Here is a 72,089-nt window from a genome sequence, read left to right as displayed (position 1 = left end):
GTGCTCTGTGCTGTATACTACTGTGGGCTGTATATAGTTCTCTGTGGGCTGTGCTCTGTGCTGTATACTGCTGTGGGCTGTATATAGTTCTCTGTGGGCTGTGCTCTGTGCTGTATACTGCTGTGGGCTGTATATAGTTCTCTGTGGGCTGTGCTCTGTGCTGTATACTACTGTGGGCTGTATATAGTTCTCTGTGGGCTGTGCTCTGTGCTGTATACTGCTGTGGGCTGTATATAGTTCTCTGTGGGCTGTGCTCTGTGCTGTATACTACTGTGGGCTGTATATAGTTATCTGTGGGCTGTGCTCTGTGCTGTATGCTACTGTGGGCTGTATATAGTTCTCTGTGGGCTGTGCTCTGTGCTGTATATAGTTCTCTGTGGGCTGTGCTCTGTGCTGTATACTACTGTGGGCTGTATATAGTTCTCTGTGGGCTGTGCTCTGTGCTGTATACTACTGTGTGCTGTATATAGTTCTCTGTGGGCTGTGCTGTATATAGTACTCTGTGGGCTGTGCTGTATATAGTACTCTGTGGGCTGTGCTGTATATAGTACTCTGTGGGCTGTGCTGTGTATAGTACTCTGTGGGCTGTGCTGTATATAGTACTCTCTGGGCTGTGCTGTATATAGTACTCTCTGGGCTGTGCTTTATATAGTACTCTGGGCTGTGCTGTATATAGTACTCTGGGCTGTGCTTTATATAGTTCTCTGTGGGCTGTGCTGTATATAGTTCTCTGTGGGCTGTGCTGTATATAGTTCTCTGTGGGCTGTGCTGTATATATTACTTTGTGGGCTGTGCTGTATATATTACTTTGTGGGCTGTGCTGTATATATTACTCTGTGGTCTGTGCTGTATACTACTGTGTGGTCTGTGCTGTATACTACTGTGTGGTCTGTGCTGAATACTGCTGTGTGGGCTGTGTTATCTACTACGCGAGCTGTGCTATAGTATGCAGGCTGTGCTGTATACTATGCGGTTTGTGCTATATAATATGCGGGCTTTGCTATATACTATGGGGAGTATATTATATTCTATGGGGGAGGCCATGTTATGTACTATGTGGCTGTGTTATATACTATTGTGGGGGTATATTATATTCTATGGGGGAGGCTGCGTTATATACTATGGGGGGCTGCATTATATTCTATGGGGGGCTACATTATATATTATGGGGAGGTGGGCTGTATTATATTCTATGGGGGTTACATACTCTGGGGTGGCTGCATTATACTCTGTGGGGTGGCTGCATTATACTCTGGGGTGGCTGCATTATACTCTGGGGTGGCTGCATTATACTCTGGGGTGGCTGCATTATACTATATGTGGGCTGCATTATACTGTATCGAGGACTATGGGGAATACGTTATACTATATGAAGAACTATGGGGTGCATTATACTATGGGAAGTGAATTGTACTACATGGATGACTGTGGCGGTGCATTATACTATATGGAGCACTATGAGGATTGTATTATGCTATATGGAGGACTATGAGGAGTGTATTATACTATGTGGAGGACTGAGCAGTGTATTTTAATATATGGAGGACTATAGGGAGTGTATTATACTATATGGAGGACTATGGAGCACATTATAATATATGGAGGACTATGGGGTGTATTTTACTAAACAAGTAAAATGCTGCATATTCGGATTGTTTTTGCTGGAACAAAAAGCCTTGTTGTCAGCAGCACATTGCCAGTGTAAACTGTAGATGTGCTGCTGAAAACATGATACTGTATGGTGATCTATTAGTGATCGTTCTGTCTCATCATTATTCCTCAGCTGGTGGAAAGAGGCCGGGAAACAAGCGTTGAACAACTTCAGTATTGTCGATCAAACTCGTTTAGCGGCCTGAACTCAGCGCACGTAAATACAACAGAAAGGCTTCTGTGTGATGTGCAATATGTTAGCATTTGGGGACCCATTTTAAACTTTGCCTAGGGCCCCACTTTGCCTAAAACCGGCCCTGCCTACAAGTGTACAAAGATATTATACAGTCACCATGTGACAAGTGGGCCTGTGTAACTTCAAATGCCAGGGCTGAATTTTAGTCCCAGTCCGGCCCTGGGCTCATATATTGCTGCAAATGCACCCCACGTGTGATATCTGATAGAAACCAAATATAGCAGAGCTTACCGCAGTGTGCACAGCAGACCCGTGTGGGACGGTGGATGACGGTCATATTGTCATATTGTCATATATTGCTGCAAATGCACCCCACGTGTGATATCTGATAGAAACCAAATATAGCAGAGCTTACCGCAGTGTGCACAGCAGACCCGTGTGGGACGGTGGATGACGGATTGGCATACGTCGTGTACGTTTTACGACGTATGCGTCGAAATTTGGCGACACGTCGTCGGCAAAAAACGTTGATTGTAACGTTTTTTGTCTCCGCCTAAAAAACGTGTCGCGACGTATCCTGCGGCATACGTCGTTGGCTGCAATGGAAGCCTATGAGCGACGGATGCGTCGGGACACGTCGTACGACGCAATACAGCGCTGCAATACGTTTTTTTTACACTGAGCATGCTCAGAAGCAGAATTTTGTTGCCAATTGGCCAGACACCCCCAAATCTATATAAACCTGGCCTGGGCCTTCAACCCCACATATGCCTGCAAGACCCAGAGAGGAGAAGACTGCCAGCAAGACCCCAGCCAGCCACAAGACCCCAGCCAGCCACAGGACCCCAGCCATAAGACCCCAGCCACAAGACCCCAGCCTGCCACAGGAGCCAGCCACAGGACTCCAGCCACAAGAATCCAGCCACAAGACTCCAGCCACCATAGAGCCAGTGTGAGTATTGCAATTTTTGTGTGCATCTGTGTGCCTGTGCATTTGTGTGTGTATATGAGGTACTGACTACAGCAAGAGCTTAAAACCTGAAGAGAACCAGAGGCCTGCCATCGTCCTGCAACAGCCAGTGCCATGCTAGAGTCCAGATCCACCCTGATGCCAGCCACTGTGAAGACATGCAGCTCCAGCCAAAGGATTGTCAGCCTTTTGTATGTGTGTGTGTAATGTGTGTGTGTGTGTGTGTATGCGTCTTCTGATTGGGTTCACCTTTCTGCCTTTGTTGTACACATGTGTATTTGCATAAAGCTATGTGCGTGCATGTGTATGTGTGTATTTTTGTACGGCTGTGTGCTTTTGTAAGTATGTCTTCATGTGCCTGCACCTTATTATGCCTTTTCCAATCTTATGCCTGTTCATGTGGGAGGGTATGTGTCCACGTTCAGAATTGCATCAGGATTTGGTCAGGATATTCCATCAGTATTTGTAAGCCAAAACCAGGAGTGGGTGATAAAAGCAAAAGTGTGCCTGTTTTCCTATTATACTTCCCCTCTAATAATTGTTACACTCCTGGTTTTGGCTTACAAATACTGATGGAAAATCCTGACCAAATCCTGATGCGATCCGGAATGTGGACACATACCATGCATGTTTGTGTGCGTCTTGTTGATTGCATGTGCATTTGTCCATGCTTTAATTGGTTAATTGCCTTTTTCTGATGTATTTACTGTATAGTGGTCTGTGCAGCATGTGGTTTAAATGTGTTTTTTTTTGTTTTGTTTTGTTTTTTTAAATCTGATGTATTTTTTAAAAGTCTAGTGGTCTGCAGCTTGTGGTTTGAATGTGTGAGTGTGTTTTTTTTTCTATTTAAAAGTGTTGATTTTATTTTACTGTTGAAACCATTTGCAGTAGATGTACTTGTATTTAAAATAAAGAGCTTTTCTGCTCCTAATTGTGATTTAAAAAAAAAAAAAAAAAGTAAAAAAAACCCCCTAAAAATAAAATGTTTATTAAAAAAATGTCCGTAGTATCACTTCATAAAGGTAAATTTAAAACTGGTGTATGTACCAATGGTTACACATGCAATACAGAGTTGGTTGAGGGCTTATTTTTTAATAAAGGTTATACTGTAAAGGTTTTTTTTGGGGGGAGGTGATTTTTTAAAATAAAATGTGGCAAACATATTTTTGCATGGTGGGTTCACATTTCAAAATTTTATTTTTTGGGCCATGGAAATGAATGCTATAACGTGCAACTTTTTTGGGGGGGTTTTGGTGTTCACCTGTAATGAACATTTCTGACATCATTTTAGCAGGGTGTTTATCGTTAAACATTACCTAGTTCAGGGGGTGGTCTAACTATAAATCCATTATACATATTACAGATACACCAGGACCGCAGCCACTGACCAGCCCACCAGGACCACACCCACACATCTTTCAAAGTAAGTTTTGAAGACCCCCAATCTGCTACTTCAATGCGTAGAGCAGATTGCAAGTGTCTTTTTAACTTACAGAAACACCAGGACCACAGCCGCTGCCAGCCTTGCCCACCAGGACCACAGCCGCTGACTGCCTTGCCCACCAGGTCCACAGCCGCTGACTGCCTTGCCCACCAGGACCACAGCCGCTGACTGCCTTGCCCACCAGGACCAGGACCAGGACCAACAATTGTTTTAAAGTAAGTTTTGAAGACCCCCAATCTGCTACTTCAATGTGTAGAGCAGATTGCAAGTGTCTTTTTAACTTACAGAAACACCAGGACCACAGCCGCTGCCAGCCTTGCCCACCAGGACCACAGCCGCTGACTGCCTTGCCCACCAGGACCACAGCCGCTGACTGCCTTGCCCACCAGGACCAGGACCAACAATTGTTTTAAAGTAAGTTTTGAAGACCCCCAATCTGCTACTTCAATGTGTAGAGCAGATTGCAAGTCTCTTTTTAACTTACAGAAACACCAGGACCACAGCCGCTGCCAGCCTTGCCCACCAGGACCACAGCCGCTGCCAGTGCAGCGCCCCAGAGTCCTGGTCGTTGCAGTACTGTGGCTCCGCCGCTAAGAGGGGCTATGGTACGTCTGATGGCACTGAAGGAGTTCATCTGACCAGGTATCACATACACCAATACATTTCACAGTCGGGCCTCCAGGGGGAGCTAAGGGTGCTATTTATTAGGCCACTCCTCACCGTGTGGGTAAACTGGGGGTCAGGCAGGAAGTTAGTGAGAAAGCTGACTGGGTTGGAACCAGACAACACCTGGTGGCAGAGGGTGTTGTAGGGGAAGATTCGGTAGGGCCCTTGTCAGGTTTGGGACCCTGACAGAGGCCTGGCAACAAGAAAGAACGTCACGGGACCGTGCCTGCTCAGCATAGCGGCGGTGCCCTAAGAAAGGAACAGAAGCGAGATATATTGTGCTGAGTGAGAAACGAGATCAAAGCAAGAAGGAGAATACCAGTAGGAGTCGTGCTGTAAGACTGAGGCAACATCCTACTGAGGTGCACAACCGGCGGCCGGAACGCCGAGGAAGTATTACTATATTCAGCTTCAGGCAATACTTCAAACCAACGGCAGGACAGTCAGTCATAGGCGGGCTGTCTCACCTAAATCACCTATGCAGACTTGGGGGGCAACCTGTGGAGAGGGGCGACTCTAGGGTCCCGGAAGAGCTCCGAGCCTACCCGTCATACGGGTGCGTCCCAACCATAACACCGGGAGGGACGGAGGATTAGCAGAACATCATCTAATCGAGTTGTTGTGAGGGAACACGAGAAACAGACACAACAGTTGTGGGGACTATCCCATAAGCACAGCAGGGGAGGACCACGACACATAGCGCTAGCAGGAAGGCACAGATTTCCACCTGCAAAGAGAACTCTGGAGGTGCTATCGGACCGGTCGGACTTGCGCAGCCTGGTGAACCGTATTCTGGACTGAGGACCCAGAGACCTTCAGTAAAGAGGTAAAGAGACTGCAACCTGGTGTCCTCGTTATTTACTGCACCGCACCACCATCCACATCTATCATTTACTGTACGCCCCTCAGCAGGGTCACGGACCGGGCCTAGCCACCATGACAACCCCAGAGCAGAGACTCAGAGGCCCGGTACCGGGTACCCCTCGGCCCTGCGGCAGTGGGAGCGCTACAACTTGGCGTCACGAACAGGATCTACTTAAGCTTGAAGAATCAGGTCACGTGTGCCTTGGAACTGTGATTTACTGTGCTTGGACTGTACTTTATTGCAAAGACTGTGTGTTGCCATTTGCCGCCAAAAGTTCCCGCCAAAAGCCGCCGCCATTGCAGCGTCACAGGGAGCGCGGAGGAAGAAGAAGGGCATGCCATGGGAGGAGACTACCTAAGTGGCGCGAGAAGTAGCGACCGCCCCCTCCGACTCCTGCTGCGAGAGGACGACCTACCCAGCAACAGAGGAGAACCGCCCCCTGACTTGCAACGGCGGGAACGAGGTGAAGAAGGAACCCGACCTCGGAGAAATGGCGGAGCCAGGTGCATGCGTTGCCGCCGAATGCCCGACAGCGACGATGAGCAGCAAGTGCCCGAGCAACGGCGAGGTGATCCCGGCCTGCCCTTACCCATCAGAGACGGACTCGCGTCCACCGCCGGTGAAGGACCTGAACTCCTTGGAGCCGCCAGTGGAGGAGCCGAGCCTACCTATCCCAGCCACGGAACCATGGAGGGCGGAGCCACATCAAGAGGTGACTCCGGAAGAGCCGCGGTCCGGGCTGCAGCCGATTCCAGTGTCCTCGTCAACGGAACAGATCGACATCAGTGGAATCACATCAGGCGCAGGTATGGACTGCACCCCTACTCCCCCGGCCGATTCTGCTCTCCCGACCGATCCGGCTCCCCTGACCGATCCCGCTCCTGTGACCGCTCCTCACCCCAGCAACAATAACCGTTTCCTCTCAGTGGAGCGGGTAGTCCTCACCCCCGACGCGATGGGGAAGCTGTTACCTCCACTACCGACCAAGATGGGGGAACCCATAGATGTAGGCCCGGACGGGGTGATCCTCCGGTGGGACACCCCCTGGAACGAGCCGTATGGAGCTCCGGGGGAGAGCCTCACCCTTGCGGTACTTACCTGGGAACAGTATAAGCAATGCCTAATCCAACACTGGAAAGATCGAGACGAGACCGAACAACATGATACACAACGTAGAAAGTCTGCGCACGGCGGGAAAGACGTGGTAAAGCGGGGAACTGTGCTGGCCTACCACCCGAAGAGAGGATGGGGCTCCATACAGGAACTGGGGCTACCAACTGATGTCTTTGTTACTAGTTACAATGTAAGAACCCCCTGCTGCAGTCGAGATGGTGACCCATTGCAAAGGGGGGATCAGGTGACCTACACTCGCCACCGGAATGCACAAGGATGGTGCGCTCGGAACGTTCGACGGTGTGAGCCTGAGAGAGCGCCACCTGTGGCCCCGATCATGACTGATCCAGATTTGCCAGATCTCGTTACTGTCACCACCGTACGCCTTGTAGCGGCTACTGAACTTGCAAGCAGGATTAGCCTTCAAATCCAGACACCGGCTGATTTGATGGCACCTAGGAAACCACCTTCTGCACCACAAGAGTAAGATCTTAAAACTCTGCATAATATGTAAATAAGTTAACTGTTTTCATCGTTTTGCTGCTAAACCCGTCCAGGGTTAACTTTTAAAGGGATCCCTTTGTTGACCCGGGATCCCTATTGCTTTTTGGTTGTTTTTCTACCTTTTGTTCCGTTACTAAGAAACTGCTGAATCATGAACAATGCATGATACAAATTTCTTGTACATAGTTTGCACCTTCTTAAAGGTGCTCCCTACTGGTTTTATATAAAAGACGGACTCTTTGCGAAGATACGATTCTTGGAACTTGTGCTGGAGTCCTTGCTGCATACGGACTTGCAGCTTGAGAAGTTGCACTACCTCATAGAGACTTGGTCCCCTCTTAAAGGGGATGTTCATCAATAGCACTTAAGGAATGATGATGCTTTGAAAGAAGAAGTAATGATGTTGATATGTGAAAGTTATATGTAACCAATTAGTTAATTGTAAGAAATGTTCAATAATGTTAATAGAAGGATGAGGACAGGAAGTGAACCCGTAGGGATTAGTGGTGAGTCCTCTTAGGGTATGGCTCCACGGTCCGGAGGGGCGGCGGTATCGCCGCAGCGGCGAAGCCGCTCGGCGCTAAGCCCCGCCCCCTTTCTGGGACGCGATGGTGCCGGATGTGTACAGTACACATCCGGGATCATCGCACCCCTCGCCATAGGGCCCTGTGATATGCCTTGCGGGGACGCTGCGTCCCCGCAAGGTGTACGGACATGCTGCGATCTGAAAAGACGCGCAGCATGTCCGGAGTCGCAGGGCCGCCGCGTGCGGGTTTCCACGCATAGTGGAGACGGGATTTCATAAAATCCCCTCCACTATGCTGGAACATCTGGACGCTGCTTGTTTGACGCTGCAGCGTCAAACAAGCAGCGTTTACTTACCGTAGAAACATACCCTTAGGAGCCATATAGAGATGGCTCAGTGATCTCAAACTGAAGAAAAACATGTTCTATACTGTGTATAGTAGTGGAAGGACAGTAGGCTCGGGCGGAAAGGAGCGGTCCTGTAATAGAAAGGAGAGGCAGTAGGTCTGGAGCCGTTAGGACAGGCGGTCCTGCAGACGTAAAGTAGGAGAATGTAGCACAGTTGCTCAAGCCTTATAATGTGTTATAAGAAGGTCTTTAGTGGATTTAGTGGATGTCTTGTAAGGCGGCGCTCCCTCGCCGACATCAGCAAGGCACGGGAGCGCCGCCTTACAAGACATCCACCCCAGGTTCAGCACACAGGGCAGCATACCACGATTGGCCACATACCACCTTATCTGCTAATAGCACCACCTATACCCGTAAGCAAGGAATTCGCTATGTGTATCTATCATTGCTATACCAAGCGATATTATGATTAAGGCTCAGGAGAGCCGAAACGTCAATTGAATTGTTACTACAAGTGGTCGCTTATCCTTGAAATGTACATTGCTCCCATGTGTCACTAATGTGTAGTGTGATATTTAATAAATTTTGCACAATTTGCATAAATATCTATTAAGAGTGTGCGGTGTCTTCTAGATATTACTCAGATGAGGAGCTGTCAGAAGGGGGCGAGACGGGTGGAGAGATGCAAGTGGAGGAGGAACCAAGTGTAAGTAGTGGTGAAACAGTTGCTTCGCACATCACACTGCACCATACACAAAACAGATTTTCATACATAACTAAACACAGAAAATATATGCCTACATTACTGAGAATTTGTTTCCTTTATTTCAGTCTCCTGCTGCTGCTGCTCCTGCTGCTGCCGCTGAAGGTTCTCCCAGACACTCCCAGAGTCGGCGGACTCATCGCCGCGGTCGGCCATCAGTGAGTTTTTTTTTTGTTGGGAGGGGGATTCTATTGGTACTTTAGTGTTTAAGTGTAATAATTTGTTTGTTTTTCTTCTTTTTTTTTGGCACAGGCTTCACAGCGTGCTCCCGCCGTAGAGTACGATGACGATGATGACGACATCGACATAGATAGTCTTATCGAGGAGGTTCGCGAGCGGGAGCCGCTGTGGAACATGGCTGACCGCAAGCATTCCGATACCGGTGTCACCTGTCGGCTCTGGGACGAAGTGTGTCACAACCTCTTTCCAAGGTGGGAGAGCCTTCATCCTCAGCAGCTGAGCAAACTAGGTAAGTATTCACTTTCCAGTGATGTTTTGAGCTGACTGTAATGTATTGCATTTACCATTTTTTTTTTCTTATTATTCTTGTCTTCACAGGTGGAAAGGTTAGGAAGCGGTGGCGGTCACTGAGGGATCGCTTTAAGAGGGAATTCAACGTGGAGATGCAGGCCCCGAGTGGCTCTGCAGGAAGGAAGAGGAGCAAATATAAACATGGCCCGGCCCTCTCCTTCCTGAGGCGAACAATGATGAGCAGAGTGTAAGTATTCTACAGCCCACTAATAACCATGTTAACCTGTCTACTTAGTGTGCTTTCAGTCAGGGCTTTTTCATATCAATGTATTAATTTATTTTGTTTTTTCTTTCACAGCACCTTCTCCAGCCACCGGGCGCCTGCATCTTCCTCTGCGCCCTCTGGAGCGATCCCTCCTGAGTCTGCCACTGAGGGCCACGTCGGTAGGCCCCACACCACTGACCCCTCCTCTGACCCCTCTGTCCCCTCCTCTGACCCCTCTGTCCCCTCCACTTCATCCGCCCCAAGCAGTGGAGCATTATTGCAGCCTTCATTGCTCGCATCTGATGCTGAACAGTTAGCGTTCCCTTTACCCCACCCCTCTGATTCTGCCACCTCTAGACCACCATTAGGTTCTTGGCGGCAGCGACAGAGGGGTCAGGAAAGGAGCTATGCTCCTGAGTTCTTACACCTGAATGCATCCTTCCAAGGCTCTTTCAAAATTTTGGGAGAGCAAGTGACTGCTGGTTTCAACATGGTGCAGTCACGCATCAGTGAAACAAGCCAGTAAATCAGCAGTCGCTTGGATAGGCTGCATTCAGCTGTAAGTCCAGATCCGGCCAATATTTTTTTCCAATCCATGCTCAGGAGCATGGAGAAGCTTTCTTTTGAGCAACAGATGCGGATAATGAATACCTGCCATAATGCTCTACTGCAGGCCATTAACGAGCCCCAATAGACCCACACACCCCCCCACACATCCACTACAATTCCACCCCAGGCCCCATTTCCACCCCAGGCCCCATTTCCACACCATGCCCAACCCCAGGCCCCATTTCCACACCATACCCCCCATTACCAAACCCAGCCCCAATACCCACACCAGCCCCATTACCAAACCCAGCCCCAATCCCCACACCAGCACCATTACCAAACCGAGCCACAAACCCCACGCCAGCCCCATTACCCAACCCAGTCCCACTACCCAACCCAGTCACAATACCCAACCCAGTCCCCATACCCATCCCGGCCCCAAAACCAAATTCCTTCCCCACTGTTTTCTTCCTTGCCCAGCTTCCCTTCCCCAATAAGTATTCCCCCTACCCCAACACCACCCCCCTCTGGTCAGCCTCCTGGTTTTACCCCCCTTCCACTGCACCCCAAACAAGTAGGGTTTCCCCACCTATCGACGTGGTCCAACCTTCCAGCCCCTCCTCCCCTCGTATCTCCACCCCACACTTTCAAGACCTATAAATGGCTGTTTGTTAAAGTTATTTTCTACCCAAAAATGTAAAAACTATTTTTTATGAAAGTTTGAACAGAAAAAATATATATATATATATGTTTTTTTGAAATAAAATAAAGTTTTGAAAAAAGAGTTCCAATAAAATTAAGTTTGATAAAAATTCTACTCTGTGTGTGTGTGGATTTATTAAGGTCATATGGTAACTAATAACAAAGGTAAAATAAAAATAAACACCAGACGTGTCACAGGTATAAAATATTGGTTTTAATAGCAAGAAAACCACTCTTTTGTATTTTTTTTTTTTTTTTCTGAAGAAACACATTCTTTATATAAACAAACACATGGAAAACAGGTTAAACAATCATGTCTTGCCATGGGATCCGCCCGACAGGTGACACAAAATAATCGGCAAACTGGTCCCTCATCCTTGTAACAGAACCTGTAGAGCGAACCGAGCTGCTGTGGTAGTCCCACAAGGTGGTCTCCAACTCTTCGTCATCCAAGGAAACGGGCTCCTTTGAAAGGACAAAGTTGTGGAGCACCACACAGGCTTTAACTACCTCATCTATAGTTGTGTTTTTCAGTTTGATAGCCGTCAGCAGAACTCGCCACTTCGCCGTCAATATGCCAAGAGAACACTCCACTACTCTTCGTGCTCTAGTAAGCCGGTAATTAAAGACCCGCTTGGTATGGGTTAAGTTCCGGCTACTATACGGTTTCAGTAGGTGCGGCGAGAGTTGAAAGGCTTCATCACCTACACAGACATATTCCATGGCTGGTTCACTTGTTCCTGGCAGTGGTCTGGCTGACGGGAAATCGTAGCTCTCTCCATAAAGGCAACGACCCATTGGTGAGTTTTTAAAAACTTGCGAATCGTTGGACCGTCCATACGCTCCTATGTCCACGGCAAGGAACCTGCAGTTGGCATCTGCAATAGCCATAAGGACGATGGAGAAATACTTCTTGTAATTATAGTACTCCAATCCTGTTCCTGCCGGTTTCGCAATCCGTATGTGTTTCCCGTCAACTGCACCCACACAATTAGGGAAATTGCAAATTTGCTGAAACTCTTCTGCACTTCGCAACCAGATTTCCATGGATGGTTGGGGGATATACAATGGCTGTAAAGTGGTCCAAATAGCCTGACATGTGTCCTTCACTATTCCTGAAATAGTGGAAATGCCCAGCCTGAATTGGTAATGGAGCGAAGTCATCGATTCACCCGTAGCTAGGAAACTTTAAAAAAAAAAAAAAAAAATGTTAGAAAAAATTGCACAGACCAACAAGTTTCAATATGGCACTGTTAATTTTTTTTTAAGGACCGGACACACACTCAAACCAGCATGAAACCGGTGTAAAAAAAAAGTGGAATGTCCGCAAAGAAAACCAAAATTACATGCTGCAGAAAATAGTGCGCAGTATGCCAGCGCAGTATTGTCTGCAGCATATAATATAACATTCAAAATGACCAATGACAGAAAAAAAAGCAGTTGCATGTCATTAAACACCCCCCAAAAAAAAAACTGCAGAAAATGCAACGCAATATTTCAGCGCAGTATTTTCTGCAGTCTATAACATTCAATATCAGCAATGACATTTAAAAAAAGCAGTGGAATGTCCGCAAAGAAAACCAAAATTACATGCTGCAGAAAATAGTGCGCAGTATGCCAGCGCAGTATTGTCTGCAGCATGTAATATAACATTAAAAATGACCAATGACAGGAAAAAAAAGAGGCTTACCGCAGGGTCACCATCAGCCGCTCCGCCGGTGTGATGGCAAGCCTCATCCTTGTGTCCTGTCTTCGGATGACATCCTCCAGTCGAAATGTTCCATCCTCATCCGCACGTAATTGTAGAATTTGTGTGGATTGTGCCGCAACTCCAGGTACAGAGTGGACTGGACACCCCGGCTCATCCGTAGTTCATTAATCGGATGAATCCACAGTCGTCTCCGTCTCCGTTGCTGCAGAAGCATCCTACGTCTTTCCGCTGCCGCCTCCTTCTCCCGCACTATGATATCCAGGCGATTCGTCTCAAAGATAACGTCGGTAACCAAACTAGCAATCCTCCCAAGAACACCTTCCATCGCTGCCACTAAACTAAAACCCTCAAAGATGGGCTGTAAAAACAGTACTATATAGTTTTCCATATTTTCCAGTAGCCAATCAAATTTGGGAGCCTCCCATTTTAAAAACGGATCCGTCGTAAAAACGGATACAACGTATGCAACGCATCCAGTATTTTCGACGGAAATGTTTAGCGGATTTGCGACGTATCCGTCGAAATGCTGTATGCGTGGCATACGTTTGTCACCGTTTTTCACTTTTTTGACGCATCCGTTTTTTCGGCAAAAAAGACGTTTTGAGACTGTTTGCAGTTAACGCTAGTGTGAAAGTAGCCTTACTGAACCATTAACAGCAACGTTTCGGCAGATTTCTCTGCCTTTCTCAAGCTTGGTTTTCCTCATACCAGACAACCAATCAGAGCTCAGCTTTCTTTATACCAGACAACCAAGACACCCAATCAGAGCTCAGCTTTTATTTTACCTCAGCAGAGTGAGGACTGAGTGCTGCTCCATCTCTTTCCTGTCAGTGCAGTGATTTTCTATGGAGGCCGTGGTGCTGTGTGAGTGTCCACCGCGGTGTATTGTGAGCAGCCGCCGGTGTACACACAGGAACACAGCGCTGTTCTGCTGGTTAGTTTCCAGAACTAGCGGCTCACGGTTACTTGAAGGGTGGAGGTCATGAAACGAAGCCCTGGACAATGCACTAACTGAGACAACTCCTATCTGGAATATGGCAGCTGCGATGTGGAAGGTTCCTGAACGTGATAAAACACAACCTGGAGGAAAGTCCATCCAGCATCTCCTGTAACAGGTAAGTGTCCATACACTGTACAAACCGCGGGCGTTAGAGGCAGAAGAAAGGGGCAGCGCTCCAACAAACTGTCCAAGAAAGTGCACTTTTATTAGCCCATGTGGCCACTTTTCGACTCTATCAAGGCATGACAAAGGTCCAGTGATAGAAGTGAAATGTCACCACGTGGGCTAATAACAGTCCACACAGCTTGTTGGAGCACTGCCTCAGTTTCTTTTTCTTGTCCAAGAGGCCTTGCACCCATGACAAAATATTTTGATGCTGTTCCATTGCATTAGATAGATCAGGGCGGCCATACCATTGGTGCAACCTGTATAGCTGCATAGGGGCCTTAGAGATAAGGGGGCCACTACCACCTCCAAAGTAGCACATAAAGAGATGCAGTATGATGAGCCCATAGATACTATACACAGACAGATAAATAGATAGATAATAGATAGAAAATGGATAGAAAAAGATAATAGACAGATACTGTATACAGGTCCTTCTCAAAAAATTAGCATATAGTGTTAAATTTCATTATTTACCATAATGTAATGATTACAATTAAACTTTCATATATTATAGATTCATTATCCACCAACTGAAATTTGTCAGGTCTTTTATTGTTTTAATACTGATGATTTTGGCATACAACTCCTGATAACCCAAAAAACCTGTCTCAATAAATTAGCATATCAAGAAAAGGTTCTCTAAATGACCTATTACCCTAATCTTCTGAATCAACTAATTAACTCTAAACACATGCAAAAGATACCTGAGGCTTTTAAAAACTCCCTGCCTGGTTCATTACTCAAAACCCCCATCATGGGTAAGACTAGCGACCTGACAGATGTCAAGAAGGCCATCATTGACACCCTCAAGCAAGAGGGTAAGACCCAGAAAGAAATTTCTCAACAAATAGGCTGTTCCCAGAGTGCTGTATCAAGGCACCTCAATGGTAAGTCTGTTGGAAGGAAACAATGTGGCAGAAAACGCTGTACAACGAGAAGAGGTGACCGGACCCTGAGGAAGATTGTGGACTGAGTCTGGTGTGGAAACATCCAGAGCCACCGTGCACAGGCGTGTGCAGGAAATGGGCTACAGGTGCCGCATTCCCCAGGTAAAGCCACTTTTGAACCATAAACAGCGGCAGAAGCGCCTGACCTGGGCTACAGAGAAGCAGGACTGGACTGTTGCTAAGTGGTCCCAAGTACTTTTTTCTGATGAAAGCAAATTTTGCATGTCATTCGGAAATCAAGGTGCCAGAGTCTGGAGGAAGACTGGGGAGAAGGAAATGCCAAAATGCCTGAAGTCCAGTGTCAAGTACCCACAGTCAGTGATGGTGTGGGGTGCCATGTCAGCTGCTGGTGTTGGTCCACTGTGTTTCATCAAGGGCAGGGTCAATGCAGCTAGCTATCAGGAGATTTTGGAGCACTTCATGCTTCCATCGGCTGAAATGCTTTATGGAGATGAAGATTTCATTTTTCAGCACGACCTGGCACCTGCTCACAGTGCCAAAACCACTGGTAAATGGTTTACTGACCATGGTATTACTGTGCTCAATTGGCCTGCCAACTCTCCTGACCTGAACCCCATAGAGAATCTGTGGGATATTGTGAAGAGAAAGTTGAGAGACGCAAGACCCAACACTCTGGATGAGCTTAAGGCCGCTATTGAAGCATCCTGGGCCTCCATAACATCTCAGCAGTGTCACAGGCTGATTGCCTCCATGCCACGCCGCATTGAAGCAGTCATTTCTGCCAAAGGATTCCCGACCAAGTATTGAGTGCATAACTGAACATTATTATTTGATGGTTTTTTTGTTTGGTATTAAAAAACACTTTTATTTGATTGGTCGGGTGAAATATGCTAATTTATTGAGACAGGTTTTTTGGGTTATCAGGAGTTGTATGCCAAAATCATCAGTATTAAAACAATAAAAGACCTGACAAATTTCAGTTGGTGGATAATGAATCTATAATATATGAAAGTTTAATTGTAATCATTACATTTTGGTAAATAATGAAATTTAACACTATATGCTAATTTTTTGAGAAGGACCTGTATATGAGATAGAAAGATAGATACTGTATATATGAGAGATAGTGTCACAGGGTTACCGCAACGGAGCGGAGCCAGAATACCACAGCGTCTGGTCCTACTCTGCCGCTGAGAAGAAGCACTTCTCCTGTTTATTAAACGTTTATTTCTTCCAGCAGAACAGGGGTTAATTGGCCATGTTGGAAATCCTTGTGTTCAGCTGTGCTCGGTTAGCCACTCCTATTCCCTATAAAATATGGGCTCAATTACCAAGTCCTTGTCAGAGATAGCTCTTGCTGCGTGACAATAGGAGGGAGAGAAATTGGTATGAGAAGGAATGCTGGAGGAGTTAGAAGTCACTGTTGTTTGGTTTGTATGCTTGGTAATTCCTTATCCTTCCCTGTTTTGCTTTCTTCCCCTTCCTGCACATCCTGGTGGATTCCTCTGTTATATGTGAGTGAATATTTTGTGTGTGTGTAGTTTCCAGTTTCCTCTTGTCCGTGTTGCCTTGCTTCTCGGGTTGGTGTACTGTGGTGCACAGTCCATAGGTGGGGAAAGGGGACAGACGAAGGGCTAACTTAGGAGATAAGGCAAGGGTGGAGGCCCCGGCGTCTTCACCACCTGAAGTATCCGTGGGAGTAGGGCGAGCTAGGGCGCCCCCTAGTGTTAGGGACAGGGAAGGAGCCCCTGGTCCCAGGTCACGCGACAGTTGTGTCATGACAAATAGATAACAGATAGATGACAGATAGATAGATAATAGATGACAAATAGGCAGATAGATACTGTATAGATGAGAGATGGATAATAGATCACAGATGATAGATAATGAATAGACACTTACTGTATGATAGATAGATAGATAGATAGATAGATAGATAGATAGATAGATAGATATCCAATGGCTTAAACTTGACAATAAAATAGTAAAAAAGAGTAGACAGCACTGGAAATTTTAAAGGGAACCTGTCACCATGAAGACGCCATCCGATGTGCGATACCATGTTATAGAGCAGGGGGAGTTTAGTAGATTGATATACTGTATAGTTTTGTGAGAAAAGATTCAGTATAACTTGTGTTTTAGTTATTGCATGCTCCACTCTTTCTGGGATTTTCGGTCCAGTGGGCGGTCCTATCCGTGATTGACATCTACCTGTGTGTGCAAAGTTATACCAAGAAAGCTGTCACTCACTGATAGTGGGCAGTCACGACCTGTCAATACAGCAGCCCAGAATATGAAGAGCTGCTCTGTTGAGGTGGAGCAGCTGAATCACTGGCAGGAGCGGGCAGTGACTGTTCTGTCTGGGTAGAGTATGGTTAATTGTTACTTTTTAGGCCCATAATAAAAAAAAGTAGCCCTGATAACCCCTTTTAGGTGAAGAAAAAAAAACAAAACTATTTATTGCCCATGCGCAGAAGCCGTGTTTCAGCTCACTCACTTACCTCTAATATGTCATAGATAGATAATTCTGGGATAGATAATGATAAAATAAATATTGAATAAGAATCTTTATTTAGATGTTACACTTTGTAAATAACATTGTGGGTAACTTATACAGTTATTGTGGTTGTAACAACAGATACGTAACATTTTAGTGCTAACCATTATATCAGGGTGGGGCACGGACCATTATACCGGATGTTGTCATGTTACTCTGTAGATGCGTGGCTAACTCGAGTAATAATACAGTTATCCCATCATGTCTGGTCCCCAGTAGATCGCCATAGCTTATTACTTACTCTTATGAGTTTTCAACTCTTCGTGCTCTATGTTTCGTGCACTTTATGATACTTTCTTCTTGGAAAGGATATAGTGCAACATGGGGACATACACAATATATACGGTACCAAGAACCAACATATATAGACAAATAATCAAAACAAGGTAAAATATATTTTCTACAACCTTACAAATAATAAAATGTCATTAATAAATATATACAACCGTTGTCAGCTCTCTTTCCAGACGAAGGCCCCTATAGCCTTTTACAGCTATAATAAGCAGCCATCATGACTCCAATAATTATACAAAAGTAACAATACTGGTTAATACATATATCCAACCTTTGGGCTAGAGCTAAGCCGCGACCAGAGCTATGTGATGTCTGACATCCGCTGTGATCATCTGACTGCATCAGTCTCCTTTGGACCTGGCCTTCCCTCTAAGAATGTACTTCCATCGACCAGATTCCAGCTTTAATCTTTGCACTACAGCTTAAATAATCGCTAGAATGTGATCAATTGCTACAGAAGATTCTATGTTTTAATCTCCTCCAAAATGCAGAATGTTTTTTACCCATGACAGCCAATCAGAGCTGGTAAACCTTTTGGGGACAATGTATCTTTGAAATAAAAATCATCTTTGCAATTGGGTTTCATAAAATTTTTTGCACCATTTGCTTTCTATAGCCTCTGTGTTAGGCCGGAGACACACTGGTGCGAGATACGGCCGAGTCTCGCTGGTTAAAAGCAAGCTGTGGCACCTGCACTCCGGAGCGGAGCGTGCAGCCGCATAGCAATACATGGAGCTGTACGCTCTGCTCCGGAGTGCCGGTGCCACAGCTTGCTTTTAACCAGCGAGACTCGGCCGTATCTCGCACCAGTGTGTCTCCGGCCTTAAACTTTCTATTGCTGGATGTAGAATGAGTTAGCGGAGAATCTGACAGCGAGCCGTTTCATCACTCTTTTTCTGAGCTCCTCTCATCTGATTTATGACTACAGACTACATCAAAGTTGAATGTGCAGGAAGTCAAAGAGCTTGCAAAAGCAAAACGATGTAAAACTTTTTATGAAACCCAATTGCAAAAATAATGTAAGTAAAAAAAAATATGTTAACAAAAGATGGATAACCGCTTCAAATAGCTATGAATAAAATAAAAATTGCACTGTGATTAGTCACTAAGGAAAACAAGGTCATGTAACCTGATCCTGACTTCATTTGAAATATACCCCTGCATGGCACACGTCACGGACTAGCTCTAGCCTTATAAAATACTATAAACACACTAATAGCTTTTACATAGTAAAAATAAATAAATTAAACACATTGAGAATTTTTTTTACAGACTGGTATAATTGAGCAGACTTGCACCCAAAGAGGCCCACAATGGAGTGAAGTATGTGTAAATGGGAGGAAAATGTTGACCCCAAATACAATATGGGGGGTGGGAGATGTGCCCTAAATTTGCAGTGATATGGACAGTGCTGATGGAAATCTATGCTCCATAACTTCCTGGTGGGCAGAACTGTCAGAGCTGCAGTGTAAAGCATGAAGGAGGATACACTTAGAGAGTAGGTGGATTATAGAAAGTTAATAGTTAGGCAATACCTATGAGCAGTGACTTGTGTATTTTCTATAGATCTGAGCATCCAGTTCAATAGGCTCATTGTGACATCATGATTTATATTTTTTCAGGAGTCATGACAAATCCATCTTGATTGATCTGTTACACAGATCCATTTTTTTCTTCATTGACTTATAATAAAGTAGAACAAAAACATAGCCTTAGGCAATGTTTTGCTCCATCATGGGATAAAAACAATGAAATTGATGGGGAGCTGGATTCTTAGCGTAGCAGACACAAATGGCAGAAAATGGACCAAAATGACCTATACTATGGTCTGTCTGGTTCCATCATGTTGTCATTTTACCCAGAAATAACGTCGCCCCATTGCGAGTGTCAAAATGGGTGACCTCTAGGTGCTGGTTCATGCCACTAAGAGATGAGCAATTTGATTCGTATTGCCATGGTATGGTGTCCAGAACCGGTCCTCCTTAGCAGCCAATCTTCAGTTCTCTGCTAGTATCCTTGATGATTACTGGGCTAAAAAAGTCATGACATCGCGTGAATAGACACAACGCAACATCCTGACGCCAGGGAATCTAGTTATCATCATCAAAGGCACCCTGGATGCCCGGCCAAGATGCCAGACTCAGAAGACCACTATGAAGTACCAGACCGGGTGTCGGAACAGGGCAGCGTGAATTGAATCGCTCAACTCTATAATGTCACCGCATGCACCTTGCTATCTCTTGAAGGGCCCATGGCCCACATATTGTGTCCTCTCTCCATTTTGAAGATATGATATCATGTCCCTCCTTTAAAGAGGTTGTCTGGTGAAAACAAGTTGTTACCTATCCATTGGATAAGTGATAACTTATTGATCGATGGCAGTCTGATCACTAGGACCCACACTGTTCGGCGGAAAGCAGCAATTTTTCCTTGTTATAGAATGGGTAGGTCGGATGCCCAATCGCCGCTCCGTTCTTTCTCCGAGGGACTGTTGGAAAAAGCTTATGACAGCGCTCAGCAGCCGCATAGAGAATGAATGGAGAAGCTGTCTGGCACTCCATTCTAATGGGGATAAAAGTTCCCTCTTCTGCCTTTCGGTGCAGGTCTCAGCGGTCAGACACCCGCCGATCAATGATTTCCTACCTATGCTGTGGAAAGATGACAACTTGTTTTCAGCCAACAGCCCTGTTAAGGTTTGATGATAGGATAATTGATGAGAAGGTCAGTAATCATTACTACTTTTATGTATTTTGGGAATCTTATTGTATTCATTTACAAATGTTCCTGAGGTATGTGTCATCTGCTACAATATGTATTATAGATAGTTGATAAATGGCTACCAGGCACATTTACATGATGATACGTGACTGATGCAAATGACTGTCAAGCCTTCTGATATGTAAAAACAAATATTGCAGGTTGGATTCAGAGGTTTATACTTAGGTTGGTTATGTAGCTTAATAAAAAAATGTAATAATTGCAACTGTCCATTCTCCACCATCAGGCCAGTCCTGAGGTAAGTGTCCATCTTACTCTTTCTCAGAGAAAATCTTTCTAGAAATCGTCTTCTTTCCAAGATAGTGGATTTTTTGACTGTCAAGTAGAAATTGGCCTAATGTAATGTTAATGGCTGATCTTGCTTCCATGCCTGTATGAAGAAGGTCATTCTTCCATGTTGCTTCCACACAGCTGGACATGGCAGAAGACATCTGTTTTAAGACCCTCACAATAAAGTCAAAGCTTTATAAATTCCATTGTTAATGTCTCAGTATGGCAGTAGTCCATAGGGTACCATGCACCGCAGTTACGCTCGGCTGCTGGTGCTGCAGGGGGTACTTTGTGTGCTGTCAATACTGTGGTTTGTGCTGCTGCTGTCGGAGCCTCCAGGCAATGTTGGGACAGGTTGCATCTTAAAAGACGAGCCTACGAGGAAAAAATTGAACAAGACGTTACTTAAGATTTTTTTGTTAAATGATATGTCTGCTTCAGAAGAGAAGAACTATCTATTATCTAGAAAGGGAAGAGGAGGAAAAAGCGACCAAGACAATCCTTGTATTATAAAGGATAGATAATTGATTTTAATGAGTACTGTGTAATGCTTTATTTATCCCATGGTCGCATTACAGGAGAAAATGCTGCCATGTTTCCCTATAGGTTATTAACCCTTTCACCCCACATGACGCATATATATGGAGCTGACCCCGCTTCACACAGGGCTGGTGCTGGCTGTGTTATACAGCCGGCATCTGCCTCTAACAACAGCGATCGGAGCTGACTTCGGCCACTGCTGCTTAAATGCAAACTCCAGTAGAGTTTTGTACTCACGTGTGCGGGTATAGATGAACCACAAGGCAGCTGTAAGCAATGCTCCAATCAGGAACGCTCCAAATGTGATCCCCAGGACTGACTCCATGCCGAGGCCTCCCTCTGCAAAGACACAACATTAGGGACCTGTGTTTTATCTACATTTTATACCCTTTACAATACACATGTTCTATGTGTTTATGTTCCTGCTGTAAGTATTTGACATGTTCTGCATGTTACATGCTGCCAACCTACTTCCGTTTTCCGCTTGCCCATAGCCTGATCACTCTCCTCTCCCTGTTTAAGCTGAAGAGCATTCAGTGTCTCTTCCTCTTTTCCTTTCTAATAGCGGTGTGTTTGTTTTGGCTTCTGGTTGCTTCCTTCCTGCCCTCAGATCTCCCCATTCCCCATGTACTGGGGTCAGCACACACTGCTTCCTGAGGGCAGCTGTAACCCTTGTGCCGACTTCTCCCTGCTGGTGACATCACTAGTCCCAGAGGAAGAGAAATGTTGGCTTCCACCTGAGAGTAACCTCAGTAATTTTGAATGTAAATAGAGCAGTTTACTACAATCCAAAATTTTGATCATATAGAATGATGAATTAGAAGAAACCCACGTGAAACACGCGTTGGGGATGCTGTTACCGCGGGTCCACGCAGGTTTATGATGGCTAAGTTGTTCCTTTACTTTGGTGCCAATTTTTTTCCCCATTAGTATAATTATATTTACACTTATTAATGTGATTTGAATTGTTTCAAGGCATAGAGTCTGGTTAATGATAAACATGCTTTATGTTCCCAGGTCAGATGCACATGCACTTTATTAGATATATCAGTTCAGACATGGGATTTTTTTCTAATTAATTTGTAAATCCTTACTCATGTCATTACATGGGGGTAGCGATATGTCACTATTCCTACATAGTCTTATATATGTTTAGGACTTAAATCACTCAAGTCCGACACTTCTTGTGGACCACGTTCCATAAATACCTGTGTTCTCGCAATTTTGAAGACTGTTTTTTATAATTATGTAATTGTTGCCTGTTTATGTTGTACCTTTATGTAATAAATGTTGATATATTTTATATACGTATGGACTTGGAATCCATCTCTCTTGTAGGAATTATGTATTAAGGAGTGTCCTAGTGGAGAATTCACTACAGCCTTGATTTGGGCATTAGGCTGTTTAAAGTATTATGATCTATAATATGCATGTGTTTCAGATTATATTGATCCTATAATGATGAATTGGGTCTATCAATTAATTCTATTGACACTGTGCATCGGATTTCCATTTTTGTATTGGGAATAATAAAGATTTAATTCTACCTCCCTGGTCCAGCAATCAATTGAGTTCTCCATGGCAGCCAGACTTCACTTCTGCACCAAGCATCCATAGCCTGGCATCCTTGGCGCTTCTTGCCTTCAGTAAGCCTCTCGACGCAACAATGTGCATCATGCCTTAACGTCATGATGTTGGGGGATCTATTACGCAGAAAAGGCACCTGGGATGACTGGTGCAGAGGAGAAGACCAGCTGCCACAGAGGACTGGACATCAGACCAGGGAAGTGATAATCGTACAGTTCATGTCTGTTTCAAACTCTATAAAATCACCCTATGACATTCAGATAAAACATTTCTATTTCAATAAGACCTTTTAGGTTAAAAATATTTTTTTTGTTTATTCCTCATTCAATTGTGGGGTTCAAAACTGGTTATAAATAATTATTTTCAGGCACTAATCTTTATTAATACCTACACTTTAAAATCTTCAGAAGCTTTTCAAAAGCTTTGATTGGTGGGTGTCTGGGGGCTGAAACCCCAGTACGAATACAAAAACGGAGAGTCAGAAAAGATGTGAGGAGTGCTGCTCTTCTCTGAAACTGACCAACTCATAAACTTTTTATTTAACCCCTCATGACTGGGCACTTGTGCCTCTCCGTTTTAGTTTTCAGGGGAGGTCTAATAACCCAGACCACCACTATTTAAAATGGCTGTCATATCTCTATAATTCGACAATTTTTTTCCAAAATTCAGTTACTCTTTAATGGGGACACTGCAGACAAATCTGAAATATATTATTCCTAATGTAGGGCTTGAGGCATTTGGTGTAGGAAATGAAAGAGAATTTTTGTGTCATGCTCTTCTTCTTTGTCCAACAAGTATTTTTCACACTGGTTCCTCTCTCTTGCCATATACAGTAAGTTAAACTACATCTTTACCATTGCTTAAACTCTTAATAATAAACCTGATAATAATTAAGGCTCACATTAGGCTACGATATAATATCAGTGATAATACCACTTACTATGATGGTTCGACTTGCTGACGATAGTTACATTCAACGACTCGTACACACAGCAGTCCTAGGACAAAATGAGGACATAAGAGCGAATACCTAATACACAGCAGCTACATGACAATGAGTAAGCTATGACCGCAGATATTAAATGTGTTGGATATGTAGGTACAGCCTGGTGCTCTTGGGTTCCTGGTGCTTTCACTCAGTCCCCAATTATGTAATATGTCCTCTACATTTTGATATAGTAGACCAATAGAAATGAGCCAATTGATTCACTGGACCCTGGTCCAGCTACCAGATCAGTAGTCCGTGGCCTCCAGCATGATTTGTAGTGCCACGTCATGGGTGTATGATACTGCAACAATAACATTGCGCAGAGCCTACAAATCAGAAGAGTCATTTGGATTCTGGCAGGTAGGAGGTAGATCTCAGAACTCCAGTTCAGTGGCCGCTAGACTACAATCCTGAAAATCGATTTGTTCCTCTCTATTGGCCAACCTAATTTTTCACAGTATCATTTTATTAATTGAGGCGACCTTTATAGTTTTGCCTCATTAAGTCCTAAGTAAATAATTGGGGATTCCTAATCAGAACCTCTTTAGTAATAGATCCACTCTCACTCTGGAGGACAGGTGCATTTAGACATGTTTCAAATTCATTTCAATAATGTATTATATATTTCTGATAAAAATAAATAAAATATGCAAAATCTCTTTCAATATTTATGGCTATTTTTTTGGCATCTACATCAAATGAGTTTTAAAAGTTTGCCACAGCACAAATCAGATGCCAAGACCCATTAGATTTACGGGCCCTTTTGTGACCTCAGCAACCAAGCTTTTTTCTAGAGAAAGTAAGATTTGGCTAAATAGGAGGCCCACTGTGACTTTTCCACCCAAGAGCCCATATCCACCAGCTATTATCAATAACTGATCATAACTGTGTTTTGTACATTGAGCTCTATGTATTCAGAAATGTAACTTAATGTTTTGAGTCTTAAATACACAATCTGTAACAAGATCTCAGTGTCATTTGTACTACTAGTATCATCTTATATGGCAGAGGAGTCAGTGTTCTCCTCAGGCAGCAGGGCTCAGTTTCAACTGGTACATTCCCCTTGCCCCTGTAGGTCTCCCAAAACTTACCAGTGGGATATCTTTTCCGTAACAAAAGGCACAGCTGAGTTTGGCAGAGGTTGTGGCTGGCAGTGACAATCCTTGAGTGTTAAATATCCAGGAGAAACCTTCACTAGTAAACTGGGGTCGGCTTTTGTTCAGCATCAGTGTCTTGTCGCCCGCCAATAAATCACACTTACTTATCGATCGGTTCATGAATTTAGTATTCACCTTTCAGAAGAACAGAGAGAAAAGAACATGTCAAACCTTGGCCAACAACTCATATACAAAGTGTAGAAGAGGACATACTCTATGCCACCCCTTCCCCACATCCATGTCCTAAGGCCACGTTCACATGCTCAGTATTGGGTTAGTATTTAGCCTCAGTATTTGTAAGTCAAAACCAGGAGTGGAACAATGAGAGGAAAAATATATAAGAAACACATCACCACTTCTGCTTTTTTCACCCACTCCTGGTTTTGGCTTACAAATACTGATGTAAAATACTGATGAAATACTGTATGTGTGAACATGCCCCAAGGGTGACAATCTTGAAGAACAATAATTAAAAATATGAAAATTTGGTCACTGAGATGGGAGGCCTTATGTAATTCAGGCTGGATTAAAGCTGATTGGGTCTTCTGTGAGGGAGAATATAGGAGAAATGTTCAGTTTGGCTGAAGAGATATTTTGATGAAAACTTTCTCTGATGCTTCTGCTATTCTCGAGGCATATACTCAGCTTATGTTCAGTAGTGCAGCTTGAAGTTCCTAAACCCAATGTAATGGCTCCCACTTACCATGTCATTTATAATACTGCCAACTTTTTTTGAATATCCAAAAGGCAGACGGAAAAAAAGGAGACCTCTTGGACACCCATTAGAGTGGTCTATTCTCCTTGGCGCTGGAACTGGGCTCAGTAAATCTTGGAATACAGCTCTCCCAGAAGTTTTCCTTCAATAGGATACTCCATGAGTAGACAGTGCCCCTAGGTATCCAATGACACATTCAGGGGATAGGAAATTGAGGAATGGGGCTTGGAAATGGTGTTGGCCTTTTTCATTTGAAAAGGTTGGCAAGTATGACTTTTAGGCCTTCTCAGGCACCTGGGCATTGTTGTGACTGCTTTGTCCACAGCCCCAATAGCCACATTCCTGCTAATATGTGTGTGGCATTATCACTGTGCCCGTGATTGGCTTTGTCGTCATATTAACATCTTATTAGATTACCAAGCCAAAAGAACCTACCCGCACATAGGTGGTCTGGTCAGTATCGAATATGTTGGTAGGCTGGATGAAATCAGCACTTTGAAATACTTCTACTTTGATCTTGGGAATGTTGCAGAAAACTATTTGCTAAGAAAAAATACATACAGTAAGATTTTTGCAGATTCTATTGATACTTAATCATCTGTTCTATATACAAACTAGCAAGAAGAACGATGCGACCAAACTCAAGCGGCACATGTATCATACGAAACTATATTTTAACACAATAATATATAGTATTACTTACTTTGAAAAAAATGCTGCCATTTCTTTTTACTTGTAACTAGAGAAAGAATAAAAGATGCAAAAAAACATAAAGAAAGTGCTTATCAAATTGCAAGAACATAGTACATGGAAGTACAAAGTGACATTCTTTTCTTCTGCCTTATAGGAATATTTAAGTCCCCCATATATATTAGATAGCAGTCAGCCGAACCATGGCTCAGCTGGCAGTTATCTTTCCCGAGTCCCCCATGCATAGGAGTACTCAGATGGACTGACTGCGCCTGTGTTTTTTTTTATGAGACTCTGGTAGTGTTTTCTTTCCCAGAGAACAAAAGGCTCAGTCTTCAGAAATCTGATGTCCCAGATCTTTCCATACCCAACATCATCTTTTAGCAGGGAAAGACAGTCAGTAAGGTTCCATACACAATTGAGAGTAGGCCAATGCAGAAAAGTTTGGCTGACTTTATCCTAATGTGTATGGGGGTCCTTAAAGCAAGTGAAAGTGGTATACTGATGAAAATTTACTAATCCTGTCTAATTTTTCAGACGGCGTAAAACTTAAGACTACAAAGTGGATTAAAGTTGGTGCAAGCCATTTTAAGGAAGTTGCATGTAGAGGCTTAAAAGTGTAGCTTGCAGTTTCTCTGCCACATTTTGGGGTATGCCCAAAGTGATTGGGAGTACATACATGACTGGGCCAGTTCGAAAGGAGACTGTAGATCAGGTGGATCCGCAGCAAGCAGATCAGGTGAAAAACTATGGTGCAGCAAAGTGTTTTCCGACTTACTCTCTTATGCTACAATCTGCTTAAGAGCACATGACATAAAGAGGAAGTTTAATCTAAGATATCATGCAGGGACAACTCTGACTACTACCTTTGCACCTCCTATATCTTCACCTCTGTAATGACCTCTATGACAGTCAATAAATGGAGGCAATGAGGCTGGTCCTTAATTCTGGCCCAGTGATTGGCATTTTATCGAGTACTGGAGGCTGACACTATTTCGGGGCTCTGTGGTTGGTATTGCAGGAGGCGCTGTGGTCTCAGAAAGGCACAGAAAGGTTTTAATGTCTTAGATCACTCACACTGTTGATGATATCATTCCCAGACACGACAGTCTGACAATCTGTCTTTGATGTTGCCAACACAATATAGTTTTCTAGAATTTTAGCTGAGCACTGAGACTCTTGAAAAGTTATATCTTCAACACTTTCCAGATTGCAGACCTACAATATGGAAAAATGATCAAAAAGAATTTATTACAGTGATGATGATAAAATAATATTCAATGTTAACGAATATGTCTGTCATTGCAACTGCTGTAACAGAAAATTAATTTGGTCTGAATTTGATAAATTTTATTTACTCCTGATGTATAAAAGTATGTGGAAAAGTGTCCATTTTTTTCTGGATGAAAATCGGACATTTTTTTCACACATTTACTTGTACTTAGCCTAAGGACTCATTCAGATGTCAGATTTTCATGAACAAATTCTATCTGTGCTTTCAGTGATAGAACTCTTCTCTATTATTGTCTATGAGGCTGGTTACATGTCCATATATTTTTGCATGATGAGTAGTCTGCACAAAATCAGTCATGTCCGATCTAGATCCAAGTCACGGACCAACCTCGACAATGCATATCTTTGTGTCTGGACAGCACTCTGCTGTCTGTTTTTCAAGAACTGTTTGATAGGAGAAGAATAAGAAACCTCCATCCTTTTTTTCTCACAATAAAAACTGATAAAACTCGACACTTGATCAACATCTGATGAAAGTCGAATCAAAATCCTTGATGAAACTCGGACTGTTTTTTTGCATACAAGAAAAATCACTCATGTGTGAATGAGGCCTAATACATAAGAGTAAGGAAAGCATCAGGGTCACCATAACTAATAGATTATCAGCTAAATAAAAGACATATGACTGTGCAGCAGCAACATGGCAGAAAATATTTAATAATGACTATTTAAATGTTGCTTAACTTTGCATTCAGGAAGGAAATAAATAATAATACCGGTAATCTGTGTGTAGGTGTACATAGCCTTTAAATTATTTTACAATGATTTACCTTCATGATCTCCTTGCTCACTGAAATGATCAGCTGTTCATCATTGCACATGTAGTGCATGGTAGACTCTAACAGTTCTGTGCATCGGTCTTTTGGTTGCTCAGTTGTTAATTCTATGTCCGTTTTAACTATGGCACCGAGAAAAGAAAATGCAAGATCCATTTAGTTAAATGACAAGTAAATGAATGTACATGACCAGTGCATTGTAAATACTCATTACATTAAAATATATTGGTTCATTAAGAAAAACACACCCTTCACTTTTTTCTTCCCACAAAATCCCTTATACCAAAGCCCCATATCTTCTGTCAGCTAAAGCCGACGATGTTAGCAGGACCATCTAGTGTTCATTGTGTCCTTATATCCCACACATATAAGATTGTGGGGTCTCTGGAAACCTGTTACCCTTTAAATAACAACTATTCATGCTTATGATAGACTGACTGTAGTGTTACGACTGCTCTAACATTAATTTATTAAGGTTAAAGCAGTCGGTTGCCATGTTGGCTCTTTGTGGCCACTGAAGGGTAAGTGTCTCATGTTGTCACATGGGTGAAATTGCAAAATGTTTGTAAAAACAAGAAGCTTTTCAATTTGCCTCAAGAATGGGAAACTTTTAATTCCATAGATTAAGGCTTGTTGCCTAGGTTACAGGCTACCTCAGCAGTCTATGAGGGGTGGCCAGATTCCTAGTCAAGGAACACGTGCTTGTAGACTCCTTGTTTTAACGCTTTCAAATGCTGAGCTGAAGCTGTCCAGATCACTGGATCCTGCCAACTTCAGAGCCTCAGGCTTTAGAGGCAAAACTACATAGAGATTACCACTGCACCATTCCTCCCGGCAGGCAAGAGCAGGGAGTCAGAGGAGCGGTGCATTAAATATGAGTACACCCTTTAAGTGGCATCTATTCAAAGGAATGAGTCTTTACCTAAGAGCTGGAGCTTCTCGGGACCAACATCTACTGTATGAACCTCAATGGAGACTCACTTTGTGGATCCAGCTAGCCTACGGATTAGATCACAGCCACGTACTGCTACATGCTGTGGAAACACCTGGCCACAGTTGACTTCCCCGCCAATAATAGAGGAGGCTGCTCAGCTGATTACCATAACTGCTTTATTTAAAAATGGTGAGTCAACACCTTTAATAACAGAATCATAGCTCCCAACTGTCCAGGATTCAGTGTTACTGTCGCAATTTCAGGGCTCAGTCCTGCCATCCCAGTCCGTCAGGGCTTTGTCCCATCTTCCGACTTTGTAGCTCCTCCTCCTCTGGGGGCGGGGCCGCATCTCTGCTATGTGCATAAATTAAATTCAACTATTCCCTTCTTGTCTTGTGATCTGCTCTCCTCAAAACTCAAATGGACTATCTCATATTCACAGGACGCAACTCTAGCGATGAGCCATAGCCGACAATGACGCAAATAGGAGGATTTGGTAATCTTGAGCTGTATTGCAGTTAGTGAACCCAGAAGCAGATTATACATGTACATAGAGATACATTCTATACAGCAGTGCATTTCTATGTATTTGTATTCTACAAGTGAAGAAAAAGTATTTTTTTGTTCCTCTAATACTACTAAAAATAATGAAAATCAATTACAAAAAAATTATTTTCTCTTTTCTGTGAATCTCTTCTGGACTCGAACTGACAAGCTCTATAATTGCAGGCAGGTGCTAAAGCTATTGAGCCACAGGCTTTGGTGGTGTCACTGGGAAAATTTTGCATACTTGATCTGTATTGAAACCACTAACCCCACAGGTAAATTATATTGAGATGAAGAGATACATTGTATATAACAGTGTATTTTTATGTCTCTATATTCTAGACTTTAGAGGGAGAATTAAATACATATCTTTTATTCCTATAAAATTACTAAAAATTAATTAAAAGCAATTACAGAAATTACAGCGCTTTAAAAAAATAAATAAATAAACATCACAAATTAGAAAATAAGATGGACATATTTGGTGTCCCTGTAATCGTAATGACCCACACCACACATCGATCTGATTATTTATGGGGATTGGTAAATGGCGTAAAAAATGGTGTGATTGATATTTTTTTCTCTATTAAACCCTTAAAAAATGTATTAAACTCTGAGGCCGTGTTCACACATAGTGTAAATGCTACTCTGTTTTTACTGCGTTATTTCTGCACGTTTTCTGTAGGTGTCAGGACCACACAACGCAATAACTATCTTCTCTGATTATTGTGTTTTTACTTTTCTTTTATGCATGTGGCCCCATATGTAATGCGTTTTTGGTGCAGATGTGAATCCGCTTTTTTATGCTTTTATAGTAGTACAGAAAAGCTTTAATTCTGTGCCTAAAAATACAACAGCGTTTTTTTTTTTTTACATGCGTTTTTTTCTGTCTCCATATAGAAGCCTATAGAAGAAAAAAAGCACTTAAATTAGACAGTTCAACAGAGTCTTTAGATGCACCAAAGGCAGGAGATTTAATAAAATCACATCCACTGTGCTTGAACTTTTAGACCATGTTCATATGTAGCAAAAATGCTGTAGATTTTCTGCTGCTTTATTTGCACAGAAATTCTGCTGTGTTGAACTGTCCAAGCAAAGTGGATGTGATTTCATGAAAACAGCGCTCCCTGTATGTCTAAAGACGCTGCTGAAATGTGCAGTTTTGGAGCTTTTTTTCTATGGAGGCATCTACGTGGAGCCTACAAAAAGCACGTGTCACAAACTGAAGTTAATTTTTTAAGTGCAGAATCAAAAGCTTTACTAAACTATAAAAAAAAATTAAAAACACAGCTTCACATCTGCACAAAAATCACATAAAAAAGGGGGAAAAGGCATAAAAAATGCAATAATCAGAGGAGATTGTGATTACATAGTTTGGTGTGGACATCTACAGAGAACAAAAAACACAGTATTTATGGAACGTGTGAACACGGCCTTACAGACACCAAAAATCCAGATGTCATATAGTGAAGTTACATCAAGATGAAAAAGTTCTGGTGGCTCCAACTGTGAATACAAAATAAATACACAGGTCCGAACTAGAGATGAGCAAGACCCCTAGATAAAGTAGCAAGGGCCCTGGCTAATCAAAAGCTGCTCGGGTTAAGCCAGAAGGTAAGGGATTTGTGGGTCTCCCTCCAGCTAGGTAGCACTGACTTGGACACTGCATCGGAGTCCAGTTAATCGATCCTCTCATCTCAGTCCCAACAGTCCTGAATACAGTGGACAGTCCAGGATTTGGGTCTATGCCAGAGGTCTCAAACTGCATTCCTCGAGGGCTGCAAACAGGTCATGTTTTCAGGATTTCCTTGTATTGCACAGGTGATAGCACCTTGTGCAATGCTAAGGAAATCTTGAAAACACACATGGTTTGAGGCCCTCGAGGAATGCAGTTTGAGACCCCTGGTCTATGCCCTGGAAAAACAGGCATCTGCTGAATATCTCTCTGCCAGCGCCCCTCTGACATCTCTTCCTGCCATGGAATAAAGAAATGGTAAATGGGCTTGGATTGGGGGTGTGGCCACGGGTGTGGTCAATATTTGCCGCTATGCTTGCCACATAATTTGTCCCTCTTTCAGTTCTTAAAAAGTTGGGAGGTATGCCAGAATGGAGAGAACCATGTTAGCCGAGCTACGTTGCAGGAAATGAGGAGCCGTGTGTCATGGTTTGGACAGGGTTAATGCCCTGCCCTCTCAGGGTCAATTGTTGTAGCCTCCTTTTGGATCTGGGAGGGATATTTATACCCATGCTGGACTAGGTTTCTCTGTCAGTTATACTTTCGTTCTGTCTGTGTGCCTGACCCCCTGGTGTGCATGTGTATACTGTGTTATTTGTTTGCTCTCCGTGCTCGATCGGGTCTGCTTGATTTACTCGGCTTTCTGACCTCCGGCTTCCACCTGACTATCCTTCTGTCTCACCCTCCAGTACCTCGCTTATCTCCCAGTTATTGATCTCAGCACGTTTGACTACTCTCCGGCGCCGTTCGCCTCCTTTACACCCCGCTGCCTGGCCACTCCCCCTCTGTCACGTGGTTCAGGTCCTGCTTGCTTGCTGAGTTCTCCGTTGTTCTGCTCTGGGCTCCCTTACACCAGGGATCCTTGACACCTTGAAGTTTCAGATAAGGATTTTTTTAGTACCAACGCTTTTTGACACCAAACAGCTGCCTTTCTCAAGGTCAAAAAAACAAATGTCGGTCAAACGTGAATCTCTCCATTCTAGTAAATATACATCTGGAAGATATCTCCTACAGCCACTGTACAGCAGCACAGGATATTCATGCATAAGCAGGTGTTGTGCCTTCACATACCACCACCAGGTGAAACGGAACTTCCCTATTGTGGGCGCTTTTGCCCCTCTCTAGAGTTCTTCAACCCCTTTAATATATCATACATGGTACAATCCTTAAAGAGTGTAAAACTTATGAAATAAAATATACCCTTACCACAGGAGACAGGTAGAGTCACAGACATGGCATCAGAGACATGTGCATATGATATGCTTTTCAGATATGTGGCAGAAGATCTAGCCATGGCAAGGAGCTCATCTTTAGTTTCTGGCAGATTCTGGCCGGGTATGTTAAAATAATTCAGTGTATAATTGCCAGAGACCTAAAAAAATGACAAATTTCAGTTTAAAATTGATATTCTAATTTTTCAAGTTTTCTTAGGCAGTGAATAGCATAGTCTAAGCAGTGCCAAGTAGTCTATCTGATGGTCAAGATGGTAGGACAGACCAGGATTAATGTTGGTGAGGTCCTTGGGGGTGATGATTTCCACAGCCTGGACCCAGGACCCACACCCTGCTTTGCACACTGTTGCAGCCCTACAGGTGGCCAAATATGCAATTGTGCAAATGGCCTTTTCAATGGTAAATATTAGGGTGTCAAGTGGACCTGTATTGACATGTGTAGCAGGTGGGAGCTGAAGGGAACCATCTGTAAATTTGAGGATATCTGCAGAGACTGATATTGTATCTTCCTTACAGAGGTCAACAACGTACCAATATTGAAATGTCCTCTGTGTTACGAATGTTCCAACTATAGCCGTCCTCACTCTTCAGATACACCATTGGTGGATTGTCACATGGACCATTGGTGACCGTCAGATTAATATCTATTACCTTGTGACTGCACATGGACAAGAAAGAAATATTCATTACACACTTTGCAAAAAAAGTTGCCATGGTTACACATATGCAAATTAGATCTTTTCCAGAAGGAAGAACTGTCTCTATAATGAACACTTATAGAAGAGCTAATTCAAAAGCTACAACAAAACACTCTCCTTCTACCCAGCTTTGTACTGATGAAGGGGAAAAAACCTGAAACACCTACCCGCGGGTGCATGATTTTTTTTTCTTCAGGAAGAGACTATATTTTTCAAAAAATTTAGTTGTAATTCAAGACTCTGTAATTAACCTACAAGGTAGCTACTTACAGATAGCACATTGACAGTTCGGACTAGTCACTGGTCTGATCTGTGAGCGCTTCCATGCTTCAAGCAAAGGCGGTTTTGCCTCTGCAGCAACGGAGGAGAACAGGGGCTTTTGAAAGCAAAGACTGCAAAATAGTGTTATTCCTTCTGGAGAAGAGTTAATTTGAATACCTTTTTTTTTCCCAAAGGGAGTATTTTCTGGTGAGTAAGAATTCCGATATCATCTATCATTCTCCACGGGGAAATCGGTTCCTCTGAAAGATCTATAGTTACCGACTACAAACAAATCCTGTCAGTAGACTGACTCCCCAGAAAGATTTTACTTCACTCCCTCTGCCACAGACCCATATTTAGATTTATCCATTAGCCAAAGTGGACATTTGACTACAAATACTGCCTTTTACTATGGAGGAGCCAATGTGTCCATGCATCAATTGATTTTAAAGGGCACTACGTAATGCTTTTTCCCCTGTGCTGATGTTACAGCAAAAGTTCTTGCTTGTTTTCCATGTCCAGCTGAGCGCTGTCAGTCAACAACAGGACACTATGTGATCAGCTTTCAAGGGCAGGGTTCTGCCTTGCTTTATTGTACCTATCTTTTGTACCCATGTCTGAGACTTGCAGTACCGACTGATCAGTGTCCACATCCAAGCCTGGTCATAAAGACGTGATAGGTGCAGGGCTTGGCACACAGTACACATGGGAGTCGGTCAGTATATGCTCAGTAGGAATCGGTTGTAAAGTAAAGGCGTTCAATAAAGTGTGTGTTCCCCAAAAATTACTGCTGCGTACCTTGGATAAGGGTGTTGATGAGTGACATGTAAGATATAAGCATTTTTCACAGACTCTGTATTCTGGACATCATATGTCTCTATGTCTGTCATAAGATAGTCCGCTTGAAGAACATTTGTAACATGGAAGTTATCCTGTAGCTCACACGTCTCTGGTCCGGTTTTATCTACAGAGAAATAAACCATAACATTACGGAAAGTTAATAAACGGATTAATCTCTTTAGCCGCAGTGATCTGCAATAAGTTTTATATGTTTGGGATTTTTTTTACTTTACCCAAGTAACTTAAACATTATTGTTAGGGCAACTAGTACTTTTGTGATCTTAGTCTCTTAAATGAGGTTTATCTCTTTTAAAAAATACAGTTTGGCTAGCAATAATAGGTTGATCACTGTGATCAGTTCCTAGGGAATCCTGCAGCAAGTGTTCAATTTTCCAGCGGTGCCACCACAGGAGAAATGTAGCATTGTAGACTTCCTGTTGAAATTAATAAATTGTTACTGTACAGATGTGCTGAACTCTCCAGCTAGCATGAGAAAGAGAAAAACAAAATCTTTAAGTAGCCGATCCTGGCAAATTTCAGTTCTTCTGCAGCACCACTATTTGGAGGAATGAAACTTTACATAGTTCCCACTCAAATCAATGAGGTGCTCTAGTAATGTATAGGGGTGCTGAGCCCTCCAAAGACAGAAAACACATGTAGTCGCTCTCGTTTCACTTCTGTTCTCATGCAGCACCGTAACAGGAAGATTGAAGCCTGCCTGGCATCACTTTTTATTAACTAAGAAATCTGTATTTAAAAATTGGCCTTGCTATCATGTCAAGTTATAATATGGCACTCATAAAAGTCTTTGAAGCTATACTGCACCTTTCTATGTCTACAAATCACATATCGAAAATTTTCAACCCCATCCCCCATTGGTTTTTTTGCAATAAACCAATGAAAGAGGAACAATTTAAATAGCTTAACACGACTACGGTAATATAGCAAGTGATTTCTCCAAATATAACACAAAATAATCATGATTTTGTTAACTTTGAAGTTTGATTTCATGTTAGAAACATGGCAAAGTCAAGAGAGTGGTCCAAAAAGGAGAACAGGTCATTGTCGTTCACAAACAAAGGAAAACAACAAGATACAAAGGAGTTGAATGTTTCTAGAGATACAGTTGGAGGCAGAGATCAAAAGTTCAAAGTTACAAGAACATTGTACATGACATCAGAAGGAAGCTGTCACCAGCTGCCACCAGATTTCTGAGGAGACAGGTGGTCAAAAGTACTTGAGTGCCTGCAAAGGACAACAAGAAGATTTGGTGGCAGCAGGCACTTAGGTTTCAATTTGCACAGTAAGGAGCATACTAAATGGTAAAGGTCTCTATTCCTGAACTTAAGACTCCTACTGATCCAAAAGCACAAGAAACGTTGCTTCAATGTAGTCAAAACTATATAAATAAGCCACAGAAGATTTGGGATTCAGTTGTGTGGAACAATGAAACAGAACTGTACATTTTCGGACTTGTCTGGAGAAGGAAGACTGAAATGTACCCCTGGAAAGAGCACCCTATGCTGAGGCATGTCAGTGGCTCAATGATGCTTACATTAAAGAATTTTGGTGGTTCGGTGATGCCTACAAAGAAAAATGATGGTGGCTCAGTGATTATCTGGGGCTACTTTGCTTCCACTGGCACTGGGAACTTGCAGGGTGTGGCAGTCAAGATGGATTCAGTCAAGAATCAGGAGATCCTAGAAGAAAATGGCATGCCTTCTGTGAGGAAGCTGTAGGTTTGCTGTCATTCAACAGGATCCCAAGCATAACTCACGGTTAACCAAGACTTGGTTTTAGAAGTTCTGGACCATTCTGAATAGCCATCACAATTGCTGAACTTGATTCTGATAGAAAACATTTGTTGGCATTTGAAGAAGGCAGTTTCATTAGGCAGACCCAAGAATATTAGTAAACTGGAGGCCATTTATCCATGAGCAATAGGCTAAGATTCCTCAGGAACATATTTGACGATTTGTTCATTGCTAACAGCAGAAAGTTTGTCAATTTTACTAATAAACCTAATTTGCAGTGGGGGCATGAGTAGTTTGATTACAACGGAACATTACAATACTCATACCTATGTATTACAGACATATAATTTACTGGTTGTGTACCGTATTGTTATGACCCCAATGGCGAGGGTCTCAGAGGAACAAGTAAGTCTGCGACGTACAAAAATCCAGCTCATAGGGCAGTGGTAACTGGGTTGACCATATAACTACTCCTAACGCCAACACTAGAAGTAGCCGGGGAACATGCCTACGTTGGTCGCTAGGTGTCTCGCGCCAGCCGGAGGACTAACTACCCCTAGAAGAGGAAAACAAAGACCTCTCTTGCCTCCAGAGAATAGACCCCAAAAGTCGGATACAAGCCCCCCACAAATAATAACGGTGAGGTAAGAGGAAATGACAAACACAGAGATGAACTAGGTTTAGCAAAGAGAGGCCCACTTACTAATAGCAGAATGTAGTAAGATAACTTATATGGTCAACAAAAACCCTAACAAAATTCCACACTGGAGATACAAGAACCCCCGAACCGTCTAACGGCCCGGGGGGAGAACTCCAGCCTCCCTAGAGCTTCCAGCAAGGTTAGGATACAGATTATGTACAAGCTGGACAAAAATGCAAACAAAAACAAATAGCAAAAAGCAAGAAAGCAGACTAAGCTTAATTTAGCAGGAACCAGGATCAGTAGACAAGAGCACAACAGATTAGCTCTGATTACAACGTTGCCAGGCATTGAACTGAAGGTCCAGGGAGCTTATATAGCAACACCCCTGACCTAACGACCCAGGTGAGCATACAAGGGATGAATGACATACCCAGAGTAAAATCACTAGTAACCACTAGAGGGAGCCAAAAGGTAAATTCACAACAGTACCCCCCCCTTAGTGAGGGGTCACCGAACCCTCACCAAGACCACCAGGGCGATCAGGATGAGCGGCGTGAAAGGCACGAACTAAATCGGCCGCATGCACATCAGAGGCGACCACCCAGGAATTATCCTCCTGACCATAGCCCTTCCACTTGACCAGGTACTGAAGCCTCCGCCTGGAGAGACGAGAATCTAAGATCTTCTCCACCACGTACTCCAACTCGCCCTCAACCAACACCGGAGCAGGAGGCTCAGCAGAAGGAACCACAGGCACAACGTACCGCCGCAACAAGGACCTATGAAATACGTTGTGAATGGCAAACGACACCGGAAGATCCAGGCGAAAGGATACAGGATTAATGATTTCCAATATCTTGTAAGGACCAATGAAGCGAGGCTTAAATTTGGGAGAGGAGACCTTCATAGGAACAAATCGAGAAGACAGCCATACCAAATCCCCAACGCGAAGTCGGGGACCCACACCGCGGCGGCGGTTGGCAAAACGCTGAGCCTTCTCCTGTGACAACTTCAAGTTGTCCACCACATGACTCCAGATCCGCTGCAACCTATCCACCACGGAATCCACCCCAGGACAGTCAGAAGGCTCCACATGTCCCGAGGAAAAACGAGGATGGAAACCAGAGTTGCAGAAAAATGGCGAAACCAAGGTGGCGGAACTAGCCCGATTATTAAGGGCAAATTCAGCCAACGGCAAGAAGGTCACCCAATCATCCTGATCAGAAGAGACAAAACACCTCAAATAAGCCTCCAGAGTCTGATTAGTTCGCTCCGTTTGTCCGTTAGTCTGGGGATGGAAAGCGGACGAAAACGACAAATCAATGCCCATCCTACCACAAAAGGATCGCTAGAACCTGGAAACAAACTGGGATCCTCTGTCCGACACAATATTCTCAGGAATGCCGTGCAAACGAACCACGTTCTGGAAGAACACAGGAACCAGATCAGAAGAGGAAGGCAGCTTAGGCAAAGGAACCAGATGGACCATCTTGGAGAAACGATCACATATCACCCAGATGACAGACATGCCCTGAGACACCGGAAGATCCGAAATGAAATCCATAGAGATGTGTGTCCAAGGTTTCTTCGGGACAGGCAAGGGCAAGAGCAACCCGCTGGCACGAGAGCAACAAGGCTTAGCTCGGGCACAAGTACCACAGGACTGCACAAATGACCGCACATCCCTTGACAAGGAAGGCCACCAAAAGGACCTGGCCACCAGATCTCTGGTGCCAAAAATTCCCGGGTGCCCTGCCAACACCGAGGAATGAACCTCGGAAATGACTCTGCTGGTCCATCTAGCAGGCACAAACAATCTGTCAGGTGGACAAGAGTCAGGCCTACCAGCCTGAAATCTCTGCAACACACGTCGCAGATCTGGAGAAATAGCAGACACGATAACTCCTTCCTTAAGAATACCCACAGGTTCAGCGACTCCAGGAGCATCAGGCACAAAGCTCCTAGACAGAGCATTGGCCTTCACATTCTTAGAACCTGGTAAATACGAGACCACAAAGTCAAAACGGGAGTAAAACAATGACCAGCGGGCCTGTCTAGGATTCAGGCGTTTAGCAGACTCGAGATACATCAGATTTTTGTGATCAGTCAAGACCACCACACGATGCTTAGCACCCTCGAGCCAATGACGCCACTCCTCAAATGCCCACTTCATGGCCAACAACTCCCGATTGCCCACATCATAATTTCGCTCTGCCGGCGAAAACTTCCTAGAGAAAAAGGCACAAGGTCTCATAGCAGAGCAACCAGGGCCTCTCTGCGACAAAACGGCCCCTGCCCCAATCTCCGAAGCATCCACCTCAACCTGAAAGGGAAGTGAGACGTCAGGCTGGCACAAAACAGGCGCCGAAGTAAATCGGCGTTTCAACTCCTGGAAAGCCTCCACGGCAGCAGGAGCCCAGTTAGCTACATCAGAGCCTTTCTTGGTCATATCCGTCAGCGGTTTAACAACGCTAGAGAAATTTGCGATAAAACGACGGTAGAAGTTAGCAAAACCCAAGAACTTCTGAAGACTCTTAACTGACGAGGGTTGAGTCCAATCATGAATAGCTCGGACCTTGACTGGATCCATCTCCACAGCAGAAGGGGAAAAAATGAACCCCAAAAAGGGAACCTTCTGTACACCAAAGAGACACTTTGAGCCTTTTACAAACAAAGAATTTTCACGCAGAATCTCAAAAACCATCCTGACCTGCTCCACATGCGAGTCCCAATCATCAGAAAAAACCAGAATATCATCCAGATAAACAATCAAAAATTTATCCAGATACTTCCGGAAAATGTCATGCATGAAGGACTGAAAAACTGAAGGGGCATTAGAGAGCCCAAATGGCATCACCAAGTACTCAAAATGACCTTCGGGCGTATTGAATGCGGTTTTCCATTCATCGCCCTGCCTAATGCGCACAAGGTTGTACGCACCACGAAGGTCTATCTTGGTGAACCACTTGGCACCTTTAATACGGGCAAACAAATCTGACAACAGCGGCAAAGGATACTGAAATTTGACAGTGATCTTATTTAAAAGCCGATAGTCAATACAAGGCCTCAAAGATCCGTCCTTTTTGGCCACAAAAAAGAATCCCGCACCAAGAGGGGAAGAAGAAGGACGGATATGCCCCTTCTCAAGAGACTCCTTGATATATGAACGCATCGCGGTATGTTCAGGTACCGACAGATTAAACAGTCTCCCCTTAGGAAACTTACTGCCAGGAATCAAATCTATTGCACAGTCACATTCCCTATGAGGAGGCAGTGCACTGGACTTAGACTCGCTGAAGACATCCTGATAATCAGACAAATACGCCGGAACTTCCGAAGGCGTAGAAGAAGCAATAGACAAGGGCAGGGAATCTCCATGAATTCCATGGCAGCCCCAACTTGACACTGACATAGCCTTCCAGTCCAAGACTGGATTATGGGTCTGTAACCATGGCAAACCCAAAACAACCAAATCATGCATTTTATGCAGAACAAGAAAACGTATTACCTCCCGATGTTCGGGAGTCATGCACATGGTAACCTGTGTCCAAAACTGCGGTTTATTTTTTGCCAATGGCGTAGAATCAATACCCCTAAGAGGGATAGGATTTTCCAATGGCTCAAGAACAAATCCGCAGCGCTTGGCAAATGACAGATCCATAAGGCTCAGAGCAGCACCCGAGTCCACAAACGCCATGACAGGATACGATGACAGTGAGCAAATCAAAGTTACAGATAGAATAAATTTAGGTTGCAAATTACCAATGGCGACCGGACTAACAACCTTAGTAAGACGTTTAGAGCATGCTGAGATAACATGTGTAGAATCACCACAGTAGTAACACAAGCCATTCTGGCGTCTATGAATTTTCCGCTCATTTCTAGTCAGGATTCTATCACATTGCATTAAATCAGGTGCCTGTTCAGACAACACCATGAGGGAATTTGCGGTCTTGCGCTCCCGCAACCGCCGGTCGATTTGAATAGCCAGGGCCATAGAATCATTCAGACCTGTGGGAATGGGAAAACCCACCATCACATTCTTAATGGCTTCAGAAAGGCCATTTCTAAAATTTGCAGCCAATGCACACTCGTTCCACTGGGTCAGCACGGACCATTTCCGAAATTTTTGGCAATACACTTCAGCCTCGTCCTGGCCCTGAGACATCGCCAGCAAGGCTTTTTCTGCCTGAATCTCAAGATTGGGTTCCTCATAAAGCAAACCAAGCGCCAGAAAAAACGCATCAATGTCAGCCAATGCCGGATCTCCTGGCGCCAGCGAGAAAGCCCAATCCTGAGGGTCGCCCCGTAAAAAAGAAATAACAATTTTTACTTGCTGAGCGGAGTCTCCAGATGAACAGGGTTTCAGGGACAAAAACAATTTACAATTATTCCTGAAATTTCTAAATTTAAATCGGTCTCCGGAAAACGGTTCAGGAATCGGTATCTTAGGTTCTGACACAGGATTTCTGATAACATACTCTTGTATGCCCTGCACACGAGCAGCAAGCTGATCCACACTTGTAATCAAGGTCTGGACATTCATGTCTGCAGCAATTACAAGCCACTCAGAGGTAAAGGGGAAAAGAAAAAAAAAATGAGAGAGAGAAAAAAAAACTCAGAACTTTCTTTCTTATAATCCCGCTTCTGCAATGCATTAAACATTTAATACTGGCCTGGCAAACTGTTATGACCCCAATGGCGAGGGTCTCAGAGGAACAAGTAAGTCTGCGACGTACAAAAATCCAGCTCATAGGGCAGTGGTAACTGGGTTGACCATATAACTACTCCTAACTCCAACACTAGAAGTAGCCGGGGAACATGCCTACGTTGGTCGCTAGATGTCTCGCGCCAGCCAGAGGACTAACTACCCCTAGAAGAGGAAAACAAAGACCTCTCTTGCCTCCAGAGAATAGACCCCAAAAGTCGGATACAAGCCCCCCACAAATAATAACGGTGAGGTAAGAGGAAATGACAAACACAGAGATGAACTAGGTTTAGCAAAGAGAGGCCCACTTACTAATAGCAGAATGTAGTAAGATAACTTATATGGTCAACAAAAACCCTAACAAAATTCCACACTGGAGATACAAGAACCCCCGAACCGTCTAACGGCCCGGGGGGAGAACTCCAGCCTCCCTAGAGCTTCCAGCAAGGTTAGGATACAGATTATGTACAAGCTGGACAAAAATGCAAACAAAAACAAATAGCAAAAAGCAAGAAAGCAGACTTAGCTTAATTTAGCAGGAACCAGGATCAGTAGACAAGAGCACAACAGATTAGCTCTGATTACAACGTTGCCAGGCATTGAACTGAAGGTCCAGGGAGCTTATATAGCAACACCCCTGACCTAACGACCCAGGTGAGCATACAAGGGATGAATGACATACCCAGAGTAAAATCACTAGTAACCACTAGAGGGAGCCAAAAGGTAAATTCACAACACCGTATATCCAATCTGTTGGATATATTACTGAAGGATAATGTTGCTGCTCACCCCTCCTCAGATCCAGGTAAATTCTCTTTGGATTTTGCAGTTCAGCAAAAAAGGTAACTTCTGAGTAATTTGCCTTTGCCCACTGCAGAAGCTCATCACTATTTATAGGCAGATTTTCTTCAGAAATGCTCCATTTTGGGTTTTCACCACTTGTTGTTTTCACAGATGAGGAAAGCTGAAATAAAGACACAACTAAGTGCTGGCGCCAAAATAAATGAAGAATGAAGAATATCTTATGAAAAGGAGATAGATCACATAACATATACCAATAACAATTAGATACAGATGTAGCACCTATTAATGATTTACAAAACCATATACAGTTTCCTGTGTTACAGAATTTCAATGTATCTGTAAAAAGCAGATGCCGTACTGAGGCATTAGATTTTTTTCTCACACCCATAGACTTGAAAGGGTGAGCAAAATTCAATTCCAGAATCAAATCACAGTATGCTGCGATTGTTTTCATAGATTTCGTCAGTGAAAAAAAATCATCCACCATTGAATAACATGGAAAATCTGATAGCACTCGTCTGATTTCTACGCTCGAGTGCACAGGCCTTTCACATTTTGTAATGAATGATGAAACATACAGTTCTCTAAGATCTTAGCTTATAAACAAGAAGGAAAAATGCCAAACTCTTCTTTTCGTTTTATACAACACCTTTATTAATTCAAAACCTCCCAAAAGTGGACATTAAACCAAAGCATCAAAAACCAATGTTCAAATAGTTTATTAAATATAATTAAAATAAAAAAATGGAGAAACTGACAAAATAGTTCACAATAAATATCACAGTGCATAAAAAGTGCATCATGTAGGGTACAGATCAAATAAACATACTGGAGAATAATCTCCAAAGAGACAAACTTATAGGTGCACAAGTATATCATGAGCGGTCTAAAAAGACCAAACTCCAGGAGCTGGAGTTCAGGGGAACTACGGATCATCTCTACACTGGTATCAGTATTTGCTCAGAGACTTTTTATACACTTTATTTGGTCATTTTAGACCGCTCATGATATACTTGTGCACCTATAGGTTTGTCTCTTTGGAGATTATTCTCCAGTATGTTTATTTGATCTGTACCCTACATGATGCGCTTTTTATGCACTGTGATATTTATTGTGAACTATTCTGTCAGTTTCTCTATTTTTTAATTTTAATTATATTTAATAAACTATTTGAACAATGGTTTTTGATGCTTTGGTTTAATGTCCACTTTTGGGAGGTTTTGATATAGTTTAGGGGACATTATGTAATAGAATGAGTTTTTCTCATTGAGTTGTGTATTGACCTTTATTAATTCACAGAAAGAAGATTGGAAACATTCTTGTCTACATTTTGAAAACCCATATCTTTACGTGGTTCTGATGGATAGACTGACAGGCAGGCAGGCAGACAGACATACAGATAGACAGACAAACAGACAATTTCAAAGACTGAAAAAAACTTGTTGATCTAGTACAGCTCAAACAAGTGGAAGTTTGTTACATAGTGTTCAGTCCATAAGATGATAGATACATAGATAGATAAATAGATACATAGATTAGATATGGGATAGATAGTTTTGAGGTTTATGTATGCATAAATATATTAAATAGAAGATAATTTGTAAATAGATAAATATATTCAGATTCTGAAAAAAAACGTATCCTCTGTCCCCACAACAGAACAGTTGCTACAATGGTATCAAGTCCATAAGTTAGATAGATAGATAGATAGATAGATAGATAGATAGATAGATAGATAGCAATTTTTTTTTTATCACTCCCATAAAATCCATTGTATACTTATTAAGTATGTCCAGAATGACAGTAATAAGAGACGAGGCTTATACTTACATACAAGTTGATTGGGTAGTTGATGGCACTGCCGGTGATAACTGTGAACACTTGGGTGTTTGCATTTATAATAAACACTGGGGGCTTCTCTGACATATCTCCATCCGCATCCTCTCGGGAGACCTCCATCGTCAGGTACTCAAAAGCCTACAAAAAACATTAGAAATTAATTTAATACAAGATGGATAATCGATACCATCATCAACAGAGATCTTTATATACAATACAACTGCTCTTTTCACCATTGGCTAAAGGAATGGAAAAAATGACGTATTATATTTTTAATCACCTTTATACATCATTATGCTTCATCTAATCTAAGCAGTTTTGCTGATTATATATGTTTTCTAAGAAAAAAAAAACTTTTTTAAATGAGGCCTGCTGGTTGTTCTGTGGAACAAATATTATGGAGACACAAATCTCTGCCTTCTGCTTCCCATCCATCACCACTGTAAACTGATCCAATGCACTGCCATGTCCTGCTTCATCTGGGCTAGTAATAGTGCTAGGAATAGGGTTAAGGATATGGCTGGTATTATGGGTGGGTTAGGGATAGGACTAGGGTTACATAGTAAATATATTTGAAAAACGCAAATGTTCATTATGATCATCTGAGAGAAAGGATAAAAGGAATGGGTATATGCACAATCACAATGCCTGATCTATTCTGCCCCCAAAAAGCTAAGCTCTACCTCCTGATCCCAATTATTAATCCAACTAAACATTCAGAAAATAACTTTACACCTTTATATAATTGTTTCTGTTATTTTCTTATGAAAAGCAACTAAGCCTTTTTTTTTAAACAATTGATGGTTACCTTCTAGTCTTGCGGTAGACTATTCGACAGCAGTCCTACTTGTGACAAAGAACCTTACTTTCTCCAGACGAAGGTCCCACCTTAGATATTTATTGTCAAAAGTAAATAAATTTAATTCTTTTAGTCTTTCCTCATAATCAAGCTCTTCCATCCATGTCCCTTATCAGTTTTGTGACTCTTCTTTGTACCTTTTCTAGCTCCAAGGCATACTTTCCATACTGCATTTTCCGGATTAGGTTGCACTAACACTAAAGTGGTGGTATTACATCCCTGTCCTGCAAGCTCATACCTCTTTTAATACATGACAATATCATGCTGGCTGTAGGAGCTGCCTAATGACATTGCATGCTGTTATTTAGACTGCGATCAAGTACACTCAGATCCTTCTCTACAAATGACTCTCCTAGTTTTACTCACTTATGATGCCTGCATATTATTAGTGCCCATGTGCATAGCTTAACACTTCTCCATATTGACCCTCATCTGCCAAGTGGATGCCTAAAAACTCAATTTGTCAGAAGTAACTTATGCACATTTTCCATAGACTTCACTATAAAGCATAGCTTGTGTCATCTGAAAAAATAGAAGTAACACTATTAATCCTGTCTTCCATGATAAATAAGTTTAATAATAGCAGACCAAGCACTGACCTTTGGGGCCACCACTTATAAGCAAAGACCATTCAGAGTAGCAGTCATTCACCACAACTCTCTGGGTGCGATCACTCTTCTACCCATTTTCTTTCCAAGCCTTACTTTCTAATTCTATAGACCTTAATTTATGCATTAGGTGTCTATGTGGGACAGTATCAGATGCATTTCAAAAGTTCCAAAAACACTATATTCACAGCTACCCCTCTGTCCAATTTTCTACTTACCTCTTCATAAAAATTAATCAGGGTAGTTTGACAACTTTTGTCCTTCAAAAAAACATTTTGGCGATAACTCGTGATATTATTTTCAATCATATACTCCTGTATATAATCCCTTACAAGTTCCCACAATGGATGTTAAAAGTTTATTGGTCTACAATCACCTGGGAAAGATCTGGAGCCCTTTTTGAAAATGGGCTGCACATTGGCACAAAGGTAATCGCTTGGTACAGTACCAGTCCTTAGGGATAGAGCTAGGGTTAAGCTTAGGGTTAGGGTTATTTTTAGGGGTAGTGCTAGGGTTAGGCAGTCCTATTGTTAGCGCTAGGATTAGACTAGCATTAGGTTTAAGGATATGTCTAAGATTAGATTTAGAAAAATAAAACAAAAAGCAGCACCAAAAGAAAACAAAGGGTGCAAAAAATCCTTCCAGGTATATACCAAACCTCATGTTATAATCCAGAAAAATGAAGGCAGCACTCCAATAGAAAAAATAAAGGTGGTTTATTGGCCCATGTGCGACGTTTCAGTCCAGGATGTGGACCTTTCTCAAGCTTTTTTATTAAGAAATTAATAAAAAAGTAATAAATATATATATGTATGTGCGTGTATATATATAGGGATGCAGTGACCCCTGTTACAGGTAGGGGGCGCTGCATGGTCTCCTCAGAATATGCACGGAGGTGTATTGAGGCCTTTGGAATGCATGGCAGTCGCAGGCATAACTGTGGTGATGAGACAACGTCCGGCATTATTGTAACTGGCCGGTATGTGTCGCATAGGAAAATACTCTGCGCTGTAAGCCTGAAGTAAGGTTGTTCTGGGACTTGTAGTCCCAAAAGTATTTGTGTAGTTTTAAAGGGAGGCTTGCAGGGTTAGTCGGAGAGCTGGGCGGGTCTGGCTAACCACACAGCTCCCACCTATGGGAGTGGTTACAGCTTCATAAGGTGACCAGGGAGGGTCACATGGTTCCTGGGTATGGACCTGAATTGTTCCTTGGCTGTAAGGTCCTTTGAGAGGAAAGGCTTGGGTGTTGGGAGGTCCAGAGTGGGGACCGGATCCCTGAAGAGCACCTGGTGAGGCCGTGATCCTGAGTGGCCTCTATGCTGGGAGGTCCTGTGTGTGGACTGGATCCCTGAAGAGCACGAGGTGAGGCCATGAACCTGAGTTGCCTCTGTGTTGGGAGGTCCTGTGTGTGGACCGGATCCCTGAAGAGCACAAAGTGAGGCCATGGATCTGCAGAGCCAGTGACAGCTACTGTGTGTGGGGGAAGCTACCATCCTTCGGTGGGTCTGGAACAGACTGGTGTATGTGTGTCTGGCAAGTTGGTGGTCCCCGTTAGACAGCTTCTCCAGTGGATATAATGAACTGATCGGCGTATGGTCTCCTACGGAAACTGGGCAGAGAAGTCTGGCGTGTTTGGAGACTCCGAATTAAAGCAGAGTACTAAGAAGCGTTATGAACTGTGCGGTCACCCTTTGTAACTGGACGGACTGGGGTCCAGCATGTTTAGTGACCGCAACTTAATGACATGTTCTGATACAGTGTGTAATGGACTGTTCGTGGTACGGTTTATGACTCTACAATAAACCGCATAGACTGTTATGTGCAAAAAGTGTTCCTGTGTGCATCTATCCCGTTGCCAAGCGAGTATTCCCCAACCCATTAGTGATCGCTGCACCATGATGGTGACGTTTCAGTTCAATACAGCGAAAAAAAAAAGGTTCGCTATACTGAACCGAAACGTCGCCATCATGGGCTAAATAAAATAGCTTCTTATTCACAGACAAGTGGTATGCTGCTTCCTTTTTGGACTACTATACATATATACAAAAATCTGGAAAAAAACAAGAGGATCAAAGGGAAAAATTATAATAATTTTTAGTGCTCTGTGCTGGTTCTCTGGAAACATGGGGATCGAGGTATAATGGTCAAGATAAAATGCGGATGGGAAGTTAGATTGTAAATCTCTATATGTATTTTCTGTACAGCAAGCTTTATTTTAGGAATATGGGTTTTATGCCTAAAACATTCCCTGTTTCAGGCCTCTTATGTTGCAGCCAAAACATTTGTTTTCACTTAACATTACAAAATGTAAAAGCGAACATCTTGGTGTAAAAAGAAAATCTTGTCCAGGAATTAATCTTCCCCCCCCCCCCCTCCGAAGCAGAAGGCCCATGGGGGTTTTTGACTGCGTACAAAGTAGGGAGTTTTTGTCACCAGAATGACCCAGAGATTTGCATCCCGTAACGACACAGTGTCGCCCTGAATGATGCCGCCTGGTGATTCGACTCATTTTCTAATTTTATCCAGTGAAGTTTCAGACATTGTTTCCCCTGAACTGAATTAGGACTATAATTTAAGCTGCATTTCCAGTAATTCTTCTCTGAACCGAGAATGGTCTGTTTCCCCCACCCAATACAGTATACCCTTTGCACTATATACTGTGTAGGCCTCATGTAAACAACACAAAGGAACAGTTAGGAATTAGGTCCACAAATTTCACCTGAGCAAGTCTACATCTCCAATACACCCCTTTTTAAAGGACTCAAACACCTTTCAGAGCAATTTGATGTATTCTTAGCTGAAAATAATCTTTGCAATTGAATTTCATTAAAATGTTGCTCCATTGGCATTCTATAGTCACTGTATCGCACTGTCAATTAACTGAGAATCTGCCAGCCAGCTCCTTATGACCGGAGCATTTATAATTGTTTTCTTTCTTCTTTTGAGCTCCTCTCAGCTGATTTCTGACCATAGTTCTAACCATAGCATTCAGCTCAACTTTTGTGTGTTCATAAATCATCTGAAAGGAGCTTAGAAGATGGATGATAAAAATTACTAGGTCAAATGAGCTCACTAATGGATTCTCTCTAAACTCTTTCTACGGAAAGCAATTTACTGTACAACACAAAGACATAAATGGAAAACAGTGCAAAATTTGTGATTTTTTTTGCCAAAAATACAAGCGCTTGGGTTCAAATTAAGTTGCCTTTGAAGGTGTTCATATACTTTAAGCTAAAGTTTAATGGCACAAAACTTGTCGTAAAAACACATGATTAGAAGTTTTGATCTATGAGATTCTGAAACCCCTACCAAATGCTAGAACAGAGGGGCAGAAGTTCTCAGTCGAGCTCTGGCCTCCACAAACGCTTAGAACTTAGGCTACGTTCACATTTGCCTTGTGCGCCGCAGCGTCGGCGACGCAACGCACAACGCAAATGTAAACGCATGCACAACGCAGCGTTTTGTGACGCATGCGTCCGCTTTTGCATGGTTTTGGGTGCAGAAAAAACTGCAACTTGCTGCGTCCTCTGCACCCTGACGCATGCACCACAGTGACGCATGCGTCACAAAACGCAAGTGCAACGCATGTCCATGCGTCCCCATGTTAAGTATAGGGGCGCATGACGCATGCGGCGACGCTGCAGCGCCCGTCGCTGCGGCGCAGAACGCAAATGTGAACGTAGCCTTATCTTTTGAGTCAGTCTTTAGTCTAGTCAGGGATAGAGCTCAACAATCAATGAAGTCTCAGCACTCAAACCCCACCAATTAAAACTTCAGACATTTATCAATGACCTCTATCATTAAGCTTGGTCCTGTATTGTGTAGTTTAGAGAAAAATTAAGACTACTCTGTAACTGTAAATCAGTAATAGCACCATGTAATCTACCCCTTGGTAGGTGCAGCGTTAAACTAAAAATATTAACTCCATGCCCTGAGATAAAAAACATACTGAGTATCTGCGACATAAGTAGTTCTATATTAAACTATAGATTTTAATTTCTAAAAGCTATCTATGAGACAGTAAACCACCCAGACGTATTCTAAGGACTAGAGGCTAATAGCCACGAGCCAGAGGCGATAGGCTAATATTCTAATACTTCCATAATATATTACAAAAGTAATGCTGCCATACCGTGCAAAAATGCATTACTAAATTAGTACCATCATACACTGCACAAATATTACCTCTATACATTACACAAATAATACATTATATGGTGCAAAAAATAGTACCACCATATGATGCACAAATATTACTGCCATACAGTGCACAGGTAGTCCCACCAAAAACGTACAATTCATATCTCGATTCAGCAATTGGTGAATATTCAAAAAGTTTAACCACACGTTACCCACACTTCGTAAACCATGCAGTGCAAATATATTACCATCACGTGGTGCTCTAATAGTACCACTGTACAATACACAAATAGTACCACCTTACAGGGCTCAAAAAAGTACTGCTAGACATTACACAAATAGTACTATCATACCAAGCAAAACAATATATATATTAGTTACAGTATTGTCATAGCATATATCACGTATATATCTCAAAACTGACTTCAATGCATATGTAAGGAAGAGATATTTGTTGTTATATAATGGATTGCACTGTTATAAATGTGATTTTATCTGTTTAGTAACTTACATGCACTTCCTTGGAGAATAGATAGTTAACAGCTGGGACTCGCCCAGAATGGGGAAGAGAGAAGACTTTCTGATAGTAGAGACAGATCTAAGGGCTGAGGTTGGCAGACTGACATGTTATATAGTGTGTTCTGTGTTTAGAGGGAAGATTGCAGAACATCACATAATGCATCCTAAGGACCAAGGAAACGTGACAGAGAGATTTGATGGAGTGGAACCCAGGCCAGAGAGGCCACCTAAACACTACAGATCTTAAACCAGGGGAAGTAAAAGGCCAACTTTAAGGGGATTGAATGAGAAGGGCTTGTATCAGCATGACTATAGTGAACTGCTATCTACTGGGAATTACCGTATTTTTCGGACTATAAGACGCACCTGATTATAAGACGCACCCCCAAATTTGGTGAAGAAAAAGAGAAAAAAATATTTTTTTATGTTAAATGGGGGTCTGTCTTATAATGCCAGTGTCCATCTTACAAATCATATGTCCCTCATCCTGGTATCTATATAACCCCCATCCTTGTGCTGGCACATGCCCCCCTGGTCACTATATGCCCCCCTGTACTGCTGGCAGACACATGCCCCCCCTGGGTCACTATATGACCCCCTGTGCTGGCAGGCACATGCCCCCCCGGTCACAATATGCCCCCTTGTGCTGGCAGGGACATGCCCTCCTGTGCTGCTGGCAGGCACATGCCCCTCCAGTCACAATATGCCCCCTGTGCTGCTGACAGGTACAACCCCCCGGTCACTATATGCCCCCCAGTGCTGCTGGCAGGTACAGGCCCCCCGGTCACTATATGCCCCCTGTGCTGCTGGCAGACACGTGCCCCCCCTTTGCTGCTGGCAGATGCATGCCCCCTGTGCTGCTGGCAGACACATGCCCCCCTGTGCTGCTGGCAGACACATGCCCTCCTGTGCTGCTGGCAGACACATGCCCCCCTGTGCTGCTGGCAGACACATGCCCCCCCCTGTGCTGCTGGCAGGCACATGCCACCCCCCCTGCTGCTGGCAGACACATGCTTCCCCCCCTCTGCTGCTGGCAGGCACATGCCACCCCCCCTGCTGCTGGCAGACACATGCTTCCCCCCCTCTGCTGCTGGAAGGCACATGCCACCCCCTGCTGCTGGCATGCACATGCCCCCCCTGTGCTGCTGGCAAGCGCATGCCCCCCCTGTGCTGCTGGCAGGCACATGCCCCCCCTGTACTGCTGGCAGACACATGCCCCCCCTTGTGCTGCTGGCAGACACATGCCCCCCGGTGCTGCTGGCAGACACATGCCCCCCCTGTGCTGCTGGCAGGCACATGCCACCCCCCTGCTGCTGGCAGACACATGCTTCCCCCCCTCTGCTGCTGGCAGGCACATGCCACCCCCCTGCTGCTGGCAGACACATGCTTCCCCCCCTCTGCTGCTGGCAGGCACATGCCACCCCCCTGCTGCTGGCAGACACATGCTTCCCTCCCCTCTGCTGCTGGCAGGCACATGCCACCCCCTGCTGCTGGCAGACACATGCCCCCCTGTGCTGCTGGCAGGCACATGCCCCCCCTGTACTGCTGGCAGACACATGCCTCCCCCGTGTTGCTGGCAGGCACATGCCTCCCCCTGTGCTGCTGGCAGGCATATGCCCCCTGTGCTGCTGGCAGGCACATGCTCCCCCCCTGTGCTGCTGGCAGGCACATGCCCCCCTGTACTGCTGGCAGACACATGCCTCCCCCTGTGCTGCTGGCAGGCACATGCCTCCCCCTGTGCTGCTGGCAGGCACATGCCCCTGTGCTGCTGGCAGGCACATGATAAAATAACAAACACTTAACTCACTTTTCCCTGATGGCTCCGTGCTCACAGCTCCTCAGTTGCGCTTCCTGTTTCCCAGGCATCGGATCATGTGACCTGGGCACAGTGATGTCATCACTGTGCTGTGCCGATCACATTATCGGATGTCAGCACAGACACAGGAAGCAACCGAGGAGCTGTGCGCAAGGAGCCATCAGGGAAAGGTGAGTTAAGTGTTTGTTATTTTATCATGTACCTGCCAGCAGCATGGGGGGAGCATATGCCTGCCAGCAGCACAGGGAGGGGGAAGCATGTGCCTGCCAGCAGCACAGGGGGGCATATAAGAGTGACCGGGGGCCATATCCATGATGGGAGTGGGGGGATGCAGCGCCCCCACCACCGCAGGGCCGAGGGGGTACCCGGTACCGGGCCTCTGAGCCTCTGCTCTGGGGTTGTCACGGTGGCTAGGCCCCGGTCCGTGACCCTGCCGAGGGGCGCACAGTATCGAGATGATAAATGGATGTTAGATGTGGATGGTGATGCGGTGGTGGTAGTGGTGCAGTGTAGTGCCGGTCGCAGGTAAATAACGAGGACACCAGGTTGCAGTCTCTTTACCTCTTTTCTGAAGATCTCTGGGTCCTCAGTCCGGAATACGGTTAACCAGGCTGCGCAAGTCCGGCCGGTCCAATGGCACCTCCAGAGTTCTCTTTGCAGGTGGAAATCTGTGCCTTCCTGCTAGCGCTATGTGTTGCGGTCCTTCCCTGCTGTGCTTACGGAAAGTCCCCACAACTGTTGTGTCTGTTTCTTAAGTTCCCTCACAACTCGATTAGATGATGTTCTGCTAATCCTCCGTCCCTCCCTGATGTTACGGTTAGGACGGCACCCGTTTGACGGGTAGGCTCGGAGCTCTTCCGGGACCCTAGAGTCGCCCCTCTCCACAAGTTGCCCCCCAAGACTGCATAGGTGATTTAGGTGAGACAGCCCGCCTGAGACTGACTGTCCTGCCGTAGGTTTGAAGTATTGCCTGAAGCTGTATATAGAAATACTTCCTCGGCGTTCCGGCCACCGGTGGTTTGCGCCTCAGTAGGATGTTGCCTCGGTCTTACAGCACGGCTCCTACTGGTATTCTCCTTGTTGCTTTGATCTCGTTTCTCACTCAGCACAATCTATCTCGCTTCTGATCCTTCCTTGGGCACCGCCGCTATACTGAGCAGGCACGGTCCCGTTACGTTCTTTCCTGTAGCCAGGCCTCTGTCAGGATCCCACCCCTGACAGGGACCCTACCGAATCTTCTCCCACAACACCCTCTGCCACAAGGTGTTGCCTGGTTCCAACCCAGTCAGCTTTCTCTCTAACTTCCTGCCTGACCCCCAGTTTTACCAGTATGTGAGGAGTGGCCTAATGAATAGAACCCTTAGCTCCCCCTGGAGGCCCGGCTGTGAAATGTATTGGTGTCTGTGATACCTGGTCAGATGAACTCCTTCAGTGCCATCAGACGTACCATGGCTCCCCTTAGTGGCGGAGCCACAGTACTGCAACGACCAGGACTCTGGGGTGCTGCACTCCCCCCGGTTAAATCCAGTACTCCTGGACTGGGAAGAAAACAACAATACAGGTTAGCAAAAAGACATACAATTTTGTTGAGTGCAATAACAATAAGCATATTTGAACAGAGCTTCCCTTTATGGGAGGTGAGGACACTTGAACGTTACAAACATAGTTTAACCATTATAAATTACAGGCTATAAACAACTCCTGTTACCCAACCGGGTATTCTACTTAGTGCAAAATTGTTGAACAATAATTTAACATTGCCTTTAAGGATGTACACTCTAAATCCACTAAAGACCTTCTTATAACACATTATAAGGCTTAAGCAACTGTGCTACATTCTCCTACTTTACGTCTGCAGGACCGCCTGTCCTAACTGCTCCAGGCCTGCTGCCTCTCCTTTCTTTACAGGACCGCCCCTTTCAGCCTGGGCCTACTGCCTTTTCAACTACTATACACAGTATAGAACATAATATTACTTTCAGTTTAAGAGCACTGAGCCATCTCTATATGGCTCTAAGGAGGATTCGCCACTAACCCCTACGGGTTCACTTCCTGTCCTCATTCTTCTTTCAACATATTATAAAACATTAAACTTCCATCATTACTTTTCTTACTGACAAATATGCAGGACGCTAGGTCTACCCCTACGGGTCTGCTGCATCTTTCTTCTAGCTTTATCTCAGGACACATTATTAAACACTTCTTTCTTCCAACACGTTAGTTACATACAACTTGTACATATCAGCAGCATCATTTACTTTCTCTTTTAAGACATCATTATTACTTTACTGTTTTAAGGCAGTATTACTCGTAGGTACACAGGTGAACATCCCCTTTAAGAGGGGACCAAGTCTTTATGAGGTAGCGTATCTTCTCAGGCTACCAGTCCATACTCAACAAAGGCTCCGGTGCGGTATCTTCGCAAAGAGTCCTTCTTTAAGTAAAACCAGTAGGAAGCACCTTTAAGAAGGTGCAAACTATTTACAAAAAGTTTGTATCATGCACTGTTCATGATTGCGGCAGTTCTGGATAACTTGTGCAAACGTAGAAAATAAACAAAAAAAATAAGAAACAATAGGGATCCCGGGTCAACAAAGGGATCCCTTTAAGAGTTAACCCTGGACGGGTTTAGTAGCAAAACAGTAGAACAGTAACTATTTACATGTCATGAAGTAGTAATATCTTACTCATTTTTCGGTAGCCCCCACTGAGGCTTCACCTGGCAGGTGGCCCTCTGCGGCCCAGGCAGGTCGGACTCCAAGTTCACTCCCGCGGCCAGGTGCACCCCGTGGGTTCGGGTCTTCTGCACGACCAGGTCGTGCGCTGCAATGAGGGTCTGTGTGGGTTGATGGATAATGCTGGCTGCAGCGGCGGCAGCAGCGGCTTCAGCGGCGAGCTCCTCCCCCTCGGTTCGGGATACCGCCAGAATGGCGGTGCAGCGCTGCATATCCCGGGCCCACCAGCTGCTCTCCTTTAGGTGCCGGCGATATGTGACCACATCCCCCGGCTTCAGGAAGGACTTGGCGCCGTCTCCGCACAGGCAGGGCTCCACTTCGTCCCGGGTAATGCGGACTCTCAGGGCTGTCCCGATCTCCTGCACGAAGCCCTTTCCTGTCTGGGGCAGGTAAAAAATCACGACACCCCACTTCGGCAGGGAGCCCTCTAGCAGCTCACCTCGCGCCTCCCGCTCCACTTCTCGCTGGAACTCCGCGTTCAGGTGGTTCCGATATTCCCCCCAGGGGAAGGGCCCGAGGTCATGCCCCCCCGGTGCATTGGTGCCAGACGGCGGGGACATCGGGGCACCACTGGCCGCAGCAGTGGCCGGGTCGTGTGCAGAGGTGAGGTGGCCTCCCTGGGGGTCGCGGCATTGGGTACCTTCACTCACGGTAGCTCCTCCGGTGCCGCTCTCCTCTCCTGCGGAAGGCATACGAACCAGGGACCATTCAGGCACGGGATGCCCCATCGGCAGCTCCCAAGGATCCAAATCTTCCAGCGGGGGCATATCGGAATAATCTGCTGGTGACGGGGGGTCGATGCGGGGCCATTCTTTTCTGCAGGCCTTCCCTGGTCTCCAGTTCCACCTCATCTGAGTCATAGTTTCGTTTCTTCGGTTTCCGCCCAGCATAGAAAATCAGGAGGTGGGTCTCGACTGCTGACGGACACGTCCTCAGGACACAGCAATATTTAGACTGGGCGGTCATTGTCTTTCGCGCTTCCCAGCTTGTCTACGCCTATTCCACGCCCCTCTTCTTCTCCTGCGCTCTCCTCAGCGCTGTAATGGCGGCGGATTTTGGCGGTAAATGGCGCGGCACAGCCTTTGCAATAAAGTACAGTCCAAGCACATTAAATCACAGTTCCAAGGCACACATGACCTGATTCTTCAGGCTTAAGTAGATCCTGTTCGTGATGCCAAGTTTTGCAGCGCCCCCACCGCCGCAGGGCCGAGGGGGTACCCGGTACCGGGCCTCTGAGCCTCTGCTCTGGGGTTGTCACGGTGGCTAGGCCCCGGTCCGTGACCCTGCCGAGGGGCGCACAGTATCGAGATGATAAATGGATGTTAGATGTGGATGGTGATGCGGTGGTGGTAGTGGTGCAGTGTAGTGCCGGTCGCAGGTAAATAACGAGGACACCAGGTTGCAGTCTCTTTACCTCTTTACTGAAGATCTCTGGGTCCTCAGTCCGGAATACAGTTAACCAGGCTGCGCAAGTCCGGCCGGTCCAATGGCACCTCCAGAGTTCTCTTTGCAGGTGGAAATCTGTGCCTTCCTGCTAGCGCTATGTGTTGTGGTCCTTCCCTGCTGTGCTTACGGAAAGTCCCCACAACTGTTGTGTCTGTTTCTTAAGTTCCCTCACAACTCGATTAGATGATGTTCTGCTAATCCTCCGTCCCTCCCTGATGTTACGGTTAGGACGGCACCCATTTGACGGGTAGGCTCGGAGCTCTTCCGGGACCCTAGAGTCGCCCCTCTCCACAAGTTGCCCCCCAAGACTGCATAGGTGATTTAGGTGAGACAGCCCGCCTGAGACTGACTGTCCTGCCGTAGGTTTGAAGTATTGCCTGAAGCTGTATATAGAAATACTTCCTCGGCGTTCCGACCACCGGTGGTTTGCGCCTCAGTAGGATGTTGCCTCGGTCTTACAGCATGACTCCTACTGGTATTCTCCTTGTTGCTTTGATCTCGTTTCTCACTCAGCACAATCTATCTCGCTTCTGATCCTTCCTTGGGCACCGCCGCTATACTGAGCAGGCACGGTCCCGTTACGTTCTTTCCTGTAGCCAGACCTCTGTCAGGATCCCACCCCTGACAGGGACCCTACCGAATCTTCTCCCACAACACCCTCTGCCACAAGGTGTTGCCTGGTTCCAACCCAGTCAGCTTTCTCTCTAACTTCCTGCCTGACCCCCAGTTTTACCAGTATGTGAGGAGTGGCCTAATGAATAGAACCCTTAGCTCCCCCTGGAGGCCCGGCTGTGAAATGTATTGGTGTCTGTGATACCTGGTCAGATGAACTCCTTCAGTGCCATCAGACGTACCATGGCTCCCCTTAGTGGCGGAGCCACAGTACTGCAACGACCAGGACTCTGGGGCGCTGCAGGGAGATGCAGGCACATGTAATATTCGCTGCTCCCCTGTGAATCAACTCGGCACAGGTTCACTACCGAGGTGATGGACAGCAGGTGCAGTGAATATTACATGAGGCTAATGAGCGGGAGCACAGAACCTGTACTGCTGGCAGACACATTCCCCCCCTTGTGCTGCTGGCAGACACATGCCCCCCGGTGCTACTGGCAGACACATGCCCCCCTGTGCTGCTGGCAGACACATGCCCCCTGTGCTGCTGGCAGGCACATGCCACCCCCCTGCTGCTGGCAGACACATGCTTCCCCCCTCTGCTGCTGGCAGGCACATGCCACCCCCCTGCTGCTGGCAGACACATGCTTCCCCCCTCTGCTGCTGACAGGCACATGCCACCCCCCTGCTGCTGGCAGACACATGCTTCCCTCCCCTCTGCTGCTGGCAGGCACATGCCACCCCCTGCTGCTGGCAGACACATGCCCCCCCCTGTGCTGCTGGCAGGCACATCCCCCCCTGTACTGCTGGCAGACACATGCCTCCCCCCGTGTTGCTGGCAGGCACATGCCTCCCCCTGTGCTGCTGGCAGGCATATGCCCCCTGTGCTGCTGGCAGGCACATGCTCCCCCCCTGTGCTGCTGGCAGGCACATGCCCCCCCCTGTACTGCTGGCAGACACATGCCTCATCCTGTGCTGCTGGCAGGCACATGCCTCCCCCTGTGCTGCTGGCAGGCACATGCCCCCTGTGCTGCTGGCAGGCACATGATAAAATAACAAACACTTAACTCACTTTTCCCTGATGGCTCCGTACTCACAGCTCCTCAGTTGCACTTCCTGTTTCCCAGGCATCGGATCATGTGACCTGGGCACAGTGATGTCATCACTGTGCTGTGCCGATCACATTATCGGATGTCAGCACAGACACAGGAAGCAACCGAGGAGCTGTGAGCAGGGAGCCATCAGGGAAAGGTGAGTTAAGTGTTTGTTATTTTATCATGTGCCTGCCAGCAGCATGGGGGGAGCATGTGCCTGCCAGCAGCACAGGGAGGAGGAAGCTTGTGCCTGCCAGCAGCACAGGGGGGCATATAAGAGTGACCGGGGGCCATATCCATGATGGGAGTGGGGGGGGGATGAAGGCACATGTAATATTCGCTGCCCCCCTGTGAATCAACTCGGCACAGGTTCAGCACCGAGGTGATGGACAGCAGGTGCAGTGAATATTACATGAGGCTAATGAGCGGGAGCACAGAACCTCCTGCTGTCTCAGCAGCCCACAGCCATCCCACCCCTGCCCCTTGACACCACTCCAGAGCCGCCCCCCTCCTCTACAGCACAGCACAGCACACAGATTCGGACTATAAGACGCACCCCCCACTTTCCCCCAAAATTTTGGGGAACAAAAGTGCATCTTATAGTCCGAAAAATACGGTACGTGTATTGAAGGGAAGCAATGGTCACCATAGAATCATAGAATGTTAGAGTTGGAAGGGACCTTCAGGGTCATTGTGTCCAACCCCCTGCTCAATTCAGTGCATTATTCACTAAACCATCTCAGACAGATGTCTGTCCAGCCTCTGTTTGAAGACTTCCATTCAAGGAGAACTCACCACCTCTCATGGCAGCCTGTTCCACTAATTGATCACCCTCACTGTCAAAAAGTTGTTTTCTAATATCTAATCTGTATCTTTCAGTTTAGTTCCATTGTTTCTCATGTTTCTATGCGCAAATTAGAATAAGAATGACCCCTCTACACTGTGACATCGCTTTATATATTTGCAAACATCTATTAAGTCTCCTATTAGCCTTCTTTTTTTGCAAGCTAAACATTCCCAGATCATTTAACCTTTCCTCATAGGACATACTTTGTAGTTCGTTCACCATCCTGGTAGCTCTTCTCTGAACTTGCTCCTGATTTTCAATGTTTTTTTTAAATGTGGTGCCCAGAACTGGACACAGTATTCCAGAGCGGCCTGACCAAGGAGAAGTAGAGGGGGATAATTACTTCACGTTATCTAGACTCTATGCTTCTCTTAATACATCCTAGAACTGTGTTTGCATCCTTTTGCTGCTGTATCACACTGTTGACTCATGTGCAGTCTGTGAACTATTAGTTTACCCAAGTCTTTTTCACAGGTGATGTTGCTTAGTTCTATTCCTCCCATTCTGTAGTTTACCCACATGTAGACTTTTGAGATCAGAAAGTGATATGGACCTGAAAATGGTAATAATAAAAACTAAAGCTCAAACCTCAAAAATAAAGCCCTAAACAATGCTATCAACCAGAAAAAAAATTATGCTATCAGTTAGGGTTTGTGCACACATTGTAGATTTGTCGCTTTACTTCTGCGCAGATTTGTCACAAAACCTCAAGGACTTAATGATGCCAGCAAAGTGAATGAGAATCTTGGGGTATGTCCACACGTTGCTGAAAGGTGTGCAGATTTTTCCGCATTGATTTTGGTAAATCCGCAGGAAATCTGCACTGCAGATTTACTGCGGAATTACCGCGGATTTACCGCGGTTTTTGTGCGGATTCCACCTGCGGATTCCTATTGATGAGCAGGTGTAAACCACTGCGGAATCCGCACAAAGAATTGACATGCTGCGAAATAAACAATGCTACGTTTCCACGCGTTTTTTTCCGCAGCATGTGTACTGCGGATTTTGTTTTCCATAGGTTTACATGGTACTGTAAACTCATGGAAAACTGCTGCGAATCCGCAGCGGCCAATCCACTTTGGATCTGCAGCAAAATCCGCAACGTGTGCACATACCCTTGAAGTCTCACGCACATGTTGCTTATTTTTGACTTGCAGATTTGGTGCACATTTAAATCTGCATGATGTCAATTCTGTCCGCTTTTACTGCAGATTTCAGCCATACTAATGAGTGGGGAAAAATCTGCACCAAAAACACAATTAAAAAATGCATCAAAAACATGCCTATTTTAAACAGCATTTTCCTGCCAAGAAATGCAGAAATAATGCAGAGATTTCTGCAGCAAATACTTATCTTGTTCACATACCCATAGGAGCTGAGAAAAAAAAAAATCAATAGTGAGGAGTTGGACCACAGGGACCTCAAGTATAAATCTGGAGCTGACCCTGCTAAGAAGGTTACAAGTTGAAAGACCTGAGATACTGGAGATTTCAATGGGAAAGTCAAACTAATTTTGGCGTTTCTCCACTGATTACACTGATAGAGTGTATGGAACGAAAGATTTGTAATTCTGATATAAGCTACAAATTTTTTATATGTAACATTGAGATTTCGTTAGTTATGAACACGCAGAAGTGATAATACTCACCGAATCTTTGTTTGAAAAAAGAACATTTAGCACGTAAACTTCTTGACTTGAAAACTTGCCAATACAACCCTTTTTAGTGAGGGAATGTTTGGCCACAGCTTCAGACACAATACCGCTGGTATCATCATTTTGGAAGCCACTGGAAGGTATTGGAACTGGAATAAAAAGTTTCTATTAAAAACTGCACCACAAGAATATCATATTCTAAGACAAAAATTTGCACACTAGAAATTTAACACACATCTATATATCCCACAACAGTTGATACAATTCAGATATTACTAGCACTTATCAAACATTTTGGATCACTGGACTATTACAGGGAAGTTTCCTTACTATCTTGCTATGTAAATTCACTACATATCTATTAGGTTTTCTGGACTACAAGATACCAAGGTAAATAAATTAGAAGCAGGTCTTAGCGCTGCTTTAAGGTACCGTTACACTAAACGACTTACCAACGATCACAACCAGCGATGCGATCGTTGGTAAGTCGTTGTGTGGTCGCTGGGGAGCTGTCACACAGACAGCTCTCTCCAGCGACCAACGATCAGGGGAACGCCTTCGGCATCGTTGAAAATGTCTTCAACGATGCCGAAGTCCCCCTGCAGCACCCGGGTAAGGTTACTAAGTGCAGGGCCGCGCATAGTAACCCGATATTTACCCTGGTTACCATTGTAAAAGTAAAAAAAAAACACTACATACTCACCTTCTGATGTCTGTCACGTCCCCCGCCGGCGTCCACAGGGTTACGCGCTGCTGCTCAGAGCTTCCTGTACTGACTGAATGTGTCAGACACATTCAGTGCAGGGAAGCCGCCGGCGGGGGACGTGACAGTAAGGACTTTAGTGAGATTTCATGCCAGTGGTTTGGAACCATGAACTTTGTTTGAGGATTTGTACATTTTGGAATCCTTTTCAAAATATGGAAACCGTAAATGAAAGCTAAAGGGTAGTGATCTGACACCCAGTTTGCAAACTAATGAGATTCTCATACTAAACTCCATCAACACCTATCATCTGGATTCTCCATTTGGATAGTAAGTATACAAATGGCATGAACTACAAAAACAATCTTTTATATTTACTAAGATCGATATTCAGTGCCCATGTTCCTTATAAAAATTGTTTGAACTATATCATAGAAATAAATTCATTTCATCATACCCTGCATTCCAAAACAAACTTATATTTGTTTTAGGCTGGCAGTTTAGCATATCCTATCATGTACTAGTTCAACTTCACACATCTTGTCATGGTTGTCTCAATTAATTCCCAACTACTGTCACATTTGTGGGTTGAATTTCGTGTGTGTATATAAGCATTGCTATACCGTTATCACTATGTATACTATGACTAAGGACACTGACGTGCCAGAAACGCGTCAGCTTTTGTTTTTAAATTTTATTTTTTTCTCTTTAAAATTTTGGATTTTATTACCTGGATGGCTGTGCTAAACTTCACTCTCCCCTCCTGCCTTACATTGCCGTAATCACTGGCTGGAAGAGCACCATCCAGGATTAAATTAACCAGGACTTTGCATTGTATGGCGTGGTAAGCTGTTTTTTTTTTTACTTTACTAACACCTATCATACTTTCTTTTGGGATATCTAAATCACATATTACGGTATAATTACTTCCGGAGCTTCTATTTATCATTGCTTTATATTCTTTAGTAGGAGTGCATTATAGTAGTGAGGGCATGATGATATTGTTTCTATTTCTGCTGGCATAGGGAGTCTTATAGATCAGGTAATGCTTCCTGGGAATATGGTATGCAATTTAGCTATCATCCAAAAGGAAGGAAGCTGGCTGTCTAATGTCACAGTTTTGGCAATACCTTCACTGGACCTCTTTAACAAGCCACATGACTTAGGATATTTAGCCAAACCTTTTGTAATTCTTGCTTCTTGCAGGCTTAGTCATCATCTCCACAAAAAGAAACAGTTTCACGTAAACCACCATCAAATGTCAGCCAACGAGTACCCTACTCTGGATTTATTAGGAGCAAGAACCCGAAACAGCTGTCTGTGGATATGTGTCTTTTTCTATAAGAAGAACCTCTACTTTGGCCAAGTTTTGTTAACGGGTCAGACACTGAATCATAGGGGGCACTACGGAGCCAGCCTTTTACCGTCTGCTAATTTATAGACTAGTGATGACAGTGGCAGTGAGCCGGCTAGTTTTCCTTCTGTTTCTATGAACAGTCACTGACTGACAGACAAGTCCTACTATGTCACTCAACAGCAGGTGGGGCAATGTTAGGGAGCTGGAGTTCCCCTGTGTGTCACCACGTGTTCTTCAGTCAGACGCATGGTAAAAATAGCATCCTGCCCTTTGGATGTGTGGGCAACTTCCTCCTAGCAGGGGTGAGGATGGACACACGGAAGCTGCACACTGGATTAATAGGAGCTTTAATTAATGACTGGGGCTTCCATCCAAACCCTGGTGCGGGTCACAGACCAGAGTAGTCACTATTGTGCGCCGCTTCCTGCCAGCACAAAAAACAACTCTTATCTGGATGCACCAGACTGGCTCCTTACACAACCTCCCGGCTTGCTGCTGCTTGGTATACTAAGACTTCAGGCCACATCCTACACTGACTCAGCACGCCGTGTGCCCATTCTAGCAAACCATGTACAAATAATGTCTTACTAAATCTTACTTTTACCACTTCCCTAGAATAATTGTCAGTATCAAAGTGAAGGGTGAAGCTTGATGGCTCTTCCCCAAAGGCTTGGTGACATGGCCAGTCTCCTGCAGTGCTGTGCCCTGCGTCACCAACAGTCCAGCTGGCACCACATTATGTCATTATCAGATAAAGCCACACAGGCGGGTGCCTGGACAGAGGCGCTCGGTAGATCAGATAGGGAGGAAAATGCAACAACGGAAGTTCTCTGGAAAAAAAAATAAATGTATTCCCTACTCCCCCATCATGACGCGTCTTAGAGTCTGCCTAAAGCCAAGAACCAATCAGCAAAACAACTCCAAGAATGGAGATCTCAATTGGGTTCAATTGGAGGTATCGTAGCACAACTTGGCAAGGGGCTAATATCGGAAAACACAGGACTTACATCGAAAAGAAAATGGAATTTTCCTCTTAATAATTACACTTATTTCAAAAGGACTTAGTAATGTTTCCTCTTGTGGAGAGCTTTAAGCTGGAGGCTATCTGCATGCTTAATTTCCCAAGGGAGGATTGCATGGCCTATAGGTCTCTCTATGCCTATCTGGAGAAACTTCACCCCTTAGGCTATGTGCAAACATTGAGTAAAAATACAGAGCAAAATATGCATTTTTACATGTGTTTTTTCAAACCAGCTGTACCCTCTCCTAGTGTATCCTCACCCATCCCCTGTAGACTGTGAGCCCTCATGGGCAGAGTCCTCTCTCCTTCTATACCTGTTAGTGCCTTGTTTTTGCTCATGTTTATTGTACTTGTCTATATTTGCTCCCTTTTCACATGTAAAGCGCCATGGAATAAATGGTGCTATAAAATTGTATAATAATAATAAATAATTTGAATCGGTGAAAAACACTGAAAAAATTAACATGCTACATGGTTTGGAAAAACGCTTTATATGGTTCAAATCTGCAAGGAAAAAAAACAGCGTGCGCATGAAATTTCAGAAGTCTCCTTCACTCTTTTGGTACTGTAAAATGCAGTGTTTTTTACTCTTGAAAAGTGGGGAAAAAAGCGGCAAACATGCAGCGTGTGAACAAACCCCTAGGGTATGTCCCCAAAAAGTTTTTTGTCATTAGATATGAGGAGTTTGTGAAGCTTTTTTTTTATACCTGAAGAGGTTTTGGAAAATGTCAGGTGGAAGCCACATGTGGTTGGGGAATAATTGGGTCAATTTCATTTTGGAGGATTGTCGTCCACTTAGATTTTGGCTACCTGACTGCAGCCTAAAACAATACAGATGATAGGGTCAGCATTATCCTATTGTTGTTCAGTAGGAAAACGGATTCCCAGTGGTGGCCCCATCTCGCCTGTCTCAGAGTCAGGACATTTTATGACATCCGGTGTCTCCCGCTCAATAAACAGCAGATGGCATTTTGTTCCTAGGCCAACAGTGGAGAATTTCTGACAATAGGAATATATGAGGGAATTGCTCTTTATGAAATACTCTAACGTGATTGGTTCCACACATTAACAGGCTAGAGGTTAAATGTGAGAATATTGTAAATCTTGCAATGATTTGTCTAGGGATGTAGGCGAAAATTCTGCATTATTTCACAATAGCCTGGAGTTCAAAATGATGTAAAGGTTTTAGCAAGCACTTGTGAAACTCAGGAACTCTGAGCTGAACCCTGAATGTCTGCTCTGGAGCTGAGAGCGTAAACTCCCAATCCTCAGAGCTGAGCCAGAAACAGGATGGAAGAGCACTTCAACCCCGAGTAAATGTTAACAGGATGGAGCCAGGCAGACGGACCGACACGGCGCTTGAGACAAGTTTCTTGGGGAATTAAACTCCGCTTTTCTGCCTGTCGCTAGCCTGTTATAGGACGCAGGACACAAAGGAACATATAGACCTGCTAATGTCTATGTTATACTGTATTATTACATCTATACATTGTGTTGTCTTATATAACAGTATACAGATGTGCCCTTCCTTATCTTTTTTGGCCTCAAATATCTCAGGATAAGCTTAGTGCCGGATTCACACATTCGTGTGTCGCGATGTGAGTATCATGGACTGGCCATAAGTTTCCCAAACTGAACTTGACAGCTTCAGGTCCTTTGTGTGAATCACAAATAGACACACGGCTGTGTGAATGAAGCTTAAGAAAAATGTCACCCACTGGAAAAGTTTTTGCTATATGTGTCTGCATTAAAATGAGAAAATTAATATCTTAAGAAACTTGAGTCCTAAATTAAATTTGAGAAAGGTAATGGTGGGCAAATGCACATAGCCTGTCCCTGACTTTAAGGTCATGGGTTCCAAAAAATGCAAAATCTGTATCAGGGCCTCACATCTGCCATGTGCCGTTTGTATTAGGGTTGTCCTCTTAAATGGTAAAATGGTTTTGGGTACCCTTAGAAACCAGGGCTGCTTATGCATCTGCTATTGCTGTGGTGTGCAGAACAGTCATCAACAAGGCACAAAATGTGACTTTCCCTTGTGCTTGGTTCCAGTGAGGTGACTGAGGCCGACCTTCCTTCCTCACATCTGCTGGAGAGCTCAGAGGACATACATTGACATGATTGGATTAATTACAGCTGAATTAAAGCTGGTGTTGGCTCCACCATGTCGCTCCCTCCTCCATATCCTCACATCACTGTTATTCATCAGTCACACAGCCACAGGAGACAGCAGCTTGTGAAATGATGTCAGATTCACCTCAGATGGAACCAGTTTGACCTTGAAGGTGCTCCCTTTCCTCCAGAAGATTCTTCTGTCATCAAAACTCATTTACTATCCAAGACTTTGAGGTTTCTTCCAAAACTCACTGCACTTTTGTCCATTGGCTCCTAGCAATTAGCGAGCATGCTCAGATAAGGTGTTGAGTATTTTCAGCGTGCTCGAAAAAAATGTTCGAGTCACCACCGCTGCAAGGCTGTTCGACAACTGCAACACATGCATGGATTACCTGATTGTTAGGCAAAATGGCTCCATTTGGTATTGCAGTCATTTGAATGAAGCTGAGCTGCAATACAACACAAAATCTGTAGACAAGAGTTGTGCTCTTTTTGGAAGAATGAAACTATGATTTTTTTTATCTATATGAGTGTTTACAGTAAAAATCATTTATATTAGTAAGACAGTAATTGTAAAACTGAGATTGCATGATTGCAATTTGCATAGCTTAAGACCACTATACATATTACATTTCAACGGAACCAGCTGTCTTACATGTATGGGGGCGACCTGACATGTGATGGATGATGCTGTGGAAAGAAGGATCAGACATGTTAATTTTCAATCCCCAATCATATTGTTCTGGGAAGATAAGCCGCTGCCAAATCAAGAGAGATATCTGGCAGAAGCTTACTTCCCTCTCCAAGCGAGCATACATGTTGCATGGGGGGATCTAACGAAACAACTGTTGGATAAATAAGCGTTAGACCAATATTTATTGTAGAATAAGGTACAGCTTTAATTAAAGGGGTTGTCCTATCTTGGACATTTATGGCATATCCAAAGGATAAGTCATAAATAAATGATTTCATGTTTGGATCTGAATCTATCTTGAGAATGGGGCCACAACTTGCATTGCACATGAATGAATGAAGGGAGAGGTGGTCACTTCTATGGGAGTTCTAAAAATGGGAGTAGTTAGATGGTCCTGTGTGAGTCTGCATAGTTTAGAAAGCACTGGGGGAACCTGAAAAGTTAGGAGGTACTTTCAGAACGTGCAAACTTAGGAATCACTGGGGGAGGTTTTTTTACACCAGCTCTAACAACTTTTTGATAAGTGGTTGAGCTTAATGGGAAGGGGTGGTGCCAACTACAGCTGACTAAATCTTTATAATTTACACCAGAAATGTATGACAGAAATGTATAACACTCCCTTTTCTTATGCGCGTGCACGGCGGCAGACAGATGTCACAAAACTTAATACATCTGGCTCATTTTACTCCAGGATAATGTATAGCATACACAACACCAGTTATGATGGAGCCACGGATTAGCTTTCAGATAGCTGAACACAGGATATAATCTGACATGTTGAAAACCGACCCCTGAGTTCTGGTCTTGGTAACACTGGTAGGACGGAAGGAAGTCTGGAATAGGCACTACTAGCTATTTATAGGAGTTACTAAAGAAAAACTGGAAAAAAATCACATACAGTATAATGTTATACAATGTTTTCATGTCAACAGGAAATAGGAGCCCTTTCTAGACAAACTGTTTATTATTTGTGGTCACTGCAAAATGTGACAATAAAATCTACACCATGGATAATACATGACGACCACACATGACTACTGCCGTGTATAAGGACGGTACCACTTACAGAACAGGATCACACTGAATATTGTGGGTGGATAATTATACCCTCTTAAAATCAGGTGTGACACCAATGTGATACGTAGTTGACTTTACAGAGTGAATATGATGGGTTTTCTCATATAGAAGATTATGCTGGATCAGTGGCATAGTCTACAATAGTTTAGGGCAGTGGTCTTCAACCTGTGGCTAAACTACCACTTCCAGCATGTCCTGACAGCCATCGGCTGGAGCTGTAGTTTTGCATAAACTGGACAGTCACAGGTTATAGCCCACTACTCTATGGTCCCCCCAACCTAATTTTCACAAAATCACATTGCCTTCTTTGCGATAGATTTGACTATATGATATCTTCAAATACTGGTAAATGTAAGATGAAGTTGAAGTCACAAACTTCAGAAATGTCAGTGAACTTTGTTTCCTCATTTTAAATATTTTGTTCCTGTTTTGCTTTTAACAGTCTATAAAAAATTCCTCCCAAACTAACAAACATCTGTTTGCGTGCATAGCATGGTCCTCCTGGGTATGTCTTCTACGTGATAGTAACCATGTTTTCCAAAATTCTGGGACCGTTTAACTCAAGATTAAAAAGCATATTACTAACAAGATATTGTGAGCTACAGTTCCCAAGGGGGGCTGAGACAAGTACAAATTGAATCCATATTATGAGATACAAGTAGTACTGGGGGTCTTTAATGGAGATCCAAAAATTAACTATTTCAGTGCATCATTCTCACCAGTTAAATGAGAAGCCAGCGTCCAATGCTCAAAAGGTTGTTTTTTTTATTTTTAGCTGCAATCTTAAGGTTGAAGTATTAATACCCGCACAAGTAGTTCAAAATCACCTGAACAACAATCACTTCTATTTCATTGACTCAAGTCCACCCAAATTTTTAGCCATAATATTCCCACAAAGATCAACCCAACCGTGGTAGAAGATGCTTAAAGTTGAGTTGACTTTGAGAAGATGAATAGAGATGGGATGAATACGGGCACAAGATGTTGAGTAGATTTTAAGCTCTTTGGCTCAGCAGCTGTATAAACGTGCCATATAATTAAGGTTCGTGGCTACATATGAGTAAGTCTAGACTGAAGTGTAGTTGAAAATTAGGTTATTGACCCCACTGAGTGGAGTCGGCAAAGTGAATGCATTCTGTAATATGTCACCTCTAGGGGTATAACTTTGGAGCACCTTGGGTGCCAGGGTAGGCGCTAACAGCCTCTTTGCTTTCGCCAAGGTATTTAGATGTAGGGTTAGGCAGTGACATGAGCCTTCCCCAGGTGAAGGAAAGCTTAGCTAGGGCTCTGGTAACCACTATCCATAATAATAGGCATCATTCTTGCTATAGACTTACTTGAATGTCCCATTCGGAGACCAAGAACAAGAAGAATCATCTGAAGAATCTTCATCTTTCTCAGACGTCTCCTTTTCTGCTTCGAGGAAGTCCTTTCTTAGCCTGTGTCCAGGAGCGTTGGCTCAGACAAAGCTCTGATCAAGCGCCAAAGTGAGATCACAGCACGACGGGCTGACACGGAGCTGGGATCAGTCAGACGGTGACAGAAATCCAGATTTCGTCCCTCTTGAGAAGACCGACTGTTTATAAGCAGAAGAAGAGAGACATAAAGATAGAAAGGGGAAGTTTATGAAGTCAGAGGATATGTAGGAGATGATTAGTGGACAGCAGTCCAGATTGCTCTGCTCTGCTCTGACAATCGGCACTATCTGATGAGCTCTGTCCAGGAAACAAGCTAGGACTGGGGAGGTCTTATGTAGCTGGATATCACCGAGGAGGAAATGCCTTTTACACAAGTAAAGAAATTCTCCAAGGAGCCCGAATACCAGAAAAACAGACCCCCCTCCTCCTAACACACGTCCAGAAGGCGTGGTGTACGTTACTTAAGGCTAGGCCCCCCCATTGAGGATGGACTTGATGTTTGTGTCACTGCTTTTGAAGTGTCGCTCAGTTATTCATATGGACTGACATGACAATGGGACTTTTACAATAGGTCCAGATGTATCAAGTGATAGGTAACAGAAAAAAATGCTATAAAAGACACAATATGAACACGTATAGTCTGGTCACAAATAGCCGGTCCGGAATGCGAATGATGTTATCATTATCTGATTAATGTTATATTTGCCTGGAATTTGTCGTTGTTTTGGCTCGGTGGGTAGCAGGTTACCTCCCTGCTGGTCCAATGGGTACAAACAGCGTCGGACTGGAGCACTTTGAGCCCACCAGAGAAAATCATTCTTGGGACACACTATTTAGCTACATAGAAATAAATACAAGACCACGAAATTGTGTGGTAAGACTCGCTAATATCAGAGTATAATATAAGGTAGTACACATCTTAATTATGTAGCAGGGGTTGGGGTAGCCCCCTCATAGAATATAAAGTAGCTCCCTCATAGAATATAAAGTAGACCCCCCTCATAGAATATAATGTAGCCTCCCTCATGGAATATAATGCAGCCCCCCCTCATGGAATATAATGCAGCCCCCCTCATAGAATATAATGTAGCTCCCTCATAGAATATAATGTAGCCCCCTCATAGAATATAATGCAGCCCCCCTCATAGAATATAATGCAGCCCCCCTCATGGTATAATGCAACCTCCCACAAAATGTAATGCAACCCCCTCATAAGGTATAACGCAGCCCCCCCATAGAATATAATGTAGTCCCCTCATAGGATATAATGCAGCCGTCCTCATATAGTATAATGCAGCCCCCCACTGAATATAATGTAGCCCCCTCAGAGTATAATGCAACCCCCTCATAAGGCATAATGCAGCCCCCATAGAATATACTGTAGCTCCCTCCCCTCATATAGTATAATGTAGGCCCCCCAGAATATAATATAATGTAGCCCCCTGAGATAGGGTATAATGCAGCCCCCCACCTCCATCATTGCTCTCCCCCTCAACCCCCATCATTGTCCTCATCACCACCTCCATCATTGCCTTCTCACCCACCACCCCTATCATTGCCCTTTCCACCACCTCCATCATTGCTTTCTTCCCCACTACCCGATCATTGTCCATTCCACCACCTCCATCATTGCCTCCTCCCCCACCACCACCATTATTGTCCTTTCCACCACAATCATTGTCCTTTCCACCACAGCCATCATTGCCTTCTCCCCCACGACCCCATAATTGACCTTTTCACCACCTCTATCATTGGTTTCTCACCACCACTCCCATCATTGCCCTCTCCATCTCCTCCATCATTTCCTCCCCCCACCACCATCATTGTCCTTTCCACTACAACCATCATTGCCTTCTCCCCATCACCCCATCATTGCCCATTCCACCACCTCCATCATTGCCTCCTCCCCACCACTCCATCCCACCACCAACATTGTCTTCTCCCCACCACCCCTTCACTGCTCTCTCCATCACCCACATCATTGTCCTCTCCAATACACACACACAGCACCACTCTCACACACACAGCACCACACACACATCACCGCACCACTCTCACACACACACATACACACACAGCACCACTCCGCACGCACACAGACAGACACAGCACCTCTCACCTCTCCGCACGTTTCCCGCAGCAGCAGCACATCCTGGCAGCAACTTCGTCGCCGGCAGCTTTCTCGGTTGTAGCTACAATGTATGGGCTCCTTCCAGGTTCTGACCACAGCCCATACATTCTAGCTGTCTCCCGGAAATGACATCATACTTGGAAGCAGCCCTTACATTCTAGCGTCTACCCTGCAGGCAGTGTTAGCCTCAGCCTGCAGCTAACACTGGCCGCTATTAAAGTAAAATGAATATTCACTCCTCTCCATGCCCATGGGGGCGTGGGGAAGCGTGAATATTCATTTCTCTTTAGCAGTGGGGATAGGCTCCCATAGCAGCTGGGTGTGCTGCTGTTAGCGACACGCCACTGGCTGGGGGCCCAGGGAGCAGTGGGGGGCCCTAGGCAGCTGCCGGCCCTATATGCTAGCAGGTGTAAGTGCCTGGGCCCACGGAGGAATCCTCCTGTTCCCCGGTGGGCCAGTCTGACCCTGGGTACAAATGCTACATTAGTCAATCACTAACCAACCAGTTAAGCAGTCATGTATTGCTAGCAATATTCTCAGATAAATGTCAAACATATTGCAATATTTTGTGCATTTTCCAGTTTTTCCCTTTGCTTGCAGGGAGTCTAAGGTTGAAGCAAAGTCTTGCAATGTTAATACAGTTGTCGTGAGCATGTGAAGGTGGAAGCTCTGCTGCTGTGACCTGGAAATAACCTATCATATACTACATACTGCCTATCATATACCACATACTGCCATGTTATTTCCAAGTCACAGCAGCAGAACTAATGTCCACTCATATGTATTT

General features: G+C 44.4%; 1 protein-coding gene across 2 annotated transcripts; it reads right to left on the bottom strand.

Annotated features, from left to right (window-relative positions):
• Positions 1-18,468: 18,468 nt before the first annotated feature.
• ENG (endoglin) lies at positions 18,469-69,520 on the bottom strand. 2 transcript variants are annotated; one of them, XM_077283891.1, is made up of 15 exons: positions 69,091-69,520; positions 60,781-60,935; positions 44,449-44,595; positions 42,604-42,778; positions 34,668-34,833; positions 33,442-33,568; positions 32,885-33,050; positions 28,458-28,585; positions 27,472-27,612; positions 26,408-26,443; positions 26,140-26,247; positions 24,924-25,124; positions 23,785-23,842; positions 21,495-21,596; positions 18,469-21,092 (listed from the first exon to the last, which is right to left on the bottom strand). In XM_077283891.1, the coding sequence occupies exons 1-15, from the start codon at positions 69,143-69,145 to the stop codon at positions 20,974-20,976; spliced, it is 1,884 nt and encodes a 627-aa protein (XP_077140006.1). In that variant the 5' UTR covers positions 69,146-69,520; the 3' UTR covers positions 18,469-20,973. The 2 variants fall into 2 exon arrangements, with proteins under 2 accessions (XP_077140006.1, XP_077140007.1); XM_077283892.1 differs by lacking the exon at positions 26,408-26,443.
• Positions 69,521-72,089: the final 2,569 nt, after the last annotated feature.

The sequence above is a fragment of the Ranitomeya variabilis genome, chromosome 2 (genome assembly GCF_051348905.1).
Source record: "Ranitomeya variabilis isolate aRanVar5 chromosome 2, aRanVar5.hap1, whole genome shotgun sequence".
NCBI classification, from domain to species: Eukaryota; Metazoa; Chordata; class Amphibia; order Anura; family Dendrobatidae; genus Ranitomeya; species Ranitomeya variabilis.
This window is presented reverse-complemented; position numbering and strand designations above follow the sequence as displayed.

Coding starts and splice junctions, on each gene's coding strand:
- ENG (XM_077283891.1), bottom strand. CDS start 69,145: ATGAAGATTCTTCAGATGATTCTTCTTGTTCTTGGTCTCCGAATGGGA. Junction 42,779..44,448: donor ACTACCCAATCAACTTGTAT/GTAAGTATAAGC, acceptor TCTTTATTTCAG/CTTTCCTCATCTGTGAAAAC. Junction 27,613..28,457: donor TGAGCAAGGAGATCATGAAG/GTAAATCATTGT, acceptor TCCATATTGTAG/GTCTGCAATCTGGAAAGTGT.